This window comes from Durio zibethinus, chromosome 19 (assembly GCF_047325235.1).
Source record: "Durio zibethinus cultivar Kanyao isolate XHJ-2024 chromosome 19, ASM4732523v1, whole genome shotgun sequence".
NCBI classification, from domain to species: Eukaryota; Viridiplantae; Streptophyta; class Magnoliopsida; order Malvales; family Malvaceae; genus Durio; species Durio zibethinus.
In genome coordinates, this window is record NC_143180.1 from 1,568,999 (window position 1) to 1,641,087 (window position 72,089).

Below are 72,089 nucleotides of genomic sequence, written 5' to 3' on the forward strand. Positions count from 1 at the left end.
AATGCTACCAAACTAAAACATCTACATATAGGCGAAAATAATTTTGATGGGGTATTGCCCGAGTGCATTAGCAATTTGTCTAGCACTCTTTCGTTTTTCATAATTCAAAAGAACAAAATACGGGGAAGAATACCTACTGGGATTGAAAAGATCATTAATTTGGAGGTGCTAGAGGTATCACACAATCAGCTATCAGGTTCCATTCCCCTTGTTATTGGGAAGCTTCATAAGCTAAAGAAAATTAATGCTAAATATAATTTTCTTTCTGGAGCTATTCCCCATTCTGTTGGAAATTTGACAATGTTAACCAAACTTCAATTAGATAGTAACAATCTTCGGGGCAACATTCCTTTAAGTCTAGGTAAGTGCGAAGATTTGGTTATATTGGATCTTTCATATAACAATCTTAGTGGATCAATACCCCGTGAAGTATTTGGACTCTCATCCTTGTCCATTCGACTAGACTTATCATCCAACTATTTAATTGGTATGCTTCCAATTGAAGTAGGAAATCTCAAAAATCTAGGTGAATTGGATGTTTCTCAAAACCAGTTATCTGGTTTGCTTCCAAACAGTCTTGGTAGCTGTGAAAGTCTAGAGTACCTGTTCTTGGAGGGCAATTTGTTCAAAGGGCCCATTCCTTCATCTTTGTGTTCATTGAGAGGTCTTACATCATTAGACATAGCTGATAACAATCTTACTGGTGAGATTCCAGAATTTCTTGTGAGCTTTGGGTCATTACGGTATTTAAATCTGTCTTTCAATGATTTCAATGGTATGATACCAATTGAAGGAGTCTTTAAGAATGCAACCGCTACATTCCTTGAGGGAAATAGTAAGCTTTGTGGAGGAATCCCTGAGTTACACTTCTCCAAATGTAACTCAAAAACATCCATCAAAAGATCAAGCAATTCTCTCAAGTTAAAAATTACGGTTGTTATTGTGATTTTAGGAGTGACTTCAGTATTCCTTTTTCTCGTCATTTTGTGGCTTAGAAAGAAGAAAGAGCAGCCAACAACATCCTGTGCAGAAAATTCACTTTTGAAGCTATCATACCGAAGCATCCTAAAGGCTACCGATGGATTCTCCTCGCAAAATTTGGTTGGTTCAGGTAGCTTTGGTTCTGTATACAAAGGAATTCTTCAAGAAAGTGGAATAGTTGTTGCCGTTAAGGTACTTAATCTTTTGAATCGTAGAGCTTCCAGGAGTTTCATAGCTGAATGTGAGGCCTTGAACATTAGACATCGGAATCTTGTCAAAGTATTAACTGCAATTTCAGGTGTCGATTATCAAGGCAATGGTTTTAAAGCATTGGTATATGAGTTCATGGAAAATGGAAGCTTGGAGGATTGGCTGCATCCATCTGCTGGCATGAATGAACAGGAGACGATTAAAAGCTTAAATTTCTCCCAAAGAATTAATGTGGCTGTAGATGTTGCTCATGCATTGGAGTATCTGCACCATCATTGTGAAACACCAGTTATTCATTGTGACCTCAAGCCAAGCAATATTCTACTTGATGAGGAAATGGTTGGCCGTGTAAGTGACTTTGGCTTAGCAAAGATCCTTTTTGCAGACAGGCTTAACCAATCTTCTAGTCAGTCAAACTCCCTTGGATTAAGAGGAACTATTGGTTATGCTCCACCAGGTAAGTACATTTTATTCATTTAAAAGTAGTTTTTGCTTTACAAGAAAAGACTACATTGCTTCACATCAGAATGTAATATCGTATATTTAAAGCTAGCTAACTTTATATAATTTTCAAAAGATCTCCTCTGCATTTATTTACCAGATAATTTGTGATGAATTAATTGTAGAATATGGCATGGGAAGCGAGTTGTCAACAAAAGGTGATGTGTATAGCTATGGTATCCTCTTGCTAGAGATGTTTACGGGGAAAAGGCCGACTGATGAAATGTTCAAAGAAGGTTTCAGCCTTTACAAATTTGTTGTGGCTGCTTTGCCAGAACGGGTGATTGAGATTATGGACCCCTTTCTTCTTCAGGAGGGAGTCAGTCAAGGAATTGATAGACATCTCCAATGCTGGAATTCAATATATGAAATAGGGCTCACTTGTTCAGCTGAATCACCTAGTGAGCGGATGGGCATGAGTGATGTTGTTACCAAGCTTTGTTCTATTAAAGACAAGCTTCACCCAACTTGAATACGTTGTGGGGGCCAAACTCTATATGCTTGTCAATCAGCAAGTAATAATTTCTTTTTATGCCGAAGTAAACAATTAGCGTTATTCTTAACAAAATACTTAAGCATTACATGACTCAAGGCACATTAATTTCCATTACTTTTTCAGATAAATGCCGTGTTTAAATGATTTTAACAAGTGACTTGTTTTTTTGGTTACATTCTATCAAAGTAAAAATGATGGTTTAAAGGTTTCCTTGCTTTCATATGTTGCAGGTATCTAAGGGGCCATATTGATTTGGACTTGGGAGCCTTAGGGCAGCTAAACTGCAGCTTTTCTCTTTTATTCACAATCTATATGGTATTTGCAGGACTCCCAGTTTCTCCTAAAAGCAATTTGGTTAGGGAAAAGAAAATAAATATGGGAGTGTTTCCACCAATAATTTGTTTGTGTAAAATGTATTAATGTTTCCCTTTTGTTGTTGCATCATCAACTCTTTTATTCACAATCCGTGGTTATTAATGGGTGCTTTAAATTGTTGAAATTGATAGTTCCTTTGGTTCTATGTTACTATTACTCATAATGAATGTATGGATATATGTTAAATAAGGATACGGTGAGTGTCAGATTTTTACATTTAATTTTGGAAAGATGAATTAAAATTTTACATATATATTTTTTATTTTTTATGTTATTCAAAATTGAGATTGAATGTTAAATATGAATATATATCTAATATAGATATACTCTTTTTTTATTAATTTTTTTTCATAAATTTGGATTGTTTGATATCTAAACTCATGTTTATAGCATATATATCGAATACAGATATTAAGAAAAATGAAATTTTCAAATAATTAATATAATTCGTTTGAGATTTTATCAAACAAAAAAAAAAATTAAAACGGTAAAAAATATGAGAAGGTAAGTGAACTAGCTAAACAAATATTCTTTTGGTATTTGGATTAAGACTTGGAATGTTGAGAAAATGGGAAGCTTAATTTTTTAATTTGTATGAACATGACTTAGTATTATTTTTAAGGGTATTTAAATAATGATTGTGGCAAAATAAACAGACAAATAATAATATGATTTTAATTTTTTATAAATTACAATACATAAATTTAAGTTAAAGATAAAAAAATAAAATTAACAAATAATAATTTTAATGTTTGGCCAAAACAATAATAACAATTTTAATGTGAGAATCAATTTAATTTAATATAAATATATATGAAATATTTATAATATATATTATATAATAAAGGGTTTTCAAAATTTTTTTGGGAGAGCCTTCGTCCCCAAGCCCCACTGGACGTTCATTATTGAGTATGTTTAATTTTTTTATTAATTTTTAATATGTTTGAAGATTTGGACCTTCATTTCTATATTAGTTGGGTATGTATAGACCATAAATACTTTTTAAAAAATTTAAAAATTGAAAAAACTTAAATTTCCTTTGAGTTATTTGAATTTCAATAAAAAAAAAAAAATGAGTTCACACCCATGAAATCATGTTAAAACCAGATCCAGTTTTTCATTTTCCATTGCCATTTCCAGGTCAGATTCCCCAATTCTTTGTTGCATTAGTCAGGAAACATAATATTTACAATTCTTTTTATTATAATTATTCAATAATAATAATAATAAATTATATAAATGTTCATCATTTATAAATATAAATTTTATATAAAATTTTGATTGATTTTATAAAATTTTAAATTATTATTAATTAATTATGCTATAATAATTATAGAAAAATGCTTCCATCGATCAAGTTTACAAATTCTCTCAAGAGATTTGCAACTAATACCGGCAATGAAAGTGAAGGTGGCAAAAGGAAATCAAATTTTCAAATTATTTTGATGAAGCAATCATTATTATTATTATTATTATTATTATTATTATTATTACAGTTTATTCTTTTAGGAGAGCACGTATACTGTTTATTTACAATTTTAAGAATAAATATAAATCAAATCAAACAAAATTTATCAACATCCCATTGTTAGTGAGTACAAAAAAAAAATGAAAACTAGTTAAATTCATTTTGTGAAATAAAGCAGAAACTTTTTAGTTGTCAGAGAGAAACTAGAGCCTTGTCACCCTTTTTCTACACCTCAAGACACGGTATCATCTTTTATCAGTTTACTTCTTGTCCCATAGTCAAGGCTCTTCACCTCAGGACACGGCATGAGATTTTCTAGATGGTAGCAAACGGATTTCTTAAGGTCCGACTAATAATAATAATAATAATAATAATAATAATTAATTATTATTATTATTAGTATTATTATTATTTAATATGTAAATTAAAAATTTATTTATTTTTATTATAAATTTTTATATTTTTAGATTAATATTCATTGTAATAAATTAAAAAATAATTTTTGTGTTTTTTTTAATTTTTATAATATATTTTATAAAATATATTTTTTAGTTCTTTTTTGTTATGATTTTAATGGATTAATTTTATTTTTAATTCAAATATTTTTTATGTAATTTATAAAAAAATTATTTGCGTATTAATAAATATATTTATTAATTTAATAATTTAATTATATATTATTATAAAATAAATAAAAAATTTTATTAATATTTTATAAATTATTATCTTTAAACAATGTTGATATTATTAATTTGTATAACTATTACAATATACATTGTTATTTTAGTACTTTCAAACAAAATGTTATGTGATTTTTAGTTGAATCAAATATAATGATATTTAATTTTTAAAAATTAATAATTGTTAATCTAACAAAATAACTTTAATTTATAAGTGATAAAATCACATTAACAATAAAACCACCTAGAAGATTATATTATCATAATAATCTTAAAAATATACATAATACTACTTATAAAAAATAAAGATTATAGTAATCAAATAAAAGTGTCCACGTGACACCCATTTGTCTTTTTTTCACTTCACTTTTTTATTTTTATTAATTAGATAAATTTTATAACGAAAAATATCAATTAATAAATATGTCAAAATAATTTATATCCAATGAATTTTGATTCATCTTAATACGATAAAGATTAATTTTTTTTAAATCGAGATAAAATTGAGACAATTTAAGTTTTTTTAAAAAATGATATTAGATCAAAAGCATATTTACAATATTTTATTCTGGTTAATTTTGAAGCACATATTAATATATATTTTATAATTAATTTAATTTTACACATATATATATATTATAGTAATAAAATTATTTTTCACCTTAATTTAAGGAATTTTTATTTTAAGTTCAATATATGGTGTTAACGTAACATTCTCCATAAGTTCTTTTTATTTTTCTTATATTTTTTGTTTTTTTTTCTGATTTTTAGTTTCTCTTTTCTTTTCTTTTTTTGTTGATATTTTTGTTTTTAATTAAATAAATTTTATAATTAAAAAAGATAATTAAAATATTTATGTATCCTTTTTATTTATTTTTTAAAAATTTTTAATTAAATAAATTTTTTTAAAAAAATGATAAGTACAAATGATAAAATTATAAAAAAAATTGATACAAGGAAATACGTAGTTATATTTCTAGTGAAAGCAAACATCGCATATGGAAATCAAATTTCCATTTTATTTTGATGAAGCAATTTTTTTTTCCTTTTTACAGTTTATTCTTTTGGGAGAGTACTATACTATTTATTTACAATTTTTAAAATATATATAATCAAATCAAATAAAATTTATCGATACCCCAATGTTAATGAGTAGAAAAATGAAAAATAATTAAATTCATCTTGTGAAATAAAGCAGAAACTTTTTAGTTGTCAGAGAAACTAGAGCCTTGTCGCCTTTTTTCTACACCTCAAGACACGGTGTCATCATTTATCAGTTTACTTCTTGCCCCATAGTCAAGTTTCTTCGCACCAGCACACGGAGTGAGAATTTTTAAATTGGCAGCAAACGGATTTCTTACGGCCCAATTAAGATATTCAATAATGTAGGAAAATTATTATTCGTCATAAGTTTTAAAAGAAATATTAGAATATTGAGAATATATTATTTATAATTATTATAATTTAATTAATTATAATTTAATATTATGTTGAATTCATAAAATTTTATATAAATTTTACATTTTTAAGTGAATTTTTATATAATTTTTATTTAAGATTGATTAATTATAGTATTATAGTAAAAAAAATTATATGTGAAATGTTCCCATTGCAAATTTTAAGAATAATAATGATTAAATTTGATCTAATTTTTTTGAATAATGTATAATATTATAAATTTTTAAAATTCAATCTTAATCTGAACTATTTTTTTTAAATCGATTTAATTTAAATTAAATTTTAAACGTTTGGTTTGGATTCATCGATTTTTTAATTTTAATTTTTTATATATTATTTAAATAAAAATTTAAATATATTTAAATAGATTTATATAAAAAAAATTATTTTTATTTTATAAAAAATTAAAATATGTATAAAAATTAATAAAAATATATAATTCAAATTAATTAAAAAATTTTTTTATTTTTTACATATCCATCTAAAATTTGATCCATATTTAATATATACATTTAATATTTAATCTTGATTTAAATCGAATAAAAAAATAAATTCAAATTAAATTAAGCACTATAATTTTAAATTTTTTTATTTATTTTTTTCCCTCTTAGCAAATCCTATATACAAACCTGATAGTAAAAAGCACTCTCACTCTCAGCCCGAGTCCGAACGCCAATGCACCATTTGATTGTGCTGGCTCTTCAACCTCTATTACCGACCCCGTCTTCCCATTTCACAACCACCAACCGATTGGATGTCTTGTGGTGGGGTCGGTAACTTGATATCTTAGGCTGAAATTTTCAGTCAGCCCCAACAATAATAAAAATGAATATATATACATATATATATATATATATTTATAGAAATAGAGGGAAAGTATTTAGTTAAAAAAATATGGCTCAATTATAATTATATAAAAAAAAAAACCTAGGAAAAAAGCAAGGACCCTATGCTAATCCTGGCCATATGACTTTCGAAGTCACAAAACCTGAACCATTTGACGGAAGATAGCAGCAAGATAAATCAGAGTTCATATTGCACTTTAGTTCTTGTTGATGGACGAAGCACTATAAAATGCAAACCAATCTCACCAGTTAAGATATTCATTCGAGTTGATGGAGCTATCGAGCAAGCATTTTAAAATATTTAGCTCTTTTTTTCTTGTTTACGTTGAAGTTATAATTCTTCTCTCATGCTTCAACCTGCAGGGGCTTAACTCGTTCAGTTTAGCAACTCGTGTAATTAGTGGAAATGTGACAGATCGACAAGCATTATTGGAGTTCAAAGCCAAGATAACTGGTGATCAGCTCAAGGTTATGCAATCTTGGAATAGTTCCACACAATTCTGTCAGTGGCATGGTGTTACATGTGGTCGCAGACATCAGAGAGTCACCAGGTTAGAACTACAATACCTAAAACTTGTGGGTTCTATATCACCATACATTGGAAATTTGAGCTTTCTCAGGGTGTTGAATCTTGAAGGCAACAGCTTCAACAACGAAATTCCCCAAGAAATTGGACGTTTAAGAAGATTGGAAATATTACAACTGTCCAATAACTCTATAAGTGGTGAAATTGCTTCCAATATATCAGGTTGTTCTAAGCTTACATTTCTTCACATGAGAGGCAACCAGCTAACCGGAGAAATACCTGGTTGGCTTGGTCTCTTGTCAAGAATTAGTTTTGATATATATTTATCAATACATTTTGTATTTCAAGATTGCGATATATTTGTTAGTATTCTTTTTCCAAAGACTATTGAGATGAAAAAAAAAAAAAAACAAAAACCAAAAGATGAATCGATAATAAAAGTGAAAAAAAAAAAAAAAGTTGAAGTGGAGGAAAAAATATTCAGAATAGCAAGTATAAATGGCTCAATTATGGTCAAAATCCAGTATGAATGACAACTCCAAGAAGATGCTTCCAATTAAAGCAGGACGGCAGATGCAGTTTGATAAATCACCTTCCAATTAAAGCTGGGGCCCTTATGCAATCAATTGACTGCGACAGGGGATAAAGTTGGATGATATCAGAGTTCAAATACTTCTTATATTGCACTCAGGTTCTTGTTGATGAACCAAGCACTCTCAGATAAAAACCAATCTCATCAATTAAGAAATTGATAAGGGTTGATGGATCTATCGAGCAAGCATTTGAAAGTGTCCAACTCTTTTTCCCTTGTTTTAATTCTTCTCTCATGTTTTAACCTACAGGGTTTGAACTTGCTTGGTTTAGTAACATCTGTAGTTGGTGGAAATGACACAGATCAACAAGCTTTACTCGAGTTCAAAGCCAAGATAACTGGTGATCAGCTGAGGGTTATGGATTCCTGGAATAGTTCCTCTCACTTCTGTCAGTGGTATGGTGTAACGTGCGGTCGCAGACATCAGAGAGTCACCAGGTTGGAATTGCAATTCATGAAACTCGTGGGGTCTGTATCACCATACATTGGAAATTTGAGCTTTCTCAGGGCGTTGAATCTTGAGGGCAACAGCTTCAACAATGAAATTCCTCAAGAAATTGGACGATTAAGAAGATTGGAAATATTACAACTGGCCAATAACTCCATCAGTGGTGAAATTCCCTCCAATTTATCCGGTTGTTCTAAGCTTACATTTGTTCATATGAGAGGCAACCAGCTAACCGGAGAAATACCTGGTTTGTTTGGTCTCCTGTCAAACCTAAATTTGTTAAGTTGAGCCAACAATAGTTTAAAAGGAAGGATCCCACCATCCTTGGGGAACTTATCGTCTTTGGAGAAACTTTCTTTGGCTAGGAATGGACTAAGTGGGGCTATACCTGAAACTCTTGGGCAACTGAAGAGTCTTTCATTTTTCACTGTGCTACAAAATGCAATTTCCGGTGTTGTTCCTGTTTCAATTTTCAATCTCTCTAATATTAGAGGTTTTGATATTGGGCAAAACAATATTACAGGTACACTTCCCTCTGACTTAGGAATCACCATGCCATATATTGAATTCTTCTCCGTCTCCCTAAACCAAATCTCTGGACATTTTCCGGTTTCAATATCCAATGCCTCAAATCTCAGTGTACTTCAAGTTTCAGTCAACCAACTTAGTGGAAACTTGCCTTCATTTGAAAAGCTGGTTAAAGTATCACGATTTTTCATATACAGAAACCATTTTGGAAATGAGGGAGTAAGTGACTTAAACTTTCTATGTTCCTTAACCAATAGTACCAAACTAGAATATCTAAAGATAGGCGAAAATAATTTTGGAGGGGTATTGCCTGAGTGCATTAGCAATTTGTCAAGCACAATCTCAACTTTTGTAATAGCACAGAACAAAATATTGGGAAGAATTCCAGCTGGAATTGAAAATCTCATCAATTTGGAGGTTTTTGTGGCATCATACAATCAACTATCAGGTTCTATTCCCTTTGATATTGGGAGGCTGCAGAAGCTAAACTGGTTTTATGCTGAAGCTAACCATCTCTCAGGTGCTATTCCCCCTTCTATTGGAAATTTGACGATGTTAAGCATTCTTGGTTTAAGTGGTAACAATCTTCAGGGCAACATTCCTTCAAGTCTAGGTAACTGCCCAAATTTGGTTAGATTGTATCTTTCTGAAAACAATCTTAGTGGATCTATACCCCCTGAAGTAATTGGACTCTCATCCTTGTCCATTGTACTAGACTTATCAAGGAACTATTTAACCGGTGAGCTTCCTGTTGAAGTGGAAAATCTGAAAAATCTGGGTCGCTTTTATGTTTCTCAAAACAGGTTATCTGGTTTGCTTCCAAACAATCTTGGTAGCTGTGAAAGTCTGGAGTACCTGTTCTTGGATGGCAATCTGTTCGATGGGCCCATTCCTTCATCTTTAAGTTCATTGAGAGGTCTTGTGGCATTAGACATATCTAATAATGATCTTACCGGAGAGATTCCAGAATTTTTTGTCAGCTTTGGGTCATTACAGTATTTAAATCTATCTTTCAATGATTTTGAGGGTATGATACCAATTGACGGAGTCTTTAAGAAAGCAAATGCTACATTCGTTGATGGAAACAGTAAGCTTTGTGGAGGCATCCCTGAGTTACACTTGTCCAAATGTAACTTGAAGAAGTCCATCAAAAGATCAAAAAATTCTCTGAAATTGAAACTTGCAGTTGTTTTTGTGATTTTAGGAGTGACTTTGGTATTCTCTTTTCTCCTCATTTTGTGGTTTAGAAAGAAGAAAGAGCAGCCAACAGCAACTTGTGCAGAAAATTCACTTTTAAAATTATCATACGGAAGCATCCTAAAGGCTACTGATGGATTCTCCTCGCAAACTTTGGTTGGTTCAGGTAGCTTTGGTTCTGTATACAAAGGAATTCTTCAAGAAAGTGGAGTAGTTTTTGCTGTTAAGGTACTTAATCTTTTGAATCATAGAGCTTCCAGGAGTTTCTTAGCTGAATGTGAGGCCTTGAAGAACATTAGACATCGGAATCTTGTCAAGGTATTAACTGCAATTTCAGGTTTAGATTATCAAGGCAATGGTTTTAAAGCATTGGTATATGAGTTCATGGAAAATGGAAGCTTGGAGAATTGGCTGCATCCATCTGCTGTAATGAATGAACAGGAGACAATAAGAAACCTGAATTTCTCCCAAAGAGTTAATGTTGCTATAGATGTTGCTCATGCACTGGAGTATCTGCACAATAATTGTGAAACACCAATTATTCATTGTGATCTCAAGCCAAGCAATATTCTACTTGATGAAGAAATGGTTGGTCATATAAGTGACTTTGGCTTAGCAAAGATCCTTTCAGCAGACAGGCTTGTCCATTCTTCTAATCAGTCAAGCTCTCTTGGATTAAGAGGAACTATTGGTTATGCTCCACCGGGTATGTACACTTTATCCAGTTCTTCCATTTTAATACTTTTTTTTCTTTTTACAACATTATTCAAAAGCTAAACATATAATCTGGAAGCAGTTTTTGCTTAATTATTCTATATTTTTCAAGAGATCTACTCTGCAATTACTGCTATATATAATTTATGATTAATTGTAGAATATGGCATGGGAAACGAGTTGTCAACAAAAGGTGATGTGTATAGCTATGGTATCATCTTGTTAGAGATGTTTACGGGGAAAAGACCAACGAATGAAATGTTCAAAGAAGGTTTCAGCCTTCACAAATTTGTTGTGGCAGCTTTGCCAGAAGGGGTGGTTGAGATTATAGATCCCATTCTTCTTCAAGAGAGAGTCAGACGAGGAACAATGGCAAGAATCACTCTCAATGAAAATGGCATTGTAGATGACACACATCTTGAATTCTTAAATTCAATATTTGAAATAGGACTCAGTTGTTCTGCTGAATCACCGAGTGAGCGGATGGACATGAGTGATGTTGTTACCAAGCTTTGTTCTGTTAGAGACAAGCTTCATCGAACTCGATTAAATCGTGAGGGCTAAATTCTATATGCTGCTCAATCAGCAGGTAATAATGTGTTCTTATACTGAAGCAAACAATTTGCATTATTCTTAACAGAATATTTAATCATCACATGACTTAAGGCACTTTAATTTCCTTTACTTTTTAGATAAATGCCGTGGTCAAATGATTTGAACAAGTAAAATACGTTTTTTGCTTATATTCTGTCAAAATAAATATAATGGTTGAGAGATTTCCTTGTTTTCATATGTTTGCAGGTATCTAAGGTGCCATATTGATAGACTTGAGAGGCTTTGGTCTGGCAAAGTGCTACTATTCTCTTTTATTATCAATCTATCTGGTATTTGTAGAACACACAGTTTATCCTAAAAGCATTCAGCTTAGAGAAAAGAAAATAAATATGGGAGTATTTCCACCAATAATTTGCGTGTAATTTGTATTAATGTTTCCTTTTTGTTGTTGGATCACCAACTAGTGAATTATCATCAAATAAGAATTCAAGATAATGCCAATAAGTTGTTTCTACACCTTTTTAGGGTTGGTTAATATTATGTTTCTTCTTATTTTCCTTTATTTTTGTTTTGTTTAGACAAAAGAGCTATAAATTGCGACTAATGAGATCTGTTTTTGTTTTTCCTCAAGTGATAGCTGGGAAAGGAGACTCTTGCCGCATCGGTAGTAATGTTGGATTTTGAGTCTGCATCTTTTTATATCAGGAATGCGAGTGAACATGTCCCTGGATATCAATGGGTGCATTACATTTTTGAAATTGCTGTAGTCTCGTTTGAGTTATTTGAGCATTGACAAAAAATGAGTTCAGACCAACGAAATCAGGTCAAGGTAAACCCAAATGCAACGACCCATTGACCTAGCTACTTCTTCATTTTCCATTTTCTGGTGGGATTCCACAATTCTTTGTTCCTACGGCCAAGTCTACAACGTCCCTGAAAGACTTCCAATTAATACCAACAACGCATAGGGGAAGCAAGCAACGAGAACTTTGTTGCCATTTTTCTCCACCTCAAGACACGCATGAGCATTTAACAGTTTACTTCTTTTCCATGGTCCAGTTTCTAATTTTCTTTAGCTCAGCCAGCAATTAATTTCTACCAATCCACCCTATAAATATCTAAAGAAACAATAAGAAAACTCACAAAAAAGAATTTGCAAAGGCAAGTTTTATGTAATTTTGCTTCAACTTTAAACAATGTGTGCAATGCCATTTCCCTTAGCTTACTGCCAATTAGCTGTTTTCTTCTTTAGCATTTTGCTGTTGCATGCAATTAATTCCGCTGCCATTGCAAATTTTGTGATTAGAGCCAATCCTGGAAACGAGACAGATCGTATTGCATTGCTATCTTTCTAGTCAAAAATCACTCAGGATCCTAATGGGGTGATGAGGTCTTGGAATCAATCCAAAGATTTCTGCGAATGGGAAGGAATAACATGTAGTCGCAGACATAGAAGAGTGACCATCTTAAACCTGAGGTCAAGAAGATTGGTTGGTTCCATCTCACCTTACATTGGCAACCTCAGCTTCCTTAGGGAGATCAGGCTCGAAAACAACACCCTCCAGGGTGAAATTCTCAAGGAAATTGGTCGTCTGTTCAGGTTGCGATTTCTACATTTGGGCAACAATTCCTTGGTTGGACAAATTCCTGTCAACTTGTCCCATTGTTCCAGGCTGTCATTTTTACATGTAGGCAGGAACATGCTCGTAGGGAAATTTCCCTTGGAGTTTGCTTCTTTGTCAAATCTCAAAGAACTAGCCATACACTTCAATAATTTGACTGGAGGAATTCCAACTTTTCTCGTAAACATTTCCTCTCTAGAAGCTCTATCTGCTTCTTATAATGCTCTCGGAGGGAACATCCCAGATTCATTGGGTCAACTGAGGCACTTAACATCTCTGGGACTTGGTGGAAATAACATCTCTGGTACAATTCCTCCTTCCCTGTATAATCTATCTTCTCTTGCTATTTTTGCTTTGTCTGAGAATCGACTTCATGGAATTCTTCCATCAAACTTGGGCCTCACTCTTCCTAATCTTAAATGGTTTCAAATATCTGAAAATTTCTTTAGTGGATCAATCCCATTCTCGTTGTCCGGTGCTTCAAAACTTGAATTTATTGAAATGGCTAGGAACAACTTTTCTGGGAAATTACCAGTCGATTTTGGAGGCATGCAACAGCTTTCTGAGATGAATTTGGGTGAAAATGGACTAGGAAGTGGAGAACCTGATGAAATGAGATTTATCAATTCTTTGGCCAATTGCAGCAAATTGCAATTTTTGGTTTTATCAGTAAACCGATTTCAAGCCGTATTGCCTAACTCATTTGGTAGCCTCTCCACTCAACTTTTGCGCTTGATCATTGATAGGAATCAGTTTTATGGAACCATCCCTTCAGGTATAGGCAAATTTGTTAACTTATATTTGTTAACAATGGAAAGGAACCAATTTACAGGCAAAATCCCTACAGAGATTGGGAAACTTCATAAATTGCAATGGATGGATTTTCACAGTAACAAACTTTCAGGGGAAATTCCTCCCTCCTTAGGAAACCTGACATCGCTGCTAGAGCGTCATCTACAAAATAACAACTTACATGGAACCATCCCTACTAGTCTTGATAAGTAAAGAAACTTGGCAGTATTAGATCTTTCTGGAAATGGCTTATCAGGGACCATACCTGAAACAATTTTTCATATGTCACCTCGCACAATCTCACTAAGACTGTCTCAAAACCATTTGGTTGGAAAATTACCTTCAAGCATTGGCAGCATGAAGAATCTAATGAGACTGGATGTTTCCAATAACAACTTGTCTGGTGAAATTCCTCTTGAACTCAGTAAACGTGGTAAGCTTGAGATTCTTTACATGGAAGGAAACTTCCTTCAAGGATCCATTCCTCCATCTCTGAGTTCTTTAGGAGGTATCCAAGTGATGGATCTTGCTCGTGACAACTTGTCCGGCCAAATTCCTAAATCCTTGGAATTATTGGCCTTGATATACCTAAACTTGTCCTTCAATGATTTTGAGGGCGAGGTACCAATGAAGGAAGTTTTCACCAATGCCAGTTCAATATCTGTACTTGGTAATGCAAGACTTTGTGGGGGCATACCTGAACTGCAGCTGCCTAAATGCAACACCAACAATAATTCCGAGAAACAAAAGAATTCCCTATCATTTAAGGTAATAATCTCAACATCATGTGCCTTCTTGGGAATAGTAGTGGTGGCCTTTCTGATTTTTTGTTGGTTTCAAAGGAGAAGAGAGAAACAATCTTCTACTCCCATGCTGAGGAAAACCCTTCTTAAATTATCATATGAAAGCCTTCATAAGGCTACTGATTGATTCTCTTCGACAAACTTGATTGGTCTTAGTAGCTTTGGCTCTGTGTATACGGGAATCCTTAATCCGGATGGACTGACAGTCAAAGTACTTAACCTTCAGCGTCAAGGAGCCTCCAGGAGTTTTTTGGCAGAGTGCAAAGCCTTGATAAATATCCGACACAGAAATTTGTCAAAATCATAACTTCTTGCTCAAGCATCGATTTTCAAGGTAATGATTTCAAAGCTCTAGTCTACGAGTTCATGCCTAATGGGAGCTTGGAAAACTGGTTGCATCCTGCTTCAGAAGGAGAACAAGCTGGAATTCCCAATCTTAAGTCTTCTTCAGAGAATAGAAATTGGGATCGATGTGGCCAGTGCATTAGATTATCTCCATCACCATTGCCAACAGCAAATCCTCCATTTTGATCTAAAGCCTAGCAATATTTTTCTGGAGAAACATGACTGCTCGTGTTGGTGACTTCGGCCTTCTGAAATTTATTCAGGAACACTAAAATCCAACTCAAAGCAGCTCACTTGGAATTCGAGGAACAATTGGATATGCTGCTCCAGGTAACCACAACTTACTGCTCCAGGTAACCACAACTTACAGAACAAATTTTCTCTCAAATATAAACGTGCCTTCAACATTTGAAACAACAATGCTTCACCTTATTCTAATTCATAATTTCATGTGAAAATTTCTGTTAATGGCAGAGTATGGTCTAGGAAGTGAAGTTTCAGCAGATGGAGATGTGTACAGCTCTGGAATTCTTCTATTGGAGATTATGACAGGGAAAAGGCCAACAGATGCAATGTTTGAAGGAGGTCTAAACCTTCATAAATTTGCTAGGATGGCCTTGCCAAACCAGGTGATGGCCATAATAGACCCAAAACTGCTGAATAATGGTGGAGAAGTGACAGCAGAAAACCACAGGCTGAGCCAAGCAAGTTCTGATAGAATAAAGGAGTGCTTAATTTCTGTTGTCGGGATTGCAGAGGCATGTTCAATAGAATCACCACAGGAACGTATGGATATTAGCAATGTTTTTTATGAGTTGCAGTTAGTTAAAAAAGCACTTCTTGGACCTCGGACCCGCCACTGCATACAAAAAGGCAGAAGGGAAAAAATTGTTCAAACTTTGAATTAACCCAGTACTTTGTTAATGTATCTAGTTAGTATGACTGTTACCTAAATGTTGAATAGAACTTGATTCTAATAAAAATGCAGTCTGTTGCTGTATCATCAATAACCATGTGGTATGTTGATAGAATATTTATCTTCTTATTAATTTTAATTATCAAATTTAATACCTGACAACTTCAAATATATAAAAAAAATGTATAATAAGAAATGCTAGATAGATCAGTCCTACTTAATTCACATTTTTTTACTTATCTTGTTATGAATTGCAGGGGAATGATCTCCAAAGGCTATGACAATATTATGGATTTTCAACTCTAGCCCTCCATGTGTATTTTTTGTTTGGACTATATATAGTTGTTGATGTAATTGTCTTAAACTGAAGTTTGTTATTTATATATTATTATATATATTACAATAAGATTCATGCTCCTGAGTCCTAACACCAACATTTGTTAACAACTAAATCTTGAATTCTCTCAGTTTTTAGAGTTAGAATTTTGTGATCAAAGTCAGTTGACAATCTAAGCATGATCATCTTTATCCATTGATAGGATTTAGGCAATACAATGCCAAATGCAATGTTAAAAGTAAATCAAAATGAATGAACTAGTAAAAAATGAAAACAACAAGAAGGTAAAATATTAATTCATAGGTTGTCACTTTTCAAGACCTATTTTTTTTTACAAAAAATGTAAACTAATTAAATTAAATTTTAAATTCAAAATGATAACCAAGTTCTTGACGAATAGAATTCATAGATTTCACAAGAATTTTTTTTATAATATTATAAAAAATATATCTAAATTTTATATCAATTCTTTATCGATTTAATATATTTAAAATTTTATACCCCAATAAGTAGAAAAGGCTCTTTTCCTTACCAACAACAAGCAACCTTTTTGCATACAAAATTTTATTATGATGAATTTTTAGGAAAAATATCAATGAGAGCTTATATAGAATTGTGATTAACATATTACTTATAAAAGTAATTTTGTAATTGAGATAGAGAACTGTGGTTGTCAATTTTGTAATGAGTGTTTGTATAGAGAATTATAATTAGCATATTTTTCCTAAAAAATATTATTTATAGGAAAAATATGAATCGTACTTACACTAAGAAATTAATTTGTTCTTAAAAATAGTGAAAGTATTGTATTAAATGAAAGAAAATATAATATAAAATAGTACTTTGACCAATGTTGAATATTTTAAGCATACACTATTTTTAAATCAAATAAAACCACAGTTTAACACTCTAAAAAATCTAAAATAATAAAAAAAATTCTTAAATTTTATAACTTTATTTAAATAAATTTTTTATTTTTATTGCATTCAAATAAATTTTTAATTTTTAATTTGAATTCATATCAACCCCTAATTTTTAATTTGTATGCAAATAAATCCTTTAACTTTTAATTTGTACTTAAATAAACTTTTAATATAAATCATTTTTTCATTTAAAATAAAAATTTATTTTGATGTAAATCAAAATATAAAAATTTATTTAAATACAATAAAAAATATTTTAAAAATAAAATAATATAAAGATCTTTTTTAATATTTTAACCTAAAAAAATAAAAAAATAAAAGAATATATGATGCTGTTATAGCCTTCAACCACTAGTCAATCATCCATGCAAAAGTCCAAACCATATTCATAAAGTTTCATTAGCAAAAAAAATAAATAGTTAAAAAAATTAAATGCACTAATTTTTCTAAAATTAAAGTTTTAAATATAAAAATCTATAAATAAAAATTAAGTAATTATTCAAATTTTTATTATTTTTATTGTAATAAATTAAACTCTTAAATATTTATTTCACTTAATTGAATTTTTATTAGATAAAAATTTATTAACAATCAACACTCTTTTTTTTTTTCAATTGAAGATTTAATTGGATGAAAAATAAATGTTTAAGGAATAATTAAATTAAAATAAATGTTATAAATTTTAATTAATTATAATAAAATAATAATGATTTATATTATTATTTAATTTAATTTTAGAGACTTTTATATTTAAGCTAAAAATAAAAAATAATATCAAGTGCAATTAAAATAAAAAAGAAAATAAATCTACAAAAAGACACAGTCACACAAAGCCAAACCCTCTCTCTCTGTCTTAATTCCTCGATTCCTCCGGCGATTGAAATCCAAGCTATGGCGAGCCTATGGCGGGCAGCAATGTCACTAACGGAGAAACAAATCGACTACGACGGCGTCGAATTTTGGTCGAGCCCGGAACGGACCGGCTGGTTGACAAAACAAGGCGAGTACATAAAAACCTGGCGTCGCCGCTGGTTCGTTTTGAAGCAAGGGAAATTATTCTGGTTCAAGGAATCGTCTATCACACGTGCTTCTCGTCCACGCGGCGTGATCCCTGTTGCTACCTGTTTAACTGTTAAGGGAGCCGAAGATATTCTGAATAAGCAGTATGCTTTTGAGCTTTCGACGAGGACCGAAACGATGTACTTCATTGCGGATTCGGAGAAAGAGAAGGAGGACTGGATCAACTCGATCGGACGGTCCATAGTTCAGCACTCGAGATCGGTTACGGATTCTGAGATCGTTGATTATGATAGCAAGCGATGATGATCCGACGGTCAGATCCATTTTCATTTCATTTCCTTTCCTTTTTCTAAATTTAAATTTATGTAATTGAGCTCATGTTGTGATTCTGTTGTTTGTAATTTTTTTTTTTTTAACGTTTGTGTTTATGTAAGGTGAAAATACTCTTTCTGTTTGGTAACGATCAGATTGTAAATTTGTGCCTATATATATATATATATATATAAAGTTGAAATTTTGTTTTAGTGAAGTGATAATTGATCAAATCTTGTTTTGAATATGTTGGTTGACTTTTGCAATTTGATTGTGAATGCCACTGGTTTTCTAGACTCCCTTTCGCTTTACCTGAAAGATTGCAGCTTTGGAATTACTGATGTTTTGGGGATATTTCTGATGGTGGATTTTATGGAAATTTGAAACAAGTTTCTATAAAAGTTCGTGTAGTCATTAATTTGTGATTGTCACTTTTTCTGTGTTGTTCAAATTAAGTTAGTTCAGAGGAGCAAATGTTAGTTCTAAGAATTTTTTTTTTTTTTTGGGTAATTGAGACTATCAGGATTTTTGAAACTGACAGCTGCTGCAGGAGGATCAAGTAAGCATGGTAAGTAGAGTTGTAGTTCATGTTCAATCGGTAAAATGATGACTGAAGACGGAGAAGACTTCCTTGTTTATTGCTGTCTAGGACAGAGCATGCATGTGACTTTAGTTCAAGGTCCTCTGCATATCTTTTTAATTTTTTTTCATGAGAAAAAATGGCATACATTTTCAGTGAGTGTATATTGAAAGAGGGAAAAATGTTTGCTATGGAAGACAAATTGACATTTTCACACAACCACAAATATATAATTCATTTTCTAAAGCCAAACTTCTAAATGTCTCTGCATAAAATACTAGTTTAAATACTTTGAAAACGTGCAAAATTATGATGAAATATATCAAATATTGAATACAAAACATAGTCGATGTAATGTGAGTGCACTTGATTCCAATTCAGCTGTTGTTGCCTCTGCTTCTATCTTCAGTCCCCTCTACAAACCCGTCCGACGCAACCTTGTCTTAGTTGCATGTAGGTCTATGATAGCATCTTTTATGCTCATTCTATCACCAGGTAGTTCTGCAGAGCATGCAACTCCAACTTTAGTGAAAGAAACCAAGCACTCTCATATCTCTCCTTCCAAGTTTGGTCGACTTCTTAGTTTCTGCCTGTATTGATCAATTTCTTCAAGCAGGCGAAAATCAAGAATCTCCTTCAACCTTTCTGGTAGTGCCATTTTACAGAAATTATGAAGGCTTATGCCATCATGAAAGAAATCATCTGTTGGTCTCCTTCCTGTGATCATCTCCAAGAGTAGAATACCATAGCTGTAAATATCACCTTCCGGAGATATCATCCCACCCATGCCATATTCTGCAATAATTTGTTATGAACTCAAAAATCTTTTAATAGAAACCATGAGCATTCACCCCTAATACTAAAGAATGTTCTAATTAAAAGCCAATTAATTTAACCAACTATAACAATCTGATGGAGCTATTTTGAGAATTGATAAACAACATATGCACAAAAAAAACTTACCTGGAGGAACGTAACCAATTGTTCCCTTCATCATTGAGGAACTTGTCTGATCAGTACCCTGATTGCCAATGTCGCTAGACAGAAGCTTAGCCAATCCAAAATCACCGACATGTGCGACCATGTCATCATCGAGGACATTAGTAGGCTTTAGATCACAATGAACAATTGGCGTCTCACAATCATGATGAAGGTAATCTATAGCATTGGCCACTTCTACAGCAATGTCTAACCTTTGAGCAAGGTTCAAAAACCTTGATTCATGTTGTTCATGTAACCAGCTTTCTAAATTTCCATTAGGCATGAATTCAAAAACTAAAGCCTTGAAATCATTGCCCTGGTAATCAATGCTTGAGCAACGAGTTATAATCTTGAGAAGATTTCAATGTCAAATTTTTCTTAAAGCCTTGCATTCTGCCATGAAACTCCTTGCAGCCCTAGGGTTTTGAAGGCTAAATACCTTCACTGCAACAGGCTTTTCTTGTTGATGAAGAACTCCTTTATTTACAGAGCCAGAACTTCCACTGCCAACCAAGTTTGAAGAAGCAAAACCTTGGGTGGCTTGAAGAAGCTCCTTGTAGGATAGACGCAGGAAGCCCTCATCGAACAAAGCTACGGGGATAAGTGCACTTCCACACTTCCTTCTCTAGGAAAGATAAACGAGAAGCACAGCCAAAACAGAGCCAAGTAGAATGCTGAAGTTCATAGCAATAATGACTTTGGTTGACAAGACCTTTCCCTTTTCCTTTGGTTTCTCACTGAAGCACTTTGGAAGCTCTATTTCTGGAATCCCCCCACAAAGTTTTTCATTTCCGAAAAAATAAAATCCACTAACATTTTTAAAAACCCCTCCTTTTGGCACTTCACCCTCTAGGTGGTTGAAAGAAAGGTTTAAACTCACTAAAAATGGAAGTTTTTGAAGTTCAGGTGGTATGGAGCCAGACAAATTGTTATTGGAGAGATCTAAGTATTCAAGAGATCTCAAGGAGGCAAAAGATTGAGGAATGTTACCTTGAAATGAGTTTTCCTGCAAAGAAGAGGATTCTTAGTCCTAAAATCTCACCAAGTGCCTTGGGAATTTCGCCAAGAAATTGTTATTATCAACGTATAATTCTACGAGATTCTTCAAATTACTCAAATTTGATGGAAGGAGTCCAGTGAAGAGTTGTGAGAGAAATTAAGATAAACCAAACTTTCAAAAGCACCAAATAGCTGATTTGGAATACTCTCATCGAGTTTATTTTGGGAAAGGTCTAATTTTTGCATTTTTTTGCAATTCCTGAGCGATAAAGGAATTGCTCCTTCAAATTTGTTATTGGATAAAGCAAGCACAGATAGTCTGGAGAGATTGTCAATGGTGGATGGTATTTTACCAGTTAAGTGATTCGAAAGGAGATACAATCCTTCAAGATTTTGAAGATTTCCAATGGAAATAGGAATTTCTCCAACAAGAAAACTACTCCCAATAATCATCATGTCGAGGTTGACAAGGTTGCCAATTCCTTCAGGAATGCTTCCAGTGATCTGACTCCATCCCATGACAAGCGTTTGCAGCGAGCTTGATAAATTAGCTATAGAGTTCGGAATCACCCCACCAAATCTATTATATTGTATAGCCAAAGATTGCAATCGGCTGCAGTTTCTTGAAGAATAGAGAAAGTTAAGGTCTCCTTCTTTCCCACTTCCAAGGTCGTTACCAGAAATGAATAACTCCCGAAGATTCTTAAGGTTTCCCATTTTATCAGGAACTGATAATGTCAAATATTTGCAAGCTAGAGATATTGAGTATTGACCTTGGAATTGTTCCAGTGAGCTGGTTTTTCCGATGTATAGTGCTTCAAGATTTGGAAAAGAAAGGCCTATTTCGGGTGATAGCCTCCCAGATAATTTGTTTTCAGCTGCATCAATAATTATCATGGAAGAAAGATTATAAATTGGAAGAATTGAACTGGACAGGTTATTCACACCAATATAAAGGTGTTCCAAGTTAGATAATCTGCCTAAAGCATTAGGTATAGTTCCCTCCAAATTATTACCTGAAGAGAGAGGACAATCAAGGATGAAAGATTTCCAAAAGAAGATGGAATACCCCCCAATTAAATTATTGATAGAAAGCTGAAGTACAATGAGATTCTTCACATTCCCTAACTGGAAAGGAATTTCTCCTGTAAGGTTATTGTAATCTAAATAAATCACTTGGAGATTTGAGCAATTGGAAAGCACTACAGGGATTATGCCTTGGAGATTATTATGCCCTAGAGCTAGCAAACGAAGCCGCCTCAAACGACCAAGTTCCCTGGGGATACTTTCTTGCAACCTATTACGAGAAAAGTTAACTTCTCTAAGGAAGGTTAAGTTTCCGATTGAAGGAGATATGGAGCCAACCAATTTCATGCTACTTACATTCAAAGATATTACTCTCTGGTAACGATGCCCACATCGAACACCTTGCCACTCACAGAAATGGAGAGAAGCATTCCATGAAGTTAAAGCTCCAGGAGAACCACCAACAAGCCGGTCCTTCAAAGCAAGCAAAGCTAGTCTGTCAGTTTCTTACTCCTCAAGGCCAAAGCACATTTGGAGAGCAAGGTGAATAGAACAGCGCAAAGCAGAAAGTACTTAATATGAATTATCCATTGGTTTTTCAAGCAGGATATATCCATTACTAAACGAAAATGAAGAGATTGGAAGTGAAGGGAACTGATTTAGATGGGCAACAAAACTGGTTTGATGAGGAAAAAAGAAGGCCTCGCAAAAATGAAGGTAGAATGATCTCTGATTCTTGTACAATCTTAATTTATACATCAATTTATTTGTTTGGGTTGATTGATTTATATATTTGAGATTAAGTTGTGAGATTAAGTGTTTGATTAATATATTTATAATTTTGTAATTAGTAGATTTATATATATATATATATATATATAAATAAATTATTTTGAGTTGAATTAAATAACATTAAATTATTTACGATTGGATTATATTTTCACTTAATTACATGAGCATTCAATTGATTAAAATTTTAACGTAACAATTAAAATCAAAGATGTAGTAATCTTAATAAAGGAACCCACGACTAAAATGCTCTAGTAGACTATTCAAAGTTCGAATACTAATTGTGAGGAAAATGACATAAAACCATGAAGTAGTCTTCACTCAATAGGGACGGGCCCTGGCTGAAAAAGCAAGTAAACATCTACTTGCGAAGAAACATTTTTTATTTGCAATTAATAATATTTATGATGAATTTAATAAATCAATAAATATAATTTCATATATTTTTAATAAAAACTATAAACAATAAAAATTTATCAATTAATTTGTCAATAATGTATGTATTTTATTATTATAACTTATATAACAAATCAAATTTGCATTTACTTTTTTACATTTATCTTTAAAAATATCTAAATAATTAAAATAGACAATTAAAAAAAAAAAAAACACTACAAGAAAATTATTCTCTAGCAACAGAAAATTTTCATTAGTAAAAAAAGTCATTATCAATGGATTTACGATGGATTATCGATGGATCTCGATAAATCAAATTTATTTTTATTGACGGAATTAATGACAAAATTCAATCAATAAGGATAGAGAATTCCGTCGACAATGTTTACTACCTGTACAATCTGTTAGGATGCCATAAAACTTTCAAGATAAGCAAGAAGAAGCAACTACTAATGCAAGGAGCAATGCTGGTCTGTTCTGATTGTTGCATCTTTTGACATTTGTAATGATTATTCTTTTATTATATTTTAACAGAAGACATGTATCAAGTTTGTTATAATTTTGTAAAAGATTATTTTTTATCAATGAATTGAAGAATTTTATTTTTATTTTTTTTTGTTAAACACATTTTTCATAAAAAAAAAAAAAGCCTTTTTTAACTTTTTAGACAGAAAAACGCATTATATATGTGAAAAGGATCGATCCTTTTAGGATATGATCGATTCCAAAACAAAAATAATATTAGTGACAAAATTTTAGAATTGCTGACATAATTTCTGTTGATAAATCCCCTTTTAATTTAAAAAACTGTAAAGAAAATAGTTTTAGAAATGAAAATTTAAAATTAACGATTAAAATTTATATCCCTCAAAGGATAATTATAAAAATATTTCCATCGATAAAACTTAATAAGGATAGAATTTTCCGTCGCTAAAACTTATCTTATTACAGATGGGATCTTTCATTGTCAACAAAGTACTTTTAACAGCTTCAACTTTTTCGATAAAATATTACCAATGAAAATTTCGTCAATAATATATTTTAGTGATAAAAAATTTCGCTGCTAAAATTCTATTTTCTTGTGATGAAAAGATTTTAAAATTTAGAAAAAAATCAAGAAAAAAAATTGGAAAGAGAGCTAAATAAGGTTGTTACATTGACACCTCCACTTAGAAATAGCAACAGATCAAATAGGGGTGGGCTTATGCTTGTTAACACAACATGGAGTTATTATTTTTCACATCTTACCCCAACCCAACATATATATATATATATATATATATATGTGCATAAGCGGAATTCGAATGACTTAACAACAAAATAAATTTAATAGTATAATATTTATGAAAATATTATTTTTAATATAAATTATATTTTAATTATATAAAAATAGAATATTTTATTAAATTAAAGTATTAAATAATAACTTCATTATTATAATACATATATAAAAATATAAAATTAGATAAATAATGAAATATTTATTCTTATATATACTTAAAGACGGGATGAACGGAGCATCCTAAATCTATTTTCAATCTGACTTTTATTTTCAAAAAGGGAAGATGACCCCACACCAATCGGATTTTAATTTTAAAATAATCATCTCTGTTAGATCGGTAGGTTGAAACTCATTTAATATATGTTATTTTGCTATCATAATCTTCATTGACTGCATTTCTTATGTAATTTATCTCATTAAAAAAAGGTAAAAATAGAAAAAAAAATGCAGGGTTAAAAAAAAACAAAAGCCAAATGAAAGTGTCACCCACGTTGACACTTTAATTCTTTTCAAACATAGATAAGAAATATTAAAATAAATAATTAAAAACAAAAAAAAAAAGAAAAAAAAAAAGGCCTAATAAAAAAGAAAAAAATGGGAAGCTACATAGACACTCATTTAAGGATGGAAACAAGTTGGGTTCGGGAATGTTTATGCTCATCTTGACTCTAATCCATTTTTTAAATAAATCAATCTGATTCCAATTATGACCTAACATCAAGTTATTATTTTTTTATAGCTAATCCAATATAACATATAAATTTATAACCTACATTCGACTAGTATTAATTCAAAATTATTTAAATGATTTAAATTTAGTATAATATTCATAAAATTTTTTTAATATAGATTACTTTTTAATTATATATAAATATAATATTTTTATTAAATTAAGATACTAAATAATAATTTTATTAATATAATATATATAAATATAAAATTAAAATAAATAATAAAATATATATTTTATATATACCTCGCGTGAGGTGTAACATCATAAACTTGTCTCTAACTCGATTCCTATTTTTAAAAAGAAAAAATACAATTTGATATTGAATTTTAAAAAATGCATCTATGGGATTGAGATGAAGTTATACCTATTGGATATAGATTGTTTTATTATCTCTATTTTTATTGGCTTATTTCTAACAAAATTTATTTAATTAAAAATCAAAAAGAAAAAATAAAGGAAATGACAAAAATAACTAAATAAAAGGAAGTCAAATGGGATATCACATGAACAATTTCATTGACCTTCTTTTTTCACAAAATTTAATATATAGATTAAGAAATAAAAACTAAAAGGAAAAAAAATAAAGAGCCAAAAAAAAAAAAAAAGGAATCTGAATGTTACGTCAACATCTCCATAGGTTTTTTTTTCTTATAAAAATATCTAATTTTAAAAAAGGAAATTTGGAAAGCACTGAAAAAAGTTTTTTAATAAAAATATTAAATGAACCCCATACAAAATTTTAAAAAATAAAAATAAAATTATTTATTAAATATTAAAAAAATAAAAAAATCATTGAATCAGTGACACCTGAGTAAAATTAATATATTGAATTGTGACTAACTTTGGTCCATATATGAATGTGACAAACATTATCCAATGTGAAATTGAGAAACTAAGTTCTTCACGTAATTAAGATCCAAGTATTGAGACGCAACTACTTAATTAGTTGTTTTCAATCTAGGGACAGAAAATTTTCAGCAAACATATTCATTAGATAGAGTTTTGGAAATTAAATTTACATAATCAACAAAATCTATGAAATTAGATTCTGTTTTGGTATAGCAGAACGAAATCAAACTAGAACTTAAATAGGAAATTTCATGGTAAAAGCATAGACATTCCCATTGAAATTGAACCTATGACTAAAATGCTTTAGTAAACTACTTTTCAGAGTTCGTATATTAATAGTAAGGAAAAGGACATAAAACTATGACCCTCTCTTCACTCAAAAGGGTCGGGTCTTCGATAGAAAAGCAGTAGGAAAATTCATGAAAAAAGTATAGACATTCCCATTGAAAGTTAACCCATGACTAAAATGCTCTAATTAATAGTAAGGAAAAGGACATAAAACCATGACCCTCTCTTCACTCAAAAGGGTCGGGTCTTGGATAAAAATGCACTTCCACATGCACTTGTGATGAAACGTTGTCCTTTTCTTCTTTTGTTTTCTGCTGTTGACTTGAAAGAATCGTGGCTAAAACGGTAGTCAAGAAAAACTTGTCTTTGCTGAAGGACATGTTGGCTCCACAACTGGGAGAAGAATTGCATGACACCATAAGGGAAACTACATTATTGCTCATACTAAAATTTTATAGTACTAAATTCTAGCTTTAAATTGTGACCATCTATTTATGAATGTGACATTTCCAACTATCCAAGTTGTGGTCAAATCGAGAACCTTAAAGTTCTTCATGTTATCAATTGTATAAATCATACTTTGATCAAGCCATCAGAAAAATCTCCCTAGTCTCTTATAGATCCGAAGTAAATCGCCAAACCCAGATTAATAAACAGTTCTGGTGCTTAAGTCCTGTTGAACTCGTAAACTCCAAGAGTGTTGCGAACATGAATACATCTAATATTTAATTGGCATATTACAAAGTAATTAGTAAAAAAAACAAAATGATACAAAATTTAACAACAAATACACTTAGAATCTTAATGATGCATTAAATTTTACATATGCTATTGCTATGTATATATATGTCACGTTGCGAAATCGAGACACAATATAATTATATTATCTTAAAGTAAAATTTTAAAGCAATATAAAATTTTTTTTAATAAAATATTCACTCATTTAAAAATATATATATTTGAAAACATGCAAAATATATCAAATTCTACTTGCTTCCTATCAATTTCACCACTTAGCTTTTTTTCCAAAAATAATTAATAGTCTATTGATGGTCATTTCAATATATCAAAAACCAATCAACCCTTTTTGGAGATCATTTATACAAAAATAATTAAATTATACAAGAGTTAACTCAATTAATTAATGTTGGCAGCCTGAGCTCTTTTCACTAAAATGATCATTTCTCAATATATATATATTCGGAATTAAGATCTTTTTAGTGCATTAAAAACTAGACTCGATAAATTTTTTAATCATATATGGCTCATCATGTAACTCATTGTAGATTAATTATAATAATTTGGGCAATCCACATCAAAATTTGTTAAAAAATGGCATGTATACTTTCTAGTAAAAATTAAACATTTATTCATATGAGGCTCAGAATTTAATTTCATTTGTTTAGTTGAAAAATAAATTCAATAAGATTTTCAAATATATATAATTTAATCTGTAATTTTTTATATAAAATTTAAGAAAATTTTTGTAATTCATTCCTAATGCTACTGCTGGATAATTTGCATCCCCTTAAGTAAAAATTTTTCAAATTTTTTATAAAAAATTTGAAACAGACTTTCTCTTGTCTCGTTTAAAAATGAATTCAATAGTATATAATATTTAAAATAATATTTTATCTCTTAATATAAATTGTTATTTTAATCCATTGTTATAGATAATAACATTTTATTTAAAACAATACTTTAATTTTAATTTTTAAATATTTATTAACAATGAACACTAGTTTAGTTAAAAATTTAATTGGATGAAAAATAAATATTTAAATGTTTAATAGAATTAAAATAAATGTTAAAGAAATTATAATAAAATAATAGTAACTTTTATTATTATTTAATTTAATTTTAGACTTTTTATATTTAAGCCAAAAATAAAAAATAATATCAAATGCAATTAAAATAAAATAAAAAGAAAATAAATCAACAAAAGGACACAGTCGCAAAAAGCGAAACCCTGTCTCTCTGTCTTAATTCCCCGATTCCTCCGGCGATTGAAATCCAAGCTATGGCGAGCCTATGGCGGGCCGCAATGGTTAACGGTAAAACCGAACGATTATGACGACGTCGAATTTTGGTCGAGCCCGAAACGGACCAGCTGGTTGACAAAACAGGGCGAGTACGTAAAAAACTGGCGTCGCCGCTGGTTCGTTTTGAAGTAAGGGAAATTATTCTGGTTCAAGGAATCGTCTATCACACGCGCTTCTTGTCCACGCGGCGTGAGACCTGTTGCTACCTGTTTAACTGTTAAGGGAGCCGAAGATATTCTGAAGAGGCAGTACGCTTTTGAGCTTTCGACGAGGACCAAAACTATGTATTTTATTGCCGATTCGGAGAGAGACAAGTTTCTATAAAGGTAAATGTTAGTTCTAGGATAATTTTTTTTTTTTTAATTAAAGCTATCACGATTTGAATTTTGGTCATTAAAACGAGAATCCAACAATGATGTTGGCTGCTAAGATGTTATTATATGAAAATTTGAAACTGACAGTTGCTCCAGGAGGATCAAGTAAGCAAGGTGAATAGAGTTGTAGTCCAAGTTTATATTGGTACAATGATGACTAAAGAGGAGAAGACTTCCTAGTTTATTGCAGTCTAAGAGAGGGCATGCATGTGACTTTAGTTCAAGGTCCTCTGCATATCCTTTTAATTATTTCTCATGAGAACAAATGGCATAAGACGACATTTTCGGTGAGTGTATATTGAAAGAGGGAAAAATGTTTGCTAAGGAAGACAAATTGACATTTTCACACAACCACAAATATATATTTCATTTTCTAAAGCCAAATCTCTAAATGTCTCTGCATACAACAATCGTTTAAGTACTTTGAAGAAATGCAAAACTATGATGAAATATATCAATTACTGAAAACAAAACATAGTCGATGTAATATGAGTACAACTTTATTCCAATTCAGCAGTTGTTGGCTCTGCGCCTATCCTCTGTCCCGTGTATAAACCCCTGTCCGAAGCAACCTTGCCTTAGTTGCATGTAGTTCTATGATAGCATCTTTTATGCTCATTCTATCACCAGGTACTTCTGCAGAGCACGCAACTCCAACTTTAGTGAAAGAAACCAAGCACTCCAATATCTGTTCTTCCAAGTTTGGTTGACTTCTTATTCTCTGCCTGTATTGATCAATTTCTTCAAGCAGGCGAAAATCAAGAATCTCCTTCAACCCTTCTGGTAGTGCCTTTTTACAGAAATGATGAAGGCTTAAGCCATCTTGAAAGAAATCATCTGTTGGTCTCCTTCCTGTGATCATCTCCAAGAGCAATATCCCATAGCTGTAAATATCACCTTCTGGAGTGACTGCCCCAGACATGCCATATTCTGCAATAATAATTTGTTGTAAACTCAAGTCTCTTTTAATACCAAACATGTGTGTTCTATCCTAATTAAGAGTCGAAACCTGACACAGGCCAGCACAAAGACAGTTTGAAATTTCTTAAACAGCTTTTCCAGCTTAAGAGACAGAGTATCCTATGTATTTGCACATTGATTCGTCTGCAACTTAAAGAATGAATTTGCTAGTGAATGCTATAAATATGACAGGCTTGTTATCAAGACTATGATTCTACATGATGTTCTACTAAGGCAATTCATTTAACTGAAACAACAGAAAAGAAACATGAAATTTCACCTGGGGGAACATAACCAATTGTCCCGTTGATCATTGAGGAACTTGTTTGATCAGTACCCAGATTGCCAGTGTCGCTAGATAAGAGCTTAGCCAATCCAAAATCACAGACATGTGCGATCATGTCATCATCAAGAAGGACATTAGTAGGCTTTAGATCACAATGAACAATCAGCGTCTTACTATCATGATGAAGGTAATCTATTGCATTGGCCACATCTATAGCAATATCTAACCTTTGAGCAAGGTTCAAATACCTCGACTCATGTTGCTCATGTAACCAGTTTTCTAAACTTCCATTAGGCCTGAATTCAAAAACTAAAGCCTTGAAATCATTGCCCTGGTAATCAATGCTTGAGCAACAAGTTATAATTTTGAGAAGATTTCGATGTCGAACTTTTCTTAAAGCCTTGCATTCTGCCATGAAACTCCTTGCAGCCCCACGGTTTTGAAGGTCAAATACCTTCACAGCAACAGGCTTTTCTTGTTGATGAAGAACTCCTTTATATACAGAGCCAAAACTTCCACTGCCAACCAAGTTTGAAGAAGCGAAACCTTGGGTGGCTTGCAGAAGCTCCTTGTAGGATAGACGCAGGAAGCCATCATCGAACAAAGCTACGTGGGTAAGTGCATTTCCACACTTCCTTCTCCAAGAAAGATAAACGAGAAGCACAGCCAAAATAGAGCCAAGTAGAATGCTGAAGATCACAGCAATAATGACTTTGGTTGACAAAACCTTTCCGAAGCACTTTGGAAGCTCTATTTCTGGAATCCCCCCACAGAGTTTTTCATTGCCGGAAAAGGAAAATCCACTAACATTTTTAAAAATCCCTCCTTTTGGCACTTCACCCTCTAGGTGGTTGAAAGAAATGTTTAAACTCACTAAAAATGTAAGTTTTTGAAGTTCAGGTGGAATGGTGCCAGACAAATTGTTATTGGAGAGATCTAAGTATTCAAGAGATCTCAAGGACGCAAAAGATTGAGGAATGTTACCTTGGAATGAGTTTTTCTCCATGAAGAGGATTGTTAGTTCTGAACTCTCACCAAGATTCTTGGGAATTTCACCAAAGAAATTGTTATTATCAACGTATAATTCCACAAGGTTCTTCAAATTACTCAAATCTGATGGAAGGAGGCCAGTGAAAGAGTTGTGAGAGAAAGTAAGATAAGCCAAACTTTCAAAGGCACCAAATAGTTGATTTGGTATACTCCCATTGAGTTTATTGTAGGAAAGGTGTAACTTTTGCATATTTTTGCAATCCCTGAGTGATAAAGGAATTGCTCCTTCAAATTTGTTTTTGGATAAATAAAGCTCTGTTAGTCTGGAGAGATTGCCAATGGAGGATGTTATTTTACCAGTTAAGTGATTCGAAATGAGATTCAATCCTTCAAGATTTTGAAGATTTCCAATGGAAATAGGAATTTCTCCAACAAGAAAGTTTTCCCTCATATCCATCCTGTTGAGGTTGACGAGATTGCCAACTCCTTCAGGAATACTTCCAGCGATCTGATTCCCTCCCAAAGTAAGAATTCTGAGCGAGGTTGATAAATTAGCTATAGAGTTTGGAATCACCCCACCGAATCTATTGAACTCTATACCCAAATGTTGCAATCTGCTGCAGTTGCTTAAAGAAGAGAGAAAGTCAAAGTCTCCCGCTTTCCCACTTCCAAGGTCGTTAGCAGGAGCGTTAAACACCAGAAGATTCTTAAGGTTTCCCATATTATCAGGAACTGATCCACTGATACCATTTAAGGGAATGTCGAAACCTTGTAAGCTTGAGATATTGGATATTGACCTTGGAATTGTTCCAGTGAACTGGTTAGTTCCGATCAATAGTGTTATAAGATTTGGAAAAAAAAGGCCTATTTCGGGTGGAAGCCTCCCAGATAATTTGTTTTCATGCGCATCAAAAACTCTCATGGAGGAAAGATTATAAATTGGAAGAATTGAACCGGACAGGTTATTTGCACCAATATAAAGCCCTTCCAAGCTAGATAATCTGCCCAGAGCATTAGGTATAGTTCCCTCTAAATTATTATTTGCAAGAAAGAGGACAGACAAGGATGAAAGATTTCCCAAAGAAGATGGAATACCCCCAATTAAATTATTGAAAGGAAGATAAAGCTCAATGAGATTCTTCATATTCCCCAAGAAGAAAGGAATTTCTCCTGTAAGTTTATTCCCACTTAAATTAATCACTTGGAGATTTGAGCAATTTGAAAGCTCTAAAGGGATTATGCCTTGGAGATTATTATCCCTTAGACCTAGAAAACTAAGCCGCATCAAATGACCAAGTTCCCCGGGGATACTTCCTTTCAACCTATTATAAGAAAAGATAACTGCTCTAAGGAAAGTCAAGTTTCCGATCGAAGGAGATATGGAGCCAACTAATTTCAAGCTACTCACATTCAAAGATATTACTCTCTGGTGACGATGCCCACATCGAACACCTTGCCACTCACAGAAATGAAGAGAAGCATTCCATGAAGTTAAAGCTCCGGGAGAACCACCAACAAGCCGGTCCTTCAAAGCAAGCAAAGCTAGTCGGTCAGTTTCGTTACTCCTCGAGGCCAAAGCACATTTGGAGAGCAAGGTGAATAGAACAGCGCAAAGCAGAAAATACTTAACATGAATTATCCATTGGTTTTTGAACCAGGACATATCCATTACTAAACGAAAATGAAGAGATTGAAGTGAAGGGAACTTACGTAGATGGGCAACAAAACTCCTCGCAAAAATAAAGGTAGAATGATCTCTGATTCTTGTAAAATCTTAATTTATACTTCGATTTATTTCTTTGGGTTGATTGACTTATATATTTGAGATTAAGCGGTGAGATTGAGTGTTTGATTTAATATATTTATATTTTTTTATAATTAGTAGATATATATATATAAATCTTATTTTGAGTTGAATTAAATCACATTAAATTATTATTTTTATATAAATTATTTATGATTGGATTATATTTTCACTTACATGAGCATTCAATTGATTAACATTTTAACGTAACAATTAAAACCAAGGATGTAGTAATCCTAATAAAGGAACCCACGACTAAAATGCTCTAGTAGACTATTCAAAGTTTGAATACTAATTGTAAGGAAAATGCATCAAACCAAGAAGTAGTCTTCACTCAATAGGGAGGGGTCTTGGCTGAAAAAGCAGGTAAACATCCACTTTGCGAAGAAACATCGTCCTTTTTCTTCTGTTGGCTTAAGAAAAACTTGTCTTTGTCCATGCTCAAGTTTTACAGTACTAACTGTTGCGGTCAATTAGCAATACGTCCGCCTTAGTAGGGGTCAAATTTTTTTTTATTTGCAATTAATAATATTTGTGATGAATTTAATAAATCAATAAATATAATTTCATCTAAGTTTTAATAAAAACTATAAACAATGAAAATTTATCAATTAATTTATAAATAATGTATGTATTTCATTATTATAACTTATATAACAAATCAAATTTGTATTTACTTTTTTACATTTATCTTTATAAATATTTAAAAAATTAAAATAGATAATTAAAAACAAAAACACTACAAGAAAATTATTTTCTAGCCACAAAAATTTTTTGTTGATAAAAAAAGTCATTATCGATGGATCTATGATGGATTACTGATGGATCTCAATAAATCAAATTTATTTTTATTGATGGAATTAATGACAAAATTCAATCAATAAAGATAGAGAATTCCGTCGACAATGTTTGCTACCTAAACAATCTTTTACGATGACATATAGCTTTCAATGATAAGCAAGAAGAAGCAACTACTAATGCAAGGAGCAATGCTGGTCTGTTTTGATTGTTGCTTCTTTTGACATTTATAATGATTATTCTTTTATTATATTTTAACAGAAGATATGTATCAAGTTTGTAATAATTTTGTAGAAGATTATTTTTTATGAAATGAAGAATTTTATTTTATTATTTTTTTGTTAAACACATTTTTCATTAAAAAAAAAGCCTTTTTTAACTTTTTAGACAAAAAAATGCATTATATATGTGAAAAGGATCGATCCTTTTAGGATATGATCGATTCCAAAACAAAAATAATATTAGTGACATAATTTTACAATTGCCGACATAATTTCTGTTGATAAATTCCCTTTAATTTAAAAAATGTAAAGAAAATAGTTTTAGCAACAAAAATTGATAATTCCCGATGAAAATTTGTATCACTGAAAGTATAATTATAAAAATATTTCCATCTCTAAAACTTAGTAAAGATAGAATTTTCCGTCGCTAAAACTTATCTTATTACAGATGGGATCTTTCATTATCGATAGAGTACTTTTAACAGCTTCAACTTTTTCGATAAAATATTACCGATGGAAATTTCGTCAATAATATATTGTAGCAATGGAATATTTCACTACTAAAAATCTATTTTCTTGTGGTGAAAAGATTTAAAAAAAAAAAAAAGACAAAAGCCCAAAAAAAAGAAAATTGGAAAGGGTTCCAAATAAGGTTGCCACGTTGACACCTCTACTTAGAAATAGCAACAGGTCATACAGGGATGAATCTATGCTTAGTATGACTCCGACACAACATCAAGTTATTATTTTTTTACATCTTTCCTCGACCTAATATATATGTATGCATAATTAGCGTTCGACCTGACGTGACAAAAAAATAAATTTAATAGTATAATATTTATAAAAATATTATTTTTGAATATAAATTATATCTTAATTATATATAAATAAAATATTTTATTAAATTAAGGTATTAAATAATAATTTTATTAATATAATACATATATATAATTATAAAATTAGACAAATAATAAAATATTTATTCTTATATATACTCAAACACGAGGTGAACGGAGCATCCTAAACCTATTTTCAATCTGACTTCAATTTTTAGAAAGAGAAAATGACCCTATCCTAATCGGATTCTGATTTTAAAATAATCATCTCTGTTAAATCGAAAGGTTGAAACTCATTTAATACATGTTATTTGCCATCATAACCTTCATTGACTACATTTCTTACATAATTTATCTGATTAAAAAAAGGCAAAAATAAAAAAAAAGGGCATGGTTAAAAAAGAAAAAAAAAAGCCAAATGAAAGTGTTACTTACGTTGACACTTTAATTCTTTTCAAACATAGATAAGAAATATTAAACAAACAATTAAAAACAAAAAAAGAGCCCAAGAAAAAAAAAAAAAAGGGGCCCCAGCAAAATAGAAAAAAAAATGAAGAGCTACATAGGCACTCATTGAAGGATGGCAACAAGTTGGATTAGAGAATGTTTATGCTCATCTGACTCTGATTCTTTTTTAAATAAATTAATTTGACTTCAATTCTAACCTAACATCGAGTTACTATTTTTTATAGCTAATTCAACACGACACATAAATTTATAACTTACATCCTACTTGTATTAATTTAAAATTATTTAAATTTAGTATAATATTCATAAAATTTTTTTAATATAGATTTTTTTTAATTATGTATAAATATAATATTTTTATTAAATTAAGATACTAAATAATAATTTTATTAATATAATATATATAATTAAAATTAAAATAAATAATAAAATATATATTTTTTATATACCTCGAGTGAGTTGTAATATCATAAACTTGTTTCCAATCCGACCTCTATTTTTAAAAAGAAAAAAACACAATTTGATTTCGAATTTTAAAAATGCATCTATGAAATCGGGATGAAGTGATACTCATTTGATACGGATTGTTTTATCGCATCTACCTCTATTGGCTTATTTCTTATAAAATTTATTTAATTAAAAATTAAAAAGAAAAAATAAAGGAAATGACAAAATAAATAAATAAAAGGAAGCCAAATGGGATATCACGTGGACAGTTTCATTGATCTTTCTTTTTTACAAAATTTAATGCATAGATTAAGACAAAAAAACTAAAATGATAAAAAACGAAGAGCCAAAAAAAAAAAAGGAATCCGAATGTTACGTTAACATCTCCTTTGGTATTTTTTTTTTTTAAATATCTAATTTTAAAAAAGGAAATTTGGAAAGCACCGAAAAAAGTTTTTTAATAAAAATATTAAATGAACCCCATACAAAATTTTAAAAAATAAAAATAAAATTATTTATTAAATATTAAAAAATAAAAAATCATTGAATGCCATGCGACACCTGAGCAAAATTAATATATTGAATTGTGACTAACTTTGATCCATATATGAATGTGACAAACATTATCCAATGTGAAATTGAGAAACTAAGTTCTTCACGTAATTAAGATCCAAGTATTGAGATGCAACTACTTAATTAGTTGTTTTCAATCTAGGGACAGAAAATTTTCAGCAAACATATTCATTAGATAGAGTTTTGGAAATTAAATTTACATAATCAACAAAATCTATGAAATTAGAATCTGTTTTGGTATAGCAGAACGAAATCAAACTAGAACTTAAATAGGAAATTTCATGGTAAAAGCATAGACATTCCCATTGAAATTGAACCTATGACTAAAATGCTTTAGTAGACTACTGTTCAGAGTTTGTATATTAATAGTAAGGAAAAGGACATAAAACCATGACCCTCTCTTCACTGAAAAGGGTAGGGTCTTCGATAGAAAAGCAATAGGAAAATTTATGAAAAAAGTATAGACATTTCCATTGAAAGTGAACCCATGACTAAAATACTCTAATTAATAGTAAGGAAAAGGACATAAAACCATGACCTTCTCTTCACTCAAAAGGGTCGGATCTTTGATAAAAATGCACTCCCACATGCACTTGTGATGAAACGTTGTCCTTTTCTTCTTTTGTTTTCTGCTGTTGACTTAAAAGAATCGTGGCTAAAGCGGTAGTCAAGAAAAACTTGTCTTTGCCGAAGGACATGTTGGCTCCACAGCTGGGAGAAGACTTGCATGAAACTAAAAGAGAAACTACATTATTGCTCATACTAAAGTTTTATAGTGCTAAATTCTAGCTTTAAATTGTGACCATCTATATATGAATGTCACATTGTCCAACTATCCAAGTCTTGGTGAAATCGAGAAACTTAAAGTTCTTCATGTTATCAATTGCATAAATTATACTTTAATCGAGCCATCAGGAAAATTTCTCCCTAGTCCATTATAGTTCCGAAGTAAATTGCCCCACCCAGATTTATAAACAGTTCAGGAGCTTAAGTCCTTTTGAACTCTTAAAACTCCAAAAGTCTCAACGTCATGAATACAGCTAATATTTATTGGCATATTACAAAGTAATTAGTGAACAAACAAAACGATACAAAATTTAACGACAAATACACTTAGAATCTTAATGATGCATTGAATCTTACATATGCTATTGCTATGTATATATATGTCATGTCCCAACACTGAAAAATAATATAGTTATATTATTTTAAAGTAAAATTTCAAAATAATACGAAACTTTTTTTTTAATCATTATTAAATTTTTCAATAAAACATCCACTCATTTAGAAATTTACATATATACATAGGTTTAAAAATAAATAAAGTATGTAAAATTCTACTTACTTCCTTTCAGTTCAAATACTTACATTTTCCCACCAAAATAATTAACAACCTATTCAAGGTCATTTCAATATATTAAAAACCAATCATTCTTTTTTGGAAATCATTTATACTAAAACAACTAAATTATATAAGAGTTAACTCAATTAACTAATACTAATAGCCTGAGCTACTTTCACTAAAACAATTATATCTCAATATATACAATCCAAAATTAAGATCTTTTTAGTGCGTTAAAAATTAGACTAAATAAGCTTTCCAACTATATATGGTTCACCTTATAATTTATTGTACATTAATTGAAGTAATTTCTGCAGTCTATGTCATATGCTACAGAAAAATAGCATATTTACTTTTTAATAAAAATTAAATATTTATCCATATGAAACTCAAAATTTTGTTTTATTTGTTTCATTGGAAAGTAGACTCAATAAACATTTCAAATATATATGACTCAATCTATAATTCCTTACATAAAATTTAAGCAAACTTTTGCAATTCATCCATGATGCTATTGCCAGGCAACCTACACTCTCTTAAGTAAAAATTAGAAGATTCTTCCTAGAAAACTCGAAATAGACATCCATTTGTCTCGTTGAAAAGTAAGTTCAACAACTTTTCCAACGGCATATAATACTTAAAGTAATATTTTATCTTTTAATACGAAATTTTACTTTAATCCACTGTTGTAGCTAACAATATCTCATTTAAAATAAAATTTCTACTTCAATCTTTAAATATTTATTAACAGTGAATACTCATTTTCATTGAAAATTTAATTGCATGAAAAATAACTATTTAAATGTTTAATTCAATTAAAAAAATGTTAGAGATCTTAATTTATTGTAATAAAATAATGGTGACTTTTATTATTATTTAATTTAATTTTAGACTTTTTATATTTAAGCCAAAAATAAAAAATAATATCAAATATAGTTAAAAATAAAATAAAAATAAAAATTTATATTTAATACATTATCAATGTATAAATTTTATACTGTTAGCGAGTGTATAAAATGGCATAAGATGACATTTGCAAGAGGGAAAAATGTTCGCTAAGGAAGACAGATTGACATTTTCACACAACCACGAATATATATTTCCTTTTCAAAAAGCCAAGTCTCTAAATGCCTTTGCGTACAATAATAGTTTAAGTATATTGAAAACATGCAAAACTATGATAAAATATATCAATTACTGAATATAAAACATAGTCGATGTAATTTGATTCCGATTCAGCAGTTCTTGCCTCTGCGCCTATCATTTGTCCCCTTTATAAACCCGTCCGAAGCGACCTTGCCTTAGTTGCATTTAGTTCTATGATAGCATCTTTTATTCTCATTCTATCACCAGGTAATTCTGCAGAGCATGCAACTCCAACTTTAGTGAAAGAAACCAAGCACTCCCATATCTCTCCTTCGAAGCTTGGTCGACTTCTTAGTCTCTGCCTGTATTGATCAATTTCTTCAAGCAGGCGAAAATCAAGAATCTCCTTCAACCCTTCTGGTAGTGTCATTTTACAGAAATTATGAAGGCTTAAGCCATCTTGAAAGAAATCATCTGTTGGTCTCCTTCCTGTGATCATCTCCAAGAGCAATAACCCATAGCTGTAAATATCACCTTCTGGAGTGACTGCCCCAGACATGCCATATTCTGCAATAATAATTTGTTATAAACTCAAGTCTCTTTTAATACCAAACATGCGTGTTCTATCCTAATTAAGAGTTGAAACCTGACACAGGCCAGCACAAAGACAGTTGGGAATTTTCTTAAACAGCTTTTCCAGCTTAAGAGACAGAGTATCCTCTGCATTTGCACATTGATTCGCTTGCAACTTTAAGAATGAATTTGCTAATGAATGCTATAAATATGTGAGGCGTGTTATCAAGACTATGATTCTACATAATGTTCTAACAAGGCAATTCATTTAACTAAAAGAACACAAAAGAAGCATGAAATTTACCTGGAGGAACATAACCAATTGTCCCATTGATCATTGAGGAACTTGTTTGATTAGTACCCAGATTGCCAGTGTCGCTAGATAAGAGCTTAGCCAATCCAAAATCACTGACATGTGCGATCATGTCATCATCAAGAAGGACATTAGTAGGCTTTAGATCACAATGAACAATCAGCGTCTTACTATCATGATGAAGGTAATCTATAGCATTGGCCACATCTATAGCAATTTCTAACCTTTGAGCAAGGTTCAAGTACCTTGACTCATGTTGCTCATGTAACCTGTTTTCTAAACTTCCATTAGGCATGAATGCAAAAACTAAAGCCTTGAAATCATTGCCCTGGTAATCAATGCTTGAGCAACAAGTTATAATTTTGAGAAGATTTCGATGTCGAACTTTTCTTAAAGCCTTGCATTCTGCCATGAAACTCCTTGCAGCCCCACGGTTTTGAAGGTCAAATACCTTCACAGCAACAGGCTTTTCTTGTTGATGAAGAACTCCTTTATATACAGAACCAAAACTTCCACTGCCAACCAAGTTTGAAGAAGCAAAACCTTGGGTGGCTTGAAGAAGCTCCTTGTAGGATAGACGCGGGAAGCCATCATCCAACAAAGCTACGGGGACAAGTGCACTTCCACACTTCCTTCTCCAGGAAAGATAAACGAGAAGCACAGCCAAAATAGAGCCAACTAGAATGCTGAAGATCATAGGGATAATGACTTTGGTTGACAAAACCTTTCCCTTTTCCTTTGGTTTCTCACTGAAGCACTTTGGAAGCTCTACATCTGGAATCCTCCCACAAAGTATTTCATTTCCGAAAAAAGAAAATGCACTAGCATTTTTAAAAACCCCTCCTTTTGGCACTTCACCTTCTAGGTGGTTGAAAGAAAGGTTTAAACTCACTAAAAATGGAAGTTTTTGAAGTTCAGGTGGTATGGTGCCAGACAAATTGTTATTGGAGAGATCTAAGTATTCAAGAGATCTCAAGGAGGCAAAAGATTGAGGAATGTTTCCTTGGAATGAGTTTTTCTCCATTAAGAGGATTGTTAGTCCTAGACTCTCGCCAAGATTCTTGGGAATTTCACCAAAGAAATTGTTATTATCAACGTATAATTCTACAAGATTCTTCAAATTACTCAAATCTGATGGAAGGAGGCCAGTGAAAGAGTTGTAAGAGAAATTAAGATAAATCAAACTTTCAAAAGCACCAAACAACTGACTCGGAATACTCCCATTGAGTTTATTTTGGGAAAGGTCCACCTTTTGCATTTTTTTGCAATCCCTGAGTGATAAAGGAATTGCTCCTTCAAATTTGTTATTGGATATATAAAGCTCAGATAGTCTGGAGAGGTTACCAATGGAGGATGGTATTTTACCAGTTAAGTGATTTGAATCGAGATACAATCCTTCAAGATTTTGAAGATTTCCAATGGAAATAGGAATTTATCCAAAACGAAAGTTTCCATCCATATTCAACCTGTCGAGGTTGACGAGATTGCCAATTCCTTCAGGAATACTTCCAGTGATCTGATTCCCTGTCAAAAAAAGATTTTGGAGCCAGGTTGACAAATTAGCTATAGAGTTCGGAATCACCCCACCAAATCTATTGTAATATATAACTAAAGATTGCAATCGGCTGCAGTTGCTTAAAGGAGAGAGAAAATCCAGGTCTCCTTGTTTCCCACTTCCAAGGTGGTTATAATCCATGATGAACTCTTGAAGATTTTCAAGCTTTCCCATACTATCAGGAATCGATCCGCTGAAACCATTTACGGCAATGTCAAATACTTGCAGGCCAGACATATTGGACACTGACCTTGGAATTGTTCCAGTCAATTGGTTGTCTGCAAGCATTAGTGCTTCAAGATGTGGAAACATAACGTCTATTTCAGGTGGAAGGCTCCCACATAATTTGTTTTTAGCTGCAAAAACAACTCTCATGGGAGAAAGATTATAAAATGGAGCAATTGAACCGGACAAGTTATTTCCACCAATATAAAGGTATTTCAAGTTAGATAATCTGCCTAGAGCATTAGGTATAGTTCCCTCCAAATTATTACTTGCAAGAGAGAGGACATACAAGGATGAAAGATTTCCAAAAGACGATGGAATACCCCCAATTAAATTATTGCAAGAAAGCTTAAGTTCAATGAGATTCTTCAGATTCCCCAAGAGGAAAGAATTTCTCCCGTAAGGTTATTGCGGTTTAAATTAATCACTTGAAGATTTGAGCAATTGGAAAGCTCTACAGGAATTATGCCTTGGAGATTATTATGCTTTAGAGCTAGAAAACGAAGCCGCCTCAAATGACCAAGTTCCCTGGGGATACTTCCTTGCAACCTATTATAAGAAAAGTTAACTTCTCTAAGGAAAGTTAAGTTTCCGATTGAAGGAGATATGGAGCCAACTAATTGCAAGCTACTGACGTTCAAAGATATTACTCTCTGGTGACGATACCCACATCCAACACCTTGCCACTCACAGAAATGGAGAGAAGCATTCCATGAAGTTAAAGCTCCAGGAGAACCACCAACAAAAAGGTCTTTCAAAGCAAGCAAAGCTAATCTGTCATTTTCGTTACTCCTCAAGGCCAATGCACATTTGGAGAGCAAGGTGAAGAGAACAGCGCAAAGCAGAAAGTACTTAACATGAATTATCCATTGGTTTTTCAAGCAGGATATATCCATTACTAAAGGAAAATTAAGAGATTAGAAGTGAAGGGAACTGATTTAGATGAGCAACAAAACTGGTTTGATGAGAAAACAAAAGAAAAAGGCCACGCAAAAATGAAGGTAGAATTGATCTGTGATTCTTGTACAATCTTAATTTATACTTCATTTAAGTCATTAAAGTAATTGTGAACAAGCAGCAAAACAAATTTAAAAAAATCAGTCTACTTTAATTACTTTAATCAAAGCTAGTATGAACTAGGAGATTATTTCTCTTACTTTAATTAAAGCTAGTGTGAACTAGGAAATTATTTCTCCATGCTCTCATAAAGGTGATTGTGAACATATATAGAAGTTTAATCGAGTAGCGAAAGCAGTTTTCTTCATTTTATTATAAGAGTGACTATGGACTACAACAAAGTTAAAAGAAAGAGAAAGAACTGTGAACAGTGTCGTTAAAGTCACTTTAATTTCATCAAGCTAGTAGGGAATTTCTCCATATAGTTCCATGACCATCTAATTACTAAGTCACTCTAAAATATGTAAGTTACTATAATCAAATTAGCCAGTAAAATACCTTGATATATATTGTCATAATGTATAAATCCATAGATCTACCCCTAGACATGAATTTAAAAAAGTCGTCACTAATCATTTTTATTTAGGTGTGATTGGTTACCCGATCAAATTTGTTCTATTTAAAAAGGAATCCCAATATTGACATAGGTATCTTTAAATAGTAGATTGTGATCTATAAAACCAGATTTTAGGTTTGAGAGTACGGTTACGCGTAGGAAAAGTTATTACACTCCCATAGTGCCCATCAAAAGATAGTATCGGTTTGATAACCAAGCCCTAAACATGTTTGTGATTTACTAAAACATTTAATACTAAAAATTAATCTTAAAACTACTCCAATAATTTGATAGTAATTTAAGATAATTCTCTCACATTTGGACTATTCATGGAGACTAGTGTCTTACCCTAAAGAGATTCCATCGTCAAATTTATTAATGTATTTTATTCAAAAAAATTAGTAAAGTCCTCTAATAGTTTGGTAGGATTTACTTTGAGGCAGATCTTCCAATAATTTGGTGAAATTTTATTTGAAAGATATTTATAAATTTTTTTGGAGAAAATTTATTAAATCCTCTAATAATTTTGTAAGATTTAACTTAAAAAGCAATCCTCTAATAGTTTGGTAGGATAAAAATATTTTTTCATTTTTAAAATTTATTTATGAAAATTTTCAATAATTTGGTAGATTTCGTAAAATTTAAAGTTATAAAAATTCTCCAATAGTTTGGTAGAATTCATGAATTTATATGAAAAGATTTTTTTATTTTGTTTTTTTACTTATTGTTTTTCAAAAATAAAAAAAATTATAAAATATTTAATAAATATAAGTTGCTTAGTAAAAAATTAGCAAAATAAAATAAATATAAAAATATAAAAACTAAAAATATAAAATGATAAAATAAAAATAAAATAGACAAAAGAAAACCTGCGATCAAGTCGAGTCTAACCACGGGTGGCATGCAGATCCTATTCGGGTTCACACGAATCTTGGGTATGCAAAAACGGTGTCGTTTTGAAGCCCTATAAAAGCCAAACCTTTCATTTTTTTTCTACAAAAGCCTTGGTCCTTTCTCTTTCTAGCCTCAAAAATCCTTTACCTCATCTCTAAAAGGACATAAGAACACTTACTGAAAACTGGGAAAATTCATCGATTTATGGAAAACCGGCCAGAATCTCACCAAAAAATTCAAACATTGCCAGAAAACTAATCGAAAAATTCAAACATTTAACCTCAAAACTCATTTTTTAAAAAAAATTTTAGATTTTTCTAGAAAATTCAATCTGATCCCAAAACTTCAAAACCTCAATCCTAACACTCCAGAACAAAAACTAGAAATCCAAAACTAAAATTTTAGGAACCCAACACTTTGAGGAATTCTCTAGAATTTTAAACACAAAGCCCTTTTCTCCCAAAAATCAACTGTGTCATGTTCTCTAGAAAATTGTCTAATTTATAAGCATTCCTCAGTAGGGATTTTAAGGATCAGACAGAACCAATCCAGGCTTGAATCCTAGGATTGAATTTTGTCCACCATGATATTTGGCCTCAGATTTGTCAACTTGTCCAATGCTTTGCCAATTTATCCAATGTGGTTCAACTTTGAATTGAAATCCCTTTATTTAGTTGACTCAGATTCAATTGCCTTATTCGATTGCAGATTAGGCAAAAAAAGAAATAACACAATAGTAATAAAATAATATAATATAATATAATATAATAATATAGTATAATATAATATAATAACATAATAATAGTATAATATGATATAATATACTATAATAATAATAATAATAATAATATAACAATATAATGTAACATATTATACTATAATAATAGTAATAATAACAATAGAATAATAACAAATAATAATAGTAATAGTAATAATAAAATCGACCCGATTGACCCCAGACACAGACGGATGTCTACAACTGCTCCTCTTTGCACATTCATGTTAGACAAGGATGATACAAAGATCTAGACATCCATTTTATTTCAGTCTAAAAACAAAAGTCAAATCAGAAAGCGAAAATTATCGAGATTGAGCTGTAAGTCAGAAAGATGATTTAAACTAAATCGAGATCAAATGACCGGGATTGAACTGTAAGTATAGACAAACTATCTGGATCGAGCTAAGATCGAACAACCGAGATTGAACCGCAAGTTTGAAAAAATGATTTGGATCGAGCCAAGATGGAACAACTAGGATCGAATCGCTAGTCTAGAAAATGATCTAGACAGAGCTGAGATTAGACGATCGGGATTGAATCACAAGTCTGTAAAGTTGACTTAGACCAAGTCGAGGTCAAAGCTAGGTGATCGTGGTCGAACTATGGTTAAAAGATGATTTGGATAGAGCCAAGATCAAATGATTGGGTTTGAATCGCAAGTTTGGAAAATGATCTCGATCGAGCTGGGATAAGATGGTTGGGATTGAAACGTAAATCAGAAAGATGATTTGGATTGAGCCGAGATCAAAACAAGTGACCGTGATTGAACCACGAGTCAAAAAAATGAAGTTCAGAATTTTTAGCTTGAAATCCAAAGATTCACAATTTGAAATTCAAATATTTGCCTGGTTTTACAACAAAAGTTGAAAAATCCCAACACTCCAAGTTTTGTAAAAAAATCGTAAATATTCAAGATTTGCAAAGGTTTTCAAATTCGAAAGAATGGTAGATTCGCAAGATTCTAAGTTTCGTAGAAGTTCTAGATTCACAAAGGTTTCAAGTTTGAAAAGGACTTTCATATTCATAAGAATGAAAAACTCGCAAGATTTTAAGTTTCGCAAAGTTTCAAGTTTTGCAAAAATTTTATAACAAAGTTGAAAAAGTCAAAAAAATAAATCAAGGTAAAAAATGAATGATCGAGGTCAAACGCGAGTTAGAAAGATAATTTGGATAGAGTTGAAATAAAAAATAAATGACAGGGATTGAACTGCAAGTTAGAAAGATGATCTGGGCCGAGCTGAGATAAAAAATGAGTGATCAAGGTTGAAGCATGAGCCAAAAAGATAAAATGACCAGGATCAAGTCGAGATTGAAGATGATTAATCAAGATTGAACAACGAGTTAGAAAAATAAAGTGACTAAGACCAAGTCGAGGTCAAAAATGAATGAATGGGGTCGAACCACGAGTTAGAAAGATGATTTGGATAGAGCCAAGATCGAAAATAAGTGACGAAGATCAAACCGCAAGTCAAAAAAATGATTTGGATCGAGTCGAGATAAAAAATGAGTTATCAGGGTCGAATCATGTGTCAAAAAAATAAAGCGACCAGGACCAAGTCGAGGTTGAAGATGAATGAATTGGATTAAACAACAAGTCAAAAAGATAAAGCAAACAGAACTAAGTCTAGGTTAAAGATGAATGATCAGGGTCAAACCATGAGTCAAAAAAATGATCTAAACCAAGTAGAAATTGAAAATGAGTGATACGTGATAATGCAATAATGCAAATACATGTCCTATCTAGGATGCAAATGTAATTATCAAGGATTTAAACATAATGTATGTAATACAGATATTACTAAATCAATATCATAAAATTTTAATCATGGTAATAAGGTTATCAAAACTCCACCATTCATTCTTAACTTCTCAGGATTAACAATCTCATAACATATTCTATCAACTAATCCATTTTATTCTCCTCATCTGATCACAACTCATAAGTCATGTCAACCAACCTATCATTGAATTCACCACTGAGTCACATTGTTTGTCTTTTTTAAATAATTTTCACATGTTTCTTTCACTTCTTTAATCTTGGATTTCTTTCAAAAAAATGAAAAAAATCTTTTATGAACAATGTCATTCATTTATTTACCATCATTCTTATTCGTGATAAATATGATACATTTTTTTGATTCATTCAAAAGATGGACACTTGGTAAAAAATAAGAAAAATGTGTTTTTATTATTGAAAAAAAAAGGTATGGTAAAAAACAACTCAAAAATGAACAAAAGAAAAATAATTTGACTATTCAAATAGGATATCAACATCCAAAAATAATAATTATTTAGATAATTTTGAACTCCAACTCAGAATTCTCTTTCAAAAACACATTCCATCAATATCATTAGTCTTTAAGCCAATCATCTTTTTTTTTTAGACCTTCACATGAAGTTATTTTTCTATGTTTCTATTTTTACTTAAATTGCCTTCTCGGGTTTTCAGTTTAGGTATCCATTTTTGCTCTTTTTTCTTTTTTTTTTTGTTTTTCTTTTTCATTTTCATTTTTTTTTTGCACCTTTCTTTCTTATCTTTTCTTTTCATTTCTCTTTTCTTTTTATCCATCAGTGACATTTTGATCAAAGCTTCAGATAATCTGATAGCAAATCTGCTTTAATTCAATTTATAATTCTCCAATTCGAGTACTCACAATTGATCAAAATGGACTTTTAATGGACGTAACGTAGGCTAGGGTAAAAGGTTATGAAAGAAATGGACAAAACTAGCTTAAATTGTATTTAATGGGTTATCAAACCAATGATCATTTTTTCATGTAAAGCACATTGACAAGTTGGCCCATCAATTTTTTTCTTTTTTTTCTTTTTTCCTTTTCATCATTTTTCAAGAAAAATTTGAGCACAAAAGCACTTTGCCCCTAAAACTATTAAAGATAAACAAGTTTCTCAAATTTTACCCCCAAGTGTATGGGTGATCTTTGATTAAGGTTCTTCAAACAAATTTTTAATAAGCTCAAATAAGGTATTAAAGGATAATTTTACTCTTTTTTTTTAAGGATAGAACAAAGATGGCCATTTCTCATTTCGAACATGAATACTCTCAATGAAGAATATTTATTGATTAAGAGTAGGTTTGTGAATGAATAATTACGTAGATCATGTCTTGTATCACTTTCAAAACTCTTCACTTGATTTATCTTCTTTTTATTTAGTAGTCTAAATGAATCAACAATCTTCATCTATAAATCAAATCACCATGAATGATGTTTTCAAAAATTGAATTATGAATTATCGTCATGACTGTCTGAACATTCATTTTTTAAAATAAAAAATAGATATGAAAAAAAAGTATGAGAAAGTAAAAGTAAATAATGGTGATTCACACAAAAGGTGAATGTCATGAAAATGTATCAAATCTGCCACTCTTATTAAAATGATGAAAAATAAAATGAAATCTAAGTACATAAAAGAGATCCATATTTTCAAGAAATCCTAAGATGATAATCAGTTTCAATCAGCCTTTTCGAAATCATAACCCTGGATGATTGGGCAATAGGTTACCATTGACATTAGGTGTTGTGTTTCCATTGGTGTCAAAGCTTATTAGCCATTTTTTAATCAGACTTTGCACCTTATGTTTCAAAGGGGTACAATCTTCGGTAGAATGGCTAGCCACCCCATAATGGTAGTCACAATAAGCATTGGAATCATACCATTTAGGATAGGAAGGTTCAAGTTATTTTACAGGAATGGAAGAAATCAAATGGTTTTTGTAAAGCTCTTGGTACAGTTCTATGTAGCTTATAGGAATAGAATCAAATGTAGGCTTTTCCTAGTTTCATGATTCCTGTACACCACTTGTTAGGGTAGTTGGACAAATATGGGGCCTAGTTGCAGATGGATAAGAAGGTTGTCTAGTTGATTGGTAGGGTGAAGCAGAAACATGACTTACAGTAAAATGATATGTGGGATAGATCAACTAAGGATAGTTTCTAAATTGCTATGTTTTGAAACTCACAGCTTGAGTCTCATTTTTTTTCTTTAGCATCCTTTTAGTAGCAAAGACTTCTCCCTCTTCCAATTTATCATTTTTTATTGAATTTTCAATGATCTCACCTAAAATCACCATATTAGCAAAATTTTTAGTCACATTCCCTATCATTTTTTTATAGTATGGTGACTTTAAAGTGCTTACTAACAACACTATTATTTCTTTTTTTGTTAGTGGTGGTTGTAAATGAACGATGATATCCCACCATCTTTAGACATACTCTTTGAAAGATTCATATATTTTTTCTCCATACCTTATAACAAAAGGCGATCATTAGCCATATCTATGATATAACGGTATTGGTTGATGAAAGATTAAGTCAAATCCTTCTACGATCTTATGCGAGTCCTATCAAACAGAATATACCACCTTGTAGCAGACCTAATTAAGTTGTCTTAAAACACATGCATGAGTAGTTTCTCATTGTTGGCCTGTGATGCCATCTTACGATAATATATCGTGACGTGTGTAATAAAGCACTTAATAGCATCATACTTTTTTAACTTTGGTACTTTGAACTTTGGTAGTATCATCGCGTCTGGCACTAAACAAAGCCTCACAGCATCTATGGATCCATAAAAATCAATGGTTTCTACAGCCTATAATCTTTTTTTAATCATACTCATTGTTTGATTAATTTTAAAGTATTATGAGGATACAATCATTTGCAACTTCACTTTTTCTTTCACCTCATCCAGATTAAGGATTTGGACTGGCTCGACTATCTTATCAGCGAAGATAAGATTAGTGTAACTTTAAACATTTCCTTGACTGGGTGTATAGGGCATTCCCTAGTAGCTGTAACTTGAGAAAGTGGTTTGTTATCATTGAAATTTTGGAATGGCTTGGGTTTGAAGTGGATCGAAACCTGAAGGATATAATGTTTTAATGACTCATGCGAAATATCTTCCTCCATCGTTTTTCCTTTGTTTATCTTATCAAGAGCTTCGAGGATCTTACTTAGTTTCTTATCAATTACCTCTTGAGCCTTTTCCAACTTTTGAAACGGTTCGCATTGTCTTGCTTCATCTTCCTAATTCAAGCCTGAGTGTTATACAGATGTTGAGCTATTCTTGGACCTTAATACCACAATCTAAAGTTAATGATCATGATGTGATTTGACATGAATGAATGTAATGTAATGCATGAAAAAAAAAGGAAAAAAGAAAAATATTTACCATTTTAAAGATTTCAATAAAGTGAACTTTCATTTATTGTACAAAAGTCTATTTTATATCAATCTTGCTATCTCTTTTCTAACTATATCTTCACATCCATAGGCGAATCACACTTGTGGATTTCAGACGAGGCACAAACATGATGTTCTATAGGTTCCATGAAAGCTTTTGTTGAAAATACTTTCATGGTAGGAACAATATACAATCTGCATGCATGTTTATGAATATGCACAAGAAGAAAAAAAATAAAAAGAAGATAAGAAAATCAGTTAGTCACATCAATAAAAATTAAAGAATAAACACCATAAAGCAAGTGAAATCACAACATGACCCTAAATTTTGGATTAACTATAAAGGGTGGAAGGACATGGGTCTATTTATGGTTAGGCTCTTAAAGTTAATTATATATAGTTTGGATTACTTCTAAAAGGTTTTCAAATTGTTCTTTACTTCATTGTCCATCATAGACTAGTAAGGAATCCTAATCCTTGCCCACCATAGGCTACAAATGGAAATAGTTCAATCATAGTGAGAGTGTTTCACAGGCCTATATAGAGACATGAAATCTCACGAAGGCATAAATACTTCACCCTTTCCTGAGGAACAGAACTCAGGAATAAAGTTTATGTTATGCACATGCAAATGAATGATAGGTATATAAAAATGAATAACTAAACAAAATATAAGCAATGAAAAGAAAGAAATAAGAAAGAAAAAAATAATCTCAAATTTATTAAGCAAGGCTTGGATAGTAAGAAATCATTTACTAGCCTGAATCTTATTTTTTTCAATAGAGTCACCAAATTATCATAACGTATAGATCTGTGGGCCTACCGTTAGACATAAATTTAAAAAAGTTACCACCAATCTTTTTTGTTTAGGTGTGATTGGCCACCTGATCAAATATGTCATATTTAAAGAGGAATCTCAAGATTGACTTAGGTATTTTTAAATAGTAGATTTTGATCCACGAAACTAGATTTCAGGTTCGGGAGTATGGTTACATATGAAAAAGATTATAGCACCCCTACAACACCTATCAAAAGATGGTACCAATTTGATTTCAAATTATCCAAGCCTTAAACATGTTTGTGATTTACCAAAACATTTAATATTGAAAATTAATCTTAAAATTACCCCAATAGTTTGGTAGTAATTTAAAGTAATTCTTTGACCTTAGGAGTATTCATGGAGACTAGTGTCCCATCTTGAAGAGGCTTTATCGTCTGATTTATTAATGTATCTTATTCAAAAAAATTAGTAAAATCCTTCAATATAAGATTTACTTTGAAGCAGATCTTTCAATAATTTGATGAGATTTTATTTAAAAAATATTTAAAAAAATTTATTTTTTTGATAAAATTCATTATATCATCTAATAGTTTAGTAAGATTTAACTTAAGAGGCAATCCTCCAATAGTTTGGTAGGATAAAAATATTTTTTCATTTTTGAAATTTATTTATAAAATTTTTCAATCGTTTGGTGGATTCTATAAAATTTAAATCTATGAAAATTCTCTAATAATTTGGTAGGATTCATAAATTTATGTGAAAAGATTTTTTTTATTTTTTTTTTTTTTATTTTTTAGAAATAAAAAAAATTTATAAAATATTTAATAAACAACAAGTTGCTTAGTAAAAAATCAACAAAATAAAATAAATAATAAAAATGAAATAAAAAACTTAAAATATAAAATGATAAAATAAAAATAAAATAAAATAAAAAATACAATCGGGTTGAGTCGAACCATAGGTGGCACACGAATCCTATTTGGGTTCACACAGATCCTAGGTATGCAAAAATGGTATCATTTTGGAGCCCTATCAAAGCCAAACCCTTCATTTTTTCTTCAGACGCCTTGGTCTTCACTCTCTCTAGCCTCAAAAATCCTCTACCATTTCTTTATAAAGACTTAAGAACACCCATCAGAAGCTGAAAAAATTTGCTGGTTTCTGGAAAATTGATCAAATCTCATAAAAATTCAAACATTCAACCTCAAAATCTAGATTTTTTCAAAAATTTTTAGATTTTTTCAGAAAATTCAATTCGATCCCAAAATTTCAAAATCTTAATCCCAACATTCCAGAATAAAAACTAGAAATCCAAAACCAAAATTTCAGAAACCCAACACCCAGAGGAATTCTCCAAAATTTTAAACACGAAGCCCTTTTCTCCCAAAAATCAACCATGTACTGTTCTTTAAAATATTCTCCAATTTATAGGCATTCCTCAATAAGGATTTAGAGATTAGGCAAAACCAATCTAGGCTTGAATCAGAACCAATCTAGGCTTGAATCTTGGGATTGGATTCTGTCTGTCGTGATATTCAGCCTCAGATTTGTCAATTTGTCTAGTACCAAAACTTTTGCCAATTTGTCCAATTTGGTTCAACTTTGAATTGAAATCCCTTAATTCAGTTGACTCAAATTCAAATGCCTTGTTCAATTACAGATTAGGTAAAAAAGGAAAGAACACGATAGTAATAAAATAATAATAATATAATAAATATAATAATAATAATATAGTATAATATAATAATAATAATAATAGTATAATATGATATAATATACTATAATATGATATACTATACTATACTATACTATAATAATAATAATAATATAACAATATAACAATATAATGTAACATACTATACTATAATAATAGTAATAAAACTACAGAATAATAACAAATAATAATACTAATAATAATAATAGTAATAGTAATAATAAAATTGACCCGATTGAATCCGGACAGAGATGAGTGTTTACATATATAAGTTATTATTATAATTTGATGGACTACTTAATTCTTTTTTTTTATTTACTAATTTTTGAACTTGCTTTGTGAATGGAAAGTATATACATACCATTTAATAAATACTTAAGTTTTGGAAATTAAATTTACACAATCAATGAAATTTCTTATGGAAAATGTAGACCTAATTATACAAGAGTAATAGAAAAAAAGTATATAGTTAACCATCTTAAAATTATCTATATCATTAATATTCTGAATAGATTTGACAATTTGTGTATGTATATCATGTAAAATACTAATAATTCATGTATTCATATTATATTTTATATAAAAATTACGTGTCAAAATTCGTGTTGATATAAAAATGTAAAATATGTTTTTTATTTTGTCAAAGTCATATATAGTTTTACTAATTTTAAATTGTTTCATCTTCATGTCTTTTTTTTATTTTTGTTAGTGTATCATCGTGTCTTGTTTTAAATTATCGGGTCTAATTCAGAATTGCAAGAATAAAAATATCTTATTAGATGTTCATATCAATTTTAAGAAATTTCCTTCTCATTATAGTTATTGAAGGCTTTCACTTTGCCAATTACAAAATCAAATTTAAAAATTTAAAAAGCAAAAACACTACAAATAATAAATACATAAAAGAAGGGCATGATTCAGATAAAGATGATAAATGAAGACAATAAAGAAATTAAAGATAAGGTAAAGAATTAATTAATTAATAAAGAGGGATCCTACCTATTGAAGATGACTTAAGTGGAACATATTTCAAAAGGTATATAGACATATGAAAAGACTATAAACAAATTCCGTGTGAAATGGAGACTATTATAAGTAGAAGAAGAAGAAAGCCAAAAAAGAGGTGAATAAAAAACAAATAAGACATTACTTTTTGAAAAGAAATATGGGTTTTGTTAAAGAATATTAAAGAAAGCAATTTGAATGTAATATGATTCCAATAATACGAAATGGTAAAGGCTAAAAAAAGTTTGTCATTGGAAAATATAGAGATAGTACTTTTTTATTTATTATCTATTTTTTAATCGATCAAAAGAAATTGCTTTTTGTGTTTTTGGTTAAAAAAGAAATTACTTTTTAGAACGGTAAAATTTTTCTCCCCAAAAGAATTGAATGGAAAATAGAAGTCAAAGTCTATGACTATGAAAGTCTTCGCTTGAAAAAGAAGGATCTTTGCTGCAAGAAAAATCTTGATTATGAATATCAATCAAAGTTAAATGCTATATCATGACAGTCATTTCTAATATTTCAAGAGAAATATTAAAGAGAGCAATTTGAATGTAATACGATTCTTAGAGTATTTTATGCTAATGAAAAAAAAATTTATGTTAATGAAAAAAAATTTTATGTTGTTTTAAAATATGGAGACAATACTTTCTTTTTTTTTATCTATTATTCAATTTTTTAATCAGTCAAAAGAAATTGCTTTTTATGTTTTTTGTTGAAAAAGATATTGCTTGTCACATGACTATGAAAGTCTTCACTAAAAATTGGTCTTTGCTGCAAGAAAAATCTTGATTATGAATTTCACCAATTGGACAAGAGTTAAATATTATATTATGAGAATCACTTTTATTATTTCAAGAAAAAATATTAAAGAACGCAATTTGAAAAAAAAGTTTATGCAAATGAAAAAAAAAAGTTTGTCATTATAAAATATGGACACAGTATTTTCTTTTGCTTTTATCTATTATCGATTTTTTTAATCAATCAAAAGAAATTGTTTTTTATGTTTTTAGTTTAAAAAAAAATTGCTTTTCACATTACTATGAAAGTCTTTGCTCAACAAGGAAAGGTCTTTGCTACAAAAAAAAAAAATCTTGATTATGAATGTCACCAATCGAATAGAAGTTAAATACTATATCATGTTAGTCACTTTTAATATTTTGAGAGAAAATATTTAAAAAAAAACTATTTGAATGTAATATGATTCCTATAGTACTCTATGCTAATGAAAAAAAAAAAAAAGGTTTATGTCATTGTAAAATATGGGGACACTATTTTCTTTTTTTATCTACCATCCATTTTTTTAATTAGTCAAAAGAAATTGCTTTTTATGTTTTTGGTTAAAAAGAAATTGCTTTTCATATTACTATGAAAGTCTTTACTAAAAAATGAAGGGTCTTCACTGCAAGAAAAATTTTCATTGTGAATGTCACATATTGAACAAGATCTAAGTGTTATTTTATAGAAGTCACTTCTAAAATTCTAAAAAAAAATTTAAAGAAAGCAATTTTAATGTAATACGATTCCTTTAGTATTTTATGCTAATGAAAAAAAAAAAAGTTTATGTCATTGTAAAATATGGACAGTGCTTTCTTTTTTATCTATTATCCAATTTTTTAATCAATCACAAGAGATTGCTTTTTTCATTTTTAGTTAAAAAAGAAATTACTTTTTAACATGATAAAATATTTTTCTCCCCATAAGAATTGAATAGAAAAAAAATTAGGGTCCATGATTATTAGAGTCTTCGCTCAAAAAAGAACGGTCTTCGCTACAAGAAAATTCTTGATTTTAAATGTCCCAAATTAGATGGGGAGTTAAGTATTATATCGTAAAAATTATTTCTAAAATTATGAGAGAAAATATTAAAGAAAGCAATTTGAAAGTAACACTATTCCTATAATAGTTTATACTAATGAAGATAAAAGTATGGAGACAGTACTTTCTTCTTTATCTATTATCTATTTTTTTTTAATCAGTAAAAAGAAATTGCTTTTTGTATTTTTGGTTACAAAAAGAAATTGCTTTTCAACATAATAAAATATTTTCTTCCCAAAATATTTGAATGAAAAAAAAAATTCAGAGTCATGATTATGACAATCTTCACTTAAAAATGAAGGATTTTCGCTCCAAGAAAAATCTTGATTATCAATATGATCCGATTAAAATGCAAGACAAGATTCATATTAAAACTTATAAAAAATTTAAATGACACAAGCGTGTTTGCAAACAAAAAGTTCATAACTTTTAATATCTATTGACACGAAGATAAAGTATTTAAATATCCAATAAAATTGGAACAATATAGTGAAGATTAGTTTTACTCTCACGCAAAGATGACATGCACGAATCGAAAACTAGTATCGGAGCGAATATCAATCAAACGAAAGTTATATGCTATATCATGAAAGCCTACTCTAAAATCTCAAGGGAGAAGCCCACTCTAAAATTTTAAGGGAGTTAAGTACTACATAGTGAAAGTTACCTTTAGAATCCTAAAGTCTATGTAATCTAGGTTCTATGATTCTATGTGTGCTTTGTTTTTGTCCAATCTCATATCGAGATATTCTAAAGATTTATTATAATATATAAGTAGAGATTTAAATTCATACTTGTGTGACGACTTTTAAGAGATAAAACCATCAAATTTTCTAGTCAAAGCAAATAATACATCGTAAATTGAATAACAATCTCCATGATGGACATCTATCTAATCTAAGATTTGTAATTAAATTGTTAGTTAGGAAAGACGTCCGAGGATCATAGGAAATGGGAGCAAAGCAGAAGGGATTGTTACTAAGATAAAACGATGTTAGATTAACATAAGGCTAATTTGAGATGATCATAGTTGAGGTGAGAGCGTCATTAAAGCTTTATTAAACGTAAATGACAAAAATGATATTTAGATGCACAATACGATAGTTTCGATGAAATTTTAAAAAAAAAATAGTGAGATTAATTAATTTAAATGTAAGATTGGAATGTTGTAATAATAAAATTAAAATCAATTATGGAATATATATTTGAAGCCAAATGAAGCAGTTTAAAACTCTATTAGCCTCAAATAACTTAATAGTTGACACTTGATAGTAATCAATAATCCCAAAGAAAAGAAAAGTTTAAATTGTCTGAAAGATAACTTTATTATTTAACTGAGAAAAAGTTAATATTTTACTTTCTGTGGTTCTTCTTTTCCCCTTTCTTCTCAAGTGAGGCATTTGTATTTTAGACAAATTTCTAAATAACAAAAAGAAATCTTGAGCTAATCAAGGTTGGCAAACAGCTCCTGTGGTTAATAAAAGTTTGCATTATTTATTAACAAATGCAACCAGTGACTGATCTAATATCATTTGTGAAAATCTGAACTTAACCTGTGAGATATTGTCTGTTTTGATTCGAAAGTCTTAAGATTTTATCTTATAAAAAAGGTCTCACAAGTTTGGATTTAAACATCTCCATATACATGGATTGTTAGAAAAATAGGGTCCAGCCTCATGTAAGTGATTTTGGACCAAGTAAAGGCCATGAGCCTTGATCTTTCATTTTACACAGAGCCCTAGCTACTTAATAAAAAAGAGGTGGGGTTATTTTAAGGGTGTGTCAAAAACCAAGTAGAGAAAGAAGAAAAGCCAGAAAAAGTAGAGAGAAAAAAAAGAAGGAAGAGTTGGTTAAACGAAAGTCGATCCATGGTCCGATTAAGTTGGAAACTTGTCAAGAGGTTTATGATTCAGAGTTCTACATTCTGAACGGTGAAGATCGGGTTTGAAGCTCTCTAGGAAAAAATCCATGGTGTATTTGTTGAGTCACTTATTTGGTAAGATTTCTCCAATTGTTTCTCTAGTTGTTGATTAGCTCTAGTTTTAGCTAGAGAGAAACTTTGTATACCTATTATTTGATAGTGAAGATTTTTTTGGTGGTCCATGATTTTTTCCTTCTACACTGAAGGGTTTTCCACATAAATCTTGGTGTGCTTTATTTTTTTTATGTTTTTTATTATTGATTGTTGTCTATTACTTCTGTATTGTTGTGATTATTGCTTCAGGTGCAACAAGTGGTATCAGAACGAGAGTTATTTTGAGACATCGATACAAAAGTAACCCATGATAGAAGTAAATTATGTTTGAGATCATAGAGGGTGATACAGGTTCCATGATAAAATTGACAGCATCAAATTATTCAATTTGAAAGCCTATGATGGAGGATCATTTATACTGTAAAGATTTATATGAGCTAGTATTGGGTGATTCAGTTAAACCAGCAGATATGAAAGATCAAAGCTGAAAAAAGCTAGGTAGAAAGACGCTAGCTCCAATAAAAAAATGGGTTGATATCAACATGTTCCATCATGTAGCGCAAGAGTCAGATGCTCACATTGTTTGAGAAAAATTGGCAGCATTGTATGAAAAAAAAATAGGTATGAATAAAGTTATGCTTGTTAAAAAGCTTGCAACTTTACAGTACAGGGATGGACGATTTGTTACAGAGCACTTGAGTGATTTTCAAGATATATTTAATCGGATGACTACTATGGAGCTTAAGATGGATGATGAAATGAAAGCGTTATTTCTTTTGGGTTCATTACCAGACAGTTGGAATACTCTAGTTGTGACTGTTCTTAATTCAGCTCTTGATTATAAAGTGACATTGAAGATGGTAAAGGATAGTATGCTTAATGAAAAAGTAAGATAAAAAGATGTAGACCCTAGGAATCAAGCTCTGGTCACAGAGAACAAGGATAGAAACATCGATAGAGGTCAAGACTCAAAAGGTTGTGGTAAGTCTAAACATAGATCCAAGTCTAGAGATAAAGTGAAGTGTTTCTATTGTGGTAAGATAGATCATATAAAATGAAACTGTAAAATCTTGAAGCAAGAGCAAAAAGATGAAAAAGATAAGAGCTCAGATGATGGCAATGTTACAGTAGTGAATTCAGATAATGATTTAGTTACTTTAATTTGTACATATGATTATTGTAATCATGTTAGTGATCCTGACATTGAGTGGATAGTTGACACAGGAGCGACATATCATTATGTTCCTAAGAGAGAGTTATTTACAACTTACAAAGCAGGAGACTTTGGTTATAACAAGATGGGAAACAAGAGTGTGTCGCAGATTGTTGAGATTGGTGATATTGTTGTACAAACTAGTACAGGCTGCATATTGACTTTGAGGGATGTCAGACACATTCCAGTTATGAGAATGAACTTGCTTGTTATTAATGTCCTTGATAAGGAGGGATATAAAAGTCGACAAAAAAATGGATAATGAAAGCTTCTCAAAAGATCTATGGTAGTTACAAAAGAAAAACTATGTTTACAATGTATAAGACATGGATGCAATTGAACGGTAACTAGGTAAATGTCATTGAAAATGATTCTTCAGCAAACTTGTGGCATAAGAGGTTGGCACACATGAGTGAAAAGAGGTTACAGGTTTTGACAAGACAATCTCTTATTCTCTTAACCAAAGGTATGTATCTCGATTTATGTGATTATTGTTTGTTTGGTAAGCATCATAAAGTTTTTTTTCGTAAAAGTTCTCAGAGAAAAGAAAATAGATTGGAATTAATTTATTCTAACATATGTGGTCCCATTGAGATTGAGTCATTAGGTGGTAGCAGATATTTTATTACTTTTATTGATTATGCTTCACGTAAGACTTAGGTGTATATGTTGAAATACAAAAGTCAGGTACTACAATATTTTTAAAAATTTCATGCCATGATTGAAAGGATGACAGGGTTACCTTTGAAGTGTATTAAAACTGATAATGGTGGGAAATACACATCTAAAGGTTTTGAAGAGTATTATTCAAAGTATGGGATCAGGCATGAGATGACAGAACCTGAAACACCACAGCATAATGGTATAGCTAAAAGAATGAATCGTACCATCATGAAAAAAATCAGATGTATGTTAAGAATGGTAAAATTACCAAAGCCATTCTGGGGTGAAGTAGTCAACATAGCTTGTTATTTACTTAACAGGTCACCATCACTTCCTTTGGGCTTTGACATTCCAGAAAGAGTGTGGACAGGAAAAGATACTTCATACTCTCACTTGAAAGTTTTTGGGTGTAAAGCATTCATGCATGTGCCGAAAGAGCAGAGATCAAAACTTGATAGTAAAGCCATACAATGTGTGTTTGTAAGATATGGTGATGAAGAATTTGGTTACAGGGTATGGGATCCAGTAAAAAAAAAGACAGTCAGAAGCAGAAATGTGGTCTTTCATGAAAAAGAAACCATAACAAACTTTGAAAAAAATGAGAAGACTACACGAGTTACTGTTGAGTGTGATGTTTCAATACCGACAAAGATTCCACAGGAAAGAGCCACAGATGGTGGAAATGAGCAAGAAATAGAACTTAGGGATATGAATGAGCCAGCCACAATTGGTGATAAGCCAGATGCAATTAGTTTTGAATAGGGAGAGCAATCCTCTCTACCTGAGAGTGTTGAGCAGAGAGAGCTACCTTTGGCATCAAGTGATGTAGAGTCTCAGCCCAAGAGATCTACTAGAGAGTGCAAGTCATCTACCAGGTATCCAAGTTCAGATTTTATTTTAGTTACCAGTGAAAAAGAGCCAGAAAACTTCCAAGATGTACAGGCTACTCCGAATAGAGAGTACTAGTTAAAAGTAATGAAAAAAGAGATGAAGTTATTGTGAAAGAATGGTACTTATAATCTTGTTAAATTTTTAATAGGGAAGAGGCCATTAAAGAATAAATGGATGTTCAAGTTGAAAAATGATGGTGACAAACTAGTGAGGTACAAAGCTCGATTTGTAGTAAAAGGTTTTTCTCAGAAACCAGGCATCGATTTTGATGAGATTTTTGCTTCAGTTATAAAGATGAGTTCTATTCGAGTGGTACTGAGATTAACAGCTAGTTTGAATCTTGAGCTTGAGCAACTTGATGTTAAAACTGTATTTTTGCATGGTGATTTACAGGAGGACATTTATATGAATCAACCTGAGGGTTTTGAAGTGAAAGGGAAAGAGCACTTAGTTTGCAAATTGAAGAAAAGCTTGTATGGCTTGAAACAAACTCCACGACAGTGGTACAAGAAGTTTGATTCTTTTATGGTGAGTCTTAACTATAAAAAAATAGCAACGGATTTTTGTGTGTATGTTAAACAATTCCCTAATGGTAACTTCATTATCCTATTATTATATGTTGATGATATGTTGATTGTAGGACAAGATGCTAGTATGATTTACAGGTTGAAAGAACAATTGTCTAAGTCTTTTGATATGAAGGATTTAGGTTCAACAAAGCAGATTCTTGGTATGGACATTATCCGAGATAAGAGAACTGGAAAGCTATGGTTGTCACAGGGAAAGTATGTTGAATGAGTGCTTGGTAGATTCAACATGCAACATGCTAAATCAGTTAGCAGTTCACTTGCCAATCATTTTCATCTAAGTAAGAAATCTTATCCAGTGTCTAAGAAAGAGCAACTAGTTATGTCTAGTATTCTTTATTCTTCTGCAGTCGATTCTTTAATGTATCTTATGGTTTGTACAAGGCCTGACATTGCTCATACAGTTGGTGTAGTGAGCAGATTTCTTTCTAATTCGGGAAAGGTTCACTGAGAAGCAGTGAAATGGATTTTTAGATATTTAAGGATACCTCAAAAATATGCTTGACTTATGGAGTTTCACAACCAGTTCTAGAAGGGTTTACTGATGTTGACATGGCAGGCAATCTTGATAGTAGGAAATCTACTTCAGGGTATTTGTTCACTTTTGTAGAAAGAGCTGTATCTTGACAATCTAAGTTACAGAAGTGTGTTGCTTTGTCAACTATAGAGGTTAAGTATATTGCAGCAACCGAAGCATGTAAAGAAATGCTTTGGATGAAACGTTTTCTTCTTGAATTAGGGTTGAATCAGAAAGAGTATGTGGTATTTTATGATATCCAAAATGTTTTAGATTTGAGTACGAATACCATGTACCATGCTAGAACAAAGCACATTGATGCTAGATATCATTGGTTACGTTCAGTGATTGAAAAACAACAGATGCTATTGAAGAAAATCTATATTGATAAGAATGTAGCAGATATGTTGACTAAGATACTTCCTAGGGAAAAGCTTGAGTTTTTTAGTAACTTGGCCAGAATGAGTTCCCTGGCCAAGGTAAGTTCCAAATGAAACTGTTATGGTGATGAATCTCCTCCTAATAGGGCTGAAGGGGGAGATTGTTAGGAAAATGGGGTCCAACCTCATGTAAGTGGTTTTGGACCAAGTAAAGGCCATGGGCCTTGATCTTTCATTTTACACAGAGCCCTATCTACTTAATAAAAAAAAGGTGGGGTTGTTTTCAAGGTGTGTCGAAAATCAAGTAGAGAAAGAAGAAAAGCCAAAAAAAGCAGAGAGAAAAAGGAGAAGGGAGAATTGTTTGAATGGAAGTCGATCCGTGGTCCAATTGAGTTGAAACCTTGTCAGGATGTTTATGATTTAGAGTTCTACATTCTTAACAATGAAGATCGGATTTGAAGCTCTCTAGGAACAAATCCATGGTGTATTTGTTGAGTCACTTATTTGATGAGATTTCTCTAATTGTTTCTCTAGTTATTGATTAGCTCTAGTTTTAGCTAGAGAGAAACTTTGTATACCTATTATTTGATAGTGAAGATTTTTCTGGTGGTCCGTGGTTTTTTCCCTCTACACTGGAGGGTTTTTCACGTAAATTTTGGTGTGCTTTATTTTTCCTACATTTTTTATTATTGATTGTTGTCTATTGCTTCTATATTGTTGTGATTATTGCTTCAGGTGCAACATGGATAACAAATCCTCAAAGCATCCCAATATGAGATTAGGGCGTTGCAACAGAGACGCGTATCTAACTTATAAAGTATTATTTATTTTGACCTAAAAATCTTACGATTTTATCACATAAAAAGCACAACATAAGTTTGAGTTTAGATCTCTACATATATATTATAGTAAAATATCATATTATCTCAAAATGAGGTTGAGATGTCACACACAACGCATAGAAAAGAGTAATGCAGCTATGACTTGTAAGAAGTGCGGGGGACTTTGCAACTTGTGCCGACTTATGGTGCTGGAATCAAGGCAAACTTGGAAGCATTCAATCATCATTTGAGAAAACAGGATTTGCATAAAACATGATAAATGACAAGAAGTACTGAACCTTCAGTGCCCCGCTAACAGTTCCGACGGGAAGTGCAGCACGGAGAGCATCCCAACTGTTGAGATGATCTTGCAACACACCAGTAACCTGCATAAGTTAAGTTCCAAAAAGTAAAAAGAAATTAAAAGGATCATTTAATTGTATGTCGTATTACTAAAAGAATGTTTAAAATAAATTCTTTGGATTGTTGGGTCATCAAGAAACTGAAATAAAGCAAACAACTAATCAGAAATTTGTAAAGGATTTGAATGCACAATTTCCTCATTTGAATCAGAGCATATCACTTAGACAGCAACTGAAAAGAGGAAATGATAATTCCTTAAATCACTGGCTCCTATTAGATAAGTAGATATGCAATATAACTTACGAAATAATGATATAGACCCCAAGAAATTGCAGTCCAAAAATGTCTTTTAAAAAAAATAAAATGATGACATTTCATGTAGCAAACTGCATACACCAAATTATATGACTATTTTATTCGAAAAATTATGATCACATGTAAAAAAACGCTACTATTAATAACATCTAACACAAACTTGCATTTGCCCAATCATTAAGGGAAAAAAAAAAAAAAGGAAAGGTGCCAAATAAGGTTGTCATGCGACACCTCTTCTTAGAAATGGTAACAGATCAAGTAAGGTTGGGTTTATACTCGTTTTAACTCAAATACGACATCAAATTATTATTTTTTACACTTAATCTCAATCTAATATATACATATGTATAATTGATATCTGATTTGATTTGATAAAATATATAACATTTATGAAAATCTTATTTTTTAATATAAATAATATAATATTTATGAATTAGTATGAAGTGTGAGTTTAAATCGAATATAAACCGAATCAAATAATAAAAAATTAATTTGAACATTATGATTTCGAATTATTTTTTTATTTTTTGATTTTGTTCTCAATCCTATGTGATATAAGAAGGTCGATAAATATAACGGCAAAATTGGATTAAAATCAAGACATGAAGATGTCATTATTTAACTTGATCCAACAGTAAGCCTCCATACCTCTTCCCATCCAGTGGAGAATAGAAAAAAAATTTTGGTGCAATTGCAGCATTATTGTATTTTCCAAACAATAACGCTATGTTTGGATAAATATTAATAAAAAAAAAAAAGAAAAAGAAAGGAAAAGAAAGGACACATATAACCTTTATTTGGATAATTTAAATTAATAAAAAAAAAGAAAAGAAAATTAATTCTAATAACCATTGTTTGGATAAAGAATGAAAAAAAAAAAAGGAAATAATTTATTATAATAATTTTTTTCAATTATAATATTTTCGTTGACTGTGATTTTAGAGCACTTCTGGATTATGATATATTTGCTATCTTGTCTAGTTTTACAATTATTGCTATATCAATGATTTTTAATCAAGTGAAACAGGTAGATGTTTTACAAATATGTATTAATGAATTTTGAGCTAGTTTAACATCTTATAAATTCAAAAAATATATCTGTTTATATTCAGCTATTCATCAAAATAAATCACCAAAAAATTATAAAAAAATTTTATATTGGAATATGTATATGAAACTTACTTGAAAAAAGAGATGACTTTGAAAAAATTATAGGATGATTATGATCTGCTTAGATTTTTTTATTAGGTTTTAGTATAAATAAAAAGATGAGCATAATAGTCTTTTTATAAAAAAGAAAATTTCAACTTTTCTTTTCCTAACTTTTCTTCCAAATTGGGGTATTAAAAAAATTAAGTTTACAAGAGAAATCAAAGATTATTTGGTTTTTACCTCTTTATTTTTTTTAAATTAAATATTTATCCACACAAAAAAAGAAGGTTTTGTTTCCTTTACTTTTCATTACTTTCTTTTTCTTTCTTTTTTCTCCCTTAAATCCAAACATACTGTAAGCTTCCGCAAAAAAGTGTCTAATTGCCCCGGATTTATGCCTCCTTAATTTCTACTTTTCCATGGAAATATGAGCATAGATTTTGAACAAATCAGCATTAAAAACAATTGTTGGCGTTGACTAACTCCAAATCCTGAATTTATTGCAGTAATTTATATTCTACCCAAAATAAGAAACTTTTCCTTATTTTTTTCAAATGTAAAAAAACATAAATCTCAAGTGTCATTTAACAAAAAAATGAGTCGTTAAATTACCAACAAGGTGACAACAGCTAACTACTTATTGGTTTACTTTCCTTAATTTGAGCATAGCAAATCAAACCAACCAATTAAGAAACATCATTGTTGTTTAAATAAGGTGCAAACTTTAAACCACTCACAAAATCAAGATCGATCCATAGCCTATATGTAATAAGAACTGATGAACAGAAATGCAAACCATCAGCATATTGTCGTCATTACAAAAATAGGATGCAATGACACTGCTGAACCCTGCATACCGGTGTACCGATCTTCCACATGCCAGAATACGTATGTGACACAATTAATGTTTCATTTTTTAACTACAAGAAATGATGAAGTTTGTTTATTTTCTTAGAATCATAAACCAAAGTAATTGGGTATGAACTCTCCCTTATTTGATTAAGGAAATAGGTAAAATGATTTCGGTCGAAGCACAGTTTATTTTATTTATATAATTATTTTTAAAAATGATATATAATATATTTAAATTTTAATATTTTAAATATTTTTTATTCATAAACTGTTGTTATTTTGTAAAAAAAAATTTCTAATTCATAATAACCCTCCAATTTTTTTTTTTTCAAATATAAAAGCATTGAGTTTAGGCTCCTTTAAACACACGTTTTTACACAATCAAAACCACCAAAGGGAAATAAAGATTGGGCCTAGAGCCCTCAATGCCATCACGATTTTAAATCGTTAAGTACTATTTGAAAGAGGAAACGTAATTTCAATTGTTGCGGTGTTGTGAGTGCTGACTTCATCTTAGAGTTGAACCAAAGGAGACTGATTGACTCATTCGGAGAAAGAGGAGGACTGGATCAACTCGATCGGACGGTCCATAGTTCAGCACTCGAGACCGGTTACGGATTCTGAGATCGTTGATTATGATCGCAAGCGGTGATGATCCGACGGTCAGATCCATTTTCTTTTCATTTCCTTTTCTAGATTTAAATTTATGTAATTGAGCTCGTGTTCTGATTCTTTTGTTTGTAAATTTTCTTTGTTTTTTTTTTTTTTAAATGTTTGTGTTTAAGGTGAAAATACTCTATCTGTTTGGTAATGATCAGGTTGTCAATTTGTGCCCTTTTTATATATGCAAAAGTTAAATTTTTGTTTTAGTGAAGTGATAATTGATCAAATCTTGTTGTAAATTTGTTGGTTGATTTTTGCAATTTGATTGTGAATGCAACTGGTTTTCTAGACTCCCTTTCGCTTTACCTGGAAGATTACAGCTTTGAAACGACTGATGTTTTGGGGAGATTTCTGATGGTGGATTTTATGGAAATTTGAAACAAGTTTCTATAAAAGTTCGTGTATTCATTAATTTATGATGTAACTTTTTCTGTGTTGTTCAAATTAAGTTGGTTCAGAGGAGAAAATGTTAGTTCTTAGATTTTTTTTTTTTTTTTGGGTAATTGAGACTACCAGGATTTTTGAAACTGACAGCTGCTGCAGGAGGATCAAGTAAGCATGGTAAGCAGAGTTGTAGTTCATGTTTATATTGGTACAATAATGACTGAAGAGGGAGAAGACTTCCTTGTTTATTGCAGTCTAGGACAGGGCATGCATGTGACTTTAGTTCAAGGTCCTCTGCATATCTTTTTAATTATTTCTCATGAGAAAAAATGGCATAAGATGAGTGTTTATTGAAAGAGGAAAAGATGTTTGCTAAGGAAGACAAATTGATATTTTCACACAGCCACAAATATATATTTCATTTTCTAAAGCCAAATCTCTAAATGTCTCTGCATACAATAATAGTTTAAATACTTTGAAAACATGCAAAACAATGATGAAATATATCAATTATTGAATACAAAACATAGTCCATGTAATATGAATACAACTTTATTCCAATTCAGCAGTTGTTGCCTCTGCACCTATCTTCGGTCCCCTCTATAAACCCCTGTCCGAAGCAACCTTGCCTTAGTTGCATGTACTTCTATGATAGTAGCATCTTTGATTCTCATTCTGTCACCAGGTACTTCTGCAGAGCATGCCACTCCAAATTTAGTGAAAGAAACCAAGCACTCCCATATCTCTTCCTCCATGTTTGGCTGACTTCTTAGTCTCCACTGGGTTTCACCAATTTCTTCAAGCCGGCGAAAATCGATAGCCTCCTTCAACCATTCTTGTAGTGCCATTTTACAGAAATTATGAAGGCTTAAGCCATCATGAAAGAAATCAACTGTTGGTCTCCTTCCAGTGATGATCTCCAAGAGTAGAATACCATAGCTGTAAATATCACCTTCTGGAGATACCATCCCACCCATGCAATATTCTGCAATAATTTGTTATAAACTCAAAAAGCTTTTAATAGAAACCATGTGCTTTCACTCCTGATACTATACAATGTTCTAATTAAAAGCCAATTAATTTAACCAACTATAATAATCTGATGGAGCTATTTTGAGAATTGATAAACTGTTATATGGGCAAAAAAGCTTACCTGGAGGAATGTAACCAATTGTTCCCTTCATCACTAAAAGTTAATAACGATAGAATTTTCCGTCACTAAAAGTTATCTTATTATCAACGGAATTTTTCATTATTTTGAGTATTTTTATCGGCTTCAAGTTTTCCAACAAAATATTACCAATGAAAATTCCATCAATAATATATTTTAGCAACAGAAATTTTCGCTGTTAAAAACTTATTTTCTCGTGGAGAAAAAATTGAAAAAAAGGGAAAAGAAAAAAGGAAAGGTAGCCAAATAAGTTTGTCACATTGACACCATCACTTAGAAATAGTAAGATGTGGGATAAGGGTGGGTTTATATTCGTTCTCACTCCGACACAACATCAAGTTATTATTTGTTACATCTAACCTCGACCTAAGATATATATATAACTAGCATCTGACCTAACTTAACAAAAAAATAAATTTAATAGTATAACATTTATGAAATATTATTTTTTAATATAAATTACATCTTAATTATATATAAATAGAATATTTTATTAAATTAAGGTATTAAATAATAATTTTATTAATATAATATATATAAATATAAAATTAAATAAATAATAACATATTTGTTCTTATATATACTTGAAGATAAGGCAAACGAAGCATTCTAAACCTATTTTCAATTTGACTTCAATTTTCAAGAAAGGAAAATGACCCTGCACCAATCGGATTCTAATTTTAAAATAATCATCTCTGTTAGATTGACAAATTGAAACTCATTTGATACATGTTATTTTGCCATCATAATCTTCATTGACTACATTTTTTACATATTTTATCTCATTAAAAAAAAAGGTAGGGTTAAAATGGAAAAAAAAAAAAAAAAGCCAAATGAAAGTGTCACCCATGTTGCACTTTAATTGTTCATTTATCTTTTCGACCATTAATAAAAAAATATTAAAATAAACAATTAAAAACAAAAAAAAGTAAAAAAAAAAAAAAAGCCCAAAGCAAAACAAAAAAACAAATAGGGTGCTATATAGACACTCATTTAAGGGTGGCAACTGTAATACCCTTGCCCAAATGATAATTGGACTAAACTAATACCAAAACCCATCATTTTATTAAGAGATTAATTAGTAAAAGAAAAAGGACTAAACTATTATATGAAAGAAAACCTACTATCATGAAGTAGAAAGAAAATGAGAGTTCTTCTTTTTCATCTTCTTTAGGGTTAGAGAGTATGAAAAATCAAGTTGAATATTTGAAATCAAAGGCTACAATCAAGTTAATCTCGTAAAGATGAGTATACGCTATCTTTTTATTTAAGTAATATATTATGTTGATTGCTATTATTTGGAGTTAAAGTTCTAAGAGGAAAATCAAGAAAATTTATGAAATCTTTCATTAATCTTCATTATCGATTTGGGTAAATTATTGGATTTTATTTACTTCATGTTATTAAGATTTAATGATGACTATTGAGTAGATTTTAAAGGCTGAAAGTGGGGATTTGGATTTTTAGAGGTTAAAGGAGAAATTTTATTTTTAGATTAGATGCTATTATTTATAATAGTAGATTAAAATAATATTTTATATCAAGGGATTAGATATTGCTATGACTATTTATATTGTTGGAAAGCATGTTGAATCTACTTTATAATGAAACAAACAGAAGTCATATCTAAGTTTTCTATAAAGAGTTGTCTAATTTTTATTTAAAGATATATAGGCTATATGGCAACATCATTAGGGTTGAATTACGAAAATTATCTTAAATTTTATATAAGGAATTAAGAATTGAACCATACATGTTTGAAAAGGTTATTGAGTCTACCGTCTAACAAAATAAGCAGAATTGAATTTAGAGTCTCCTATGAATAAATATGTAATTTTTATTAAAAGCTATATGTGCTGTCTGGCAGCAACAGCAATAGATGACGTGGATTGCAAAATTTATCATAATAAATCTACAAAGAATTATGAGGTGGGCCATATATGATTAGAAAGATTATCAAGTCTAGTTTCTAACGCGCTAAAAAGATCTTAATTCTAAGTTGTATATATTGAGATATGGTCGTTTTAGTAAAAGTAGCGCAGGTTGCCAAAATTAGTTAGTTGAGTTAATTCTTGAACAACTTAGTTGTTTTTAGTATTAATAGTCTCAAAATAGATTGATTAATTTCTGTTATGTTGAAATGATCTTGAATAGGCCATTAATTATTTTGGGGGAAAAATTAAGTGGTGGAATCAAAAGGAGGTAAGTAAAATCTCACACACTTTGCTTGTTTTGGTGTTTGGCTATGTAAATGGTGGATCAAGCATATGATTATTTTGGTGTTTGGCTATGTAAATGATGGATCATACTTATAAATGAAATGAGACAAAGGATTTTATGCTTAAATAATGATTTTATGATAGCTATGCTTTTACATCCCTAAGAAGTAGGGTCATCAACAACAGAACTAGTTCTATGGCCCTGGCTAATGAGTAATAGTAGTTAGCATATATATGACCATATGGCCTTGCTAATGGGTTATAGTAAGGCTTTGGTTAGCAGGTTATAATAGTTAGTAATGATCATGAGGATGAAATTATCGATATAGCTAATCTCATGGGTTATAGCAGTGACCGTAGTTAATGGCAAATGAATGATAATAATGATTTATGATGATTTTTAAAGATTGATCCATTATTTGGTTTGATTACAATATTGTAATGATCTATATGTATGTATGAAAATGATACTTAATCAGGTAAGGTGTGTGAACATAAACTTGTTGAGCTATGGTTTGCTCATTCCCATTTTTTATTCTCCTTACAGTTAAGTAAATGATAAGTTTAATTAGTCTTGTAAGAAGGTAGAAGATCAAAATGAGAAAGATTACTTAATCATCAGAGACAATGTTGGCCAATGAGATCTTATAAAAATGGTTTTGTATTTTGTATAGTTTGTATTTGGATATATTTAGAGATGTATCATAAGTTGGATTAAAAATATGAATTTTACTTAGCAGATTATTTTATTGAAGAATTTTAGAATGGTTAAGAAAAAAAGCTCCGTATTACTTTTGGGTTTTACTTCAAGGTAATATGACTGTATTCCGTCCTGGTCTCGAAGCGTGACATAAAATGATATCATAATTTAAGTTGTGATCTTTGGAGAATTTTTAAAAGTTAGACTATGATGAAATTTTCTTTAAAAGCTTAAGTTATGATTCTTGGAGATTTTTTTTTTAGAGTTCAGATTATGATCTTTAAATTATGTGGGATGTTTAAGAGCTTATATTATGATTTTGGAGATTTTCTAAGAACTTAAGTTATGATCTTTGGAGATTTTCTAAGAGGTTAAATTACAATAATTGGATTAACAGTAATCTTCAAAGAATGTAGCTAATGATCCTTGGATTGAAAAAGATATTCTATGAGCATAGTTATGATCTATATATTATGTGAAGATTTTTAAGAATTTAGATGATGACCTTTGGATAATGTGATGATTTTTCAAGAACATAACTTTGATCCATATACTATAGTGGTGAGTATAAGTAAATGATTCGATAATTTTTGAAGTATTAAAGTTTCAATAAATTTTGAGGAATCAATGATTTAATGAATTCTTAGTATAATTATTTTGGTTGATATTTACATATTACTTTTGGATCTTGTAATTAAGAGAAAGTGTAATTACTTTAATATAGTGCAATTTTATAAGTTGAAGAGATTTTCGATGCAACTTATAATGAGACATATTTTTTGAGTTAAAGGATTATTTAAGAAAACGATTTGATCATTGAAGATCTTATGGGTTTGAGAAAAGACCTTTGACTTAATGAAATTTTGAAATTACTTAATGTGTGTTAAGTGAATCCTTAATCATGAATTAAGATTGAAATATGAATGTACATTGTTGGAATTAAAAGTATAGAATATTGGAGTTTGAGTGAAATGATGTTTGGAAATTTTAAAGTAATTATTTATGGATTATAATGTTTGATAATTTGTCTTGATGGATTTAGTCTGAAATATGATAATTGTGGTAAATAATTTAATATACGTAAAAAAGGATCGCTTAATTTGGTTCTACATTTTTATTGAAAAAGTATTTAAAGCTTGATCATGCGAGTTGGATATTTGTATAGTTAATTTGAAGTTTGATCATTAAATTCCTATTGGGGATGTACTGATTTTTTTTAATGGCTAAAGTGATTAATTTGCGATTATAATTTGTAATTGAAGCATGATATTAGATTCCTTCAAATTTTATATTTATTAAGAACATTGACTATTGTGGTATAAGGTGTGTGATTTGTCGATAAAAATTAAAATTGCGGTCATCTAAATGATTTAGTAAAGAAGTTGATTTTAAAGAAGTAATCGATTTATAGAAAAATTTATATGTTTTAGTTCAGAATGATTGTTTGAAATCTTACAAGCACAAAAGATTTTATGATCAAGTATTAATAATTAGTGATTATTTTGTGTACTTGGTGATTTCTGAGCATGTATTCGACTTTAAAAAAAATTGAGAAAATTTCTAAAATAATGTGATGCATTTGACTATTGTTCATAACTATACTTTTAGTGCGAATTCATGTATTTGAAGTTCTTATTAATTCAAACTTTATAAAAGAATTTTTCTTATGGATTATGATGCATAAGTCTTGATTTTGACTTGGAGATGATAGCAATATATTTGACTAAAAAGAAAATTTGAGACATTATGATGTTTGTGGGGAATATGAAGAATCAATTGTTATATGATAATTGGTCTATTAAATTAGAAAGAATAATATTCGAAATTGGAGAAAACTTGGATAACTAGTGCTTTATGTTTGAATTTACATAGTGTAAATTTATGGATATGATTTAGTGCATTGATTTCATATGTATTTTAACGGTTAATTGATAGAAATTTTCATATTGTCGATAAAAAAGAAAAGAAAAAAATTAAAGTATTATGCCATTTTTTTTTTTTTGTGACTAAAGGATTTGTTGATACTGTTATTCAACTTTAAGGTTGTATATGGTTTTAA

The 72,089-nt window shown here is 30.7% G+C and overlaps 4 protein-coding genes and 4 pseudogenes across 6 annotated transcripts in view; 4 read left to right on the plus strand and 4 right to left on the minus strand.

Moving 5' to 3' along the window:
- The window catches only part of LOC111309746 (putative receptor-like protein kinase At3g47110), a 3,951-nt gene extending 1,196 nt beyond the window's left edge, over nucleotides 1-2,755 (plus strand). Inside the window, exons 1-3 of the mRNA XM_022908752.2 lie at nucleotides 1-1,648; nucleotides 1,818-2,207; nucleotides 2,419-2,755. The exon at nucleotides 1-1,648 is cut by the window's left edge and continues 1,196 nt beyond it. Of these exons, the coding sequence (XP_022764487.2) occupies nucleotides 1-1,648; nucleotides 1,818-2,164 (1,995 nt within the window). The 3' untranslated portion in view covers nucleotides 2,165-2,207; nucleotides 2,419-2,755. The remainder of the gene's footprint in view (nucleotides 1,649-1,817; nucleotides 2,208-2,418) is intronic.
- A 4,529-nt stretch (nucleotides 2,756-7,284) lies between these two features.
- LOC111309477 (putative receptor-like protein kinase At3g47110) lies at nucleotides 7,285-12,341 on the plus strand (annotated as a pseudogene). Its single transcript, XR_016330194.1, has 4 exons — nucleotides 7,285-7,405; nucleotides 8,405-11,011; nucleotides 11,180-11,608; nucleotides 12,280-12,341. The product of XR_016330194.1 is annotated as a putative receptor-like protein kinase At3g47110 (transcript).
- LOC149513293 (uncharacterized) lies at nucleotides 12,253-16,333 on the plus strand (annotated as a pseudogene).
- A 1,773-nt stretch (nucleotides 16,334-18,106) lies between these two features.
- On the plus strand, nucleotides 18,107-18,856 carry LOC111310130 (Pleckstrin homology (PH) domain superfamily protein). The gene has a single exon (XM_022909286.2). It carries the CDS (start codon nucleotides 18,204-18,206, stop codon nucleotides 18,633-18,635), a length of 432 nt encoding a protein of 143 aa, XP_022765021.2. The 5' UTR covers nucleotides 18,107-18,203; the 3' UTR covers nucleotides 18,636-18,856.
- Nucleotides 18,724-26,281, minus strand: LOC111309481 (uncharacterized; annotated as a pseudogene). Its single transcript, XR_016330195.1, has 3 exons — nucleotides 26,272-26,281; nucleotides 20,188-22,736; nucleotides 18,724-20,019 (listed from the first exon to the last, which is right to left on the minus strand). The product of XR_016330195.1 is annotated as an uncharacterized LOC111309481 (transcript).
- A 2,982-nt stretch (nucleotides 26,282-29,263) lies between these two features.
- On the minus strand, nucleotides 29,264-32,930 carry LOC149513294 (LRR receptor-like serine/threonine-protein kinase EFR). Its single transcript, XM_089748254.1, has 2 exons — nucleotides 30,224-32,930; nucleotides 29,264-29,913 (listed from the first exon to the last, which is right to left on the minus strand). The coding sequence occupies exons 1-2, from the start codon at nucleotides 32,886-32,888 to the stop codon at nucleotides 29,516-29,518; spliced, it is 3,063 nt and encodes a 1,020-aa protein (XP_089604380.1). The 5' UTR covers nucleotides 32,889-32,930; the 3' UTR covers nucleotides 29,264-29,515.
- A 6,051-nt stretch (nucleotides 32,931-38,981) lies between these two features.
- On the minus strand, nucleotides 38,982-40,938 carry LOC111310132 (receptor kinase-like protein Xa21). The gene is made up of 2 exons (XM_022909287.2): nucleotides 39,672-40,938; nucleotides 38,982-39,361 (listed from the first exon to the last, which is right to left on the minus strand). Exons 1-2 carry the CDS (start codon nucleotides 40,936-40,938, stop codon nucleotides 38,982-38,984), a joined length of 1,647 nt encoding a protein of 548 aa, XP_022765022.2.
- A 171-nt stretch (nucleotides 40,939-41,109) lies between these two features.
- Nucleotides 41,110-42,356, minus strand: LOC149513295 (uncharacterized; annotated as a pseudogene).
- Between the last annotated feature and the right edge of the window lie 29,733 nt (nucleotides 42,357-72,089).

Excerpts from the sequence above, each read along its gene's own strand:
- LOC111310130 (XM_022909286.2), top strand. The coding sequence starts at position 18,204 with ATGGCGAGCCTATGGCGGGCAGCAATGTCACTAACGGAGAAACAAATC.
- LOC149513294 (XM_089748254.1), bottom strand. The coding sequence starts at position 32,888 with ATGGATATGTCCTGGTTCAAAAACCAATGGATAATTCATGTTAAGTAT. Across the intron at positions 29,914-30,223 it reads AATTGGTTATGTTCCCCCAG|AATATGGCATGTCTGGGGCA; the intron begins GTGAAATTTCAT and ends TTATTATTGCAG.
- LOC111310132 (XM_022909287.2), bottom strand. The coding sequence starts at position 40,938 with ATGCAAAAGGTGGACCTTTCCCAAAATAAACTCAATGGGAGTATTCCG. Across the intron at positions 39,362-39,671 it reads AATTGGTTATGTTCCTCCAG|AATATGGCATGTCTGGGGCA; the intron begins GTAAATTTCATG and ends TTATTATTGCAG.